At 34.5% G+C, this 72089-nt stretch overlaps 7 protein-coding genes across 7 annotated transcripts; 4 read left to right on the forward strand and 3 right to left on the reverse strand.

The window, feature by feature from the left end:
* Positions 1–9519: 9519 nt before the first annotated feature.
* Positions 9520–11519, forward strand: LOC145632139 (putative indole-3-pyruvate monooxygenase YUCCA5). Its single transcript, XM_081684434.1, has 3 exons — positions 9520–10354; positions 10459–10830; positions 11295–11519. The coding sequence occupies exons 1-3, from the start codon at positions 9653–9655 to the stop codon at positions 11517–11519; spliced, it is 1299 nt and encodes a 432-aa protein (XP_081540560.1). The 5' UTR covers positions 9520–9652.
* Positions 11520–16916: 5397 nt separating this feature from the next.
* Positions 16917–27336, reverse strand: LOC145632138 (7-hydroxymethyl chlorophyll a reductase, chloroplastic-like). The gene is made up of 19 exons (XM_081684433.1): positions 27172–27336; positions 26976–27084; positions 25721–25805; positions 22926–23037; positions 22259–22343; positions 22130–22171; positions 21394–21472; positions 20865–20916; positions 20715–20777; positions 19679–19776; positions 19412–19447; positions 19258–19319; positions 19133–19160; positions 18825–18904; positions 18165–18234; positions 18012–18069; positions 17522–17586; positions 17351–17445; positions 16917–17274 (listed from the first exon to the last, which is right to left on the reverse strand). Exons 1-19 carry the CDS (start codon positions 27239–27241, stop codon positions 17175–17177), a joined length of 1389 nt encoding a protein of 462 aa, XP_081540559.1. The 5' UTR covers positions 27242–27336; the 3' UTR covers positions 16917–17174.
* A 383-nt stretch (positions 27337–27719) lies between these two features.
* LOC145630793 (protein FAR-RED IMPAIRED RESPONSE 1-like) lies at positions 27720–30000 on the forward strand. The gene is made up of 2 exons (XM_081682955.1): positions 27720–27801; positions 28562–30000. Exon 2 carries the CDS (start codon positions 28570–28572, stop codon positions 29863–29865), a length of 1296 nt encoding a protein of 431 aa, XP_081539081.1. The 5' UTR covers positions 27720–27801; positions 28562–28569; the 3' UTR covers positions 29866–30000.
* A 545-nt stretch (positions 30001–30545) lies between these two features.
* Positions 30546–32187, forward strand: LOC145630794 (protein FAR1-RELATED SEQUENCE 6-like). The gene is made up of 2 exons (XM_081682956.1): positions 30546–31721; positions 31839–32187. The coding sequence occupies exons 1-2, from the start codon at positions 30680–30682 to the stop codon at positions 31841–31843; spliced, it is 1047 nt and encodes a 348-aa protein (XP_081539082.1). The 5' UTR covers positions 30546–30679; the 3' UTR covers positions 31844–32187.
* Positions 32188–32946: 759 nt separating this feature from the next.
* On the reverse strand, positions 32947–34913 carry LOC145630795 (uncharacterized). The gene is made up of 2 exons (XM_081682957.1): positions 34427–34913; positions 32947–33501 (listed from the first exon to the last, which is right to left on the reverse strand). Exons 1-2 carry the CDS (start codon positions 34883–34885, stop codon positions 33283–33285), a joined length of 678 nt encoding a protein of 225 aa, XP_081539083.1. The 5' UTR covers positions 34886–34913; the 3' UTR covers positions 32947–33282.
* A 10428-nt stretch (positions 34914–45341) lies between these two features.
* On the reverse strand, positions 45342–48153 carry LOC145630797 (uncharacterized). Its single transcript, XM_081682958.1, has 9 exons — positions 48098–48153; positions 47954–48007; positions 47802–47879; positions 47016–47699; positions 46788–46928; positions 46635–46709; positions 45888–46531; positions 45663–45797; positions 45342–45587 (listed from the first exon to the last, which is right to left on the reverse strand). The coding sequence occupies exons 1-7, from the start codon at positions 48149–48151 to the stop codon at positions 46253–46255; spliced, it is 1365 nt and encodes a 454-aa protein (XP_081539084.1). The 5' UTR covers positions 48152–48153; the 3' UTR covers positions 45342–45587; positions 45663–45797; positions 45888–46252.
* A 16206-nt stretch (positions 48154–64359) lies between these two features.
* LOC145630798 (glutathione transferase GST 23-like) lies at positions 64360–66542 on the forward strand. Its single transcript, XM_081682959.1, has 2 exons — positions 64360–64753; positions 66148–66542. The coding sequence occupies exons 1-2, from the start codon at positions 64442–64444 to the stop codon at positions 66508–66510; spliced, it is 675 nt and encodes a 224-aa protein (XP_081539085.1). The 5' UTR covers positions 64360–64441; the 3' UTR covers positions 66511–66542.
* The last annotated feature ends 5547 nt before the right edge of the window (positions 66543–72089 follow it).

Below are 72089 nucleotides of genomic sequence, written 5' to 3' on the forward strand. Positions count from 1 at the left end.
TGCAGCTTAGACGGCGGATTCAAGTAGAGGGTCTAGTTTTGAGGGTCGGAATGGGTTAGGTTGGTGGCTTTTAGGGTCGGGGTGGGTTGGCTTGTTGGTTTCAGAGGTCGGGGTGGGTTAAATGGGTGGTAGAGGGTCGTGCGACCGATTTTGGTGGTTAAGGGGGGGTAGCCGGACGATTTCCGGTGGAGATTAGCCTTTGGCATTCAGTGGGTGTTAGGGTGGCTAATAGGCTTGGATTTTGGGTTTTTTATTGTACCAATCACGTGTTGACACGTGTCATGGTTAGTCATTGACCCGTCATTGACCGGTTGGTACTATTGGAGGCAAAGTGACCCCATAATTGGACTTACTAAATAATAAACCTTATTTGGGATTATTAGAAATAAATCGCCCATAGTTAGGATTACTAAAGTGCATTTTTCCTTTTTATAAAGCCGGCATAATGCAATAGTTACCCTTAATGTTTATGATATAAGTATTAAAAACAACTTATTGTGCTTCACTTACAACAATAAATTATTGTTGAATTAACATTATAATTCATTATTATAATATTAGAAAAATCATACGTGACGCGAGAATTAAGCCAGTCAATCTTGAATATGAGCTTAATAATTATTTGTAACATAACTAGCGTAGTATTTTATTGAAATTAAGGCGGCCAGTGAGAAAAGCGCGTTTCAGCTCGTGCCATTTCGCGGGAGGCTCACTTAGGCCCGATTGCTATGGTATCCTCCTTCCCAACACTCATATGGAGCCTTATGTTTAAATTTGCTCTAATTCTCTTTTGGGTTCCTTTACATGATTGCCTCATCATAACTTGTAGTTTGTTCCTACAAGATTATTGGATTTGTGTTATGAATGTAACATTTCGTATAATAATGCACTTGTATAATGATTAATTGCCAAGCATTAGACATACCAAGCTAAGCTTGGTCTAGTGAAAAGGAGATCAGCTTCCAACCATGATGTTGGGAGTTCAATCCCCCATTAGTTCAATTTGGGGAGTGAAATTCTTTTGGCAAATTTTTATATGTGGCTGGCCACATGGTGTGGCCAGTCCGTTTCATATAACGGACTCCGTTATATCAAACGGGTCCGTTATTTTAAATTAAAAAAAAAATGTGTCTTTCTTTTTTTTTTTTCATTTTATTACATCAAAAGGTTCTTCTTTTCCAAAGTTTCCTCATTTTCTCTGTTTCCATTTTCTCTCTCCTCAAACCATTCTTCTTCCATTTTCTCTCTCCTCAAATTCTTCTCCTCAAATTCTCTCTCCTCTAAATTGTTCTTTTCGTTGATAATGACTAAAATCAAGATAATGTTCGCCAAGGGAAAGAAAGGATCGACATATACGCTGAACTCTCCTACTTCTGATATAAATCAAACCCTAATTTTAGTAATTTTTCGATTTTCCTGTCATCTATGCTCTGCAATTTGAACAAGTATCGTGAGATTGTTTTTGGTGGTGTGAAAGAATTCGTGAGTAGAAATCAAGCAATTTATGAAGAATTACTAGAGAATGAAAAGAAAAAAAAAAAGGCAGATGAAATGGAGGTTGCTAAGAAGATGCTGGAGGAGCTTGCTAATGTAGAAGATACAACAATAGTTACTTTTTTCATTATGTAGAGATTACTTTTAAAATTACAGTGTACTTGTTTTAGGGGTTACTCGTTGGTTTTATAGGGAGAGGTTACTTGTTGATTTTACAAGGGTTATTTGTAAAGTTTTAGGGGGTTATTACTTGTTACTTGTAGTTTATTAGGAGTTACTTGTTAATTTTACAGAATTTGTTGTTAAGTTAGAGGAGTTACTTGTTAATTTTTGTTAAGTTTCAGGTGTTACTTGTTATTTTTAGGAGTTACTTGTTAATTTTTGTTAGGGTTACTTGTTTATTTTAGTGGTTACTTGTTAGTTTAACAGGGGTTACTTGTTTATTTTCGGGGTTACTTGTTAGTTTAACAGGGGTTACTTGTTTATTTTCGGGGTTACTTGTTAATTTTTGTTAGGGTTACTAGTTTATTTTAGGGGTTACTTGTTAATTGTACAGGGGTTACTTGTTAATTTTATAGGGGTTACTTGTTTATTTTAGGGGTTACTTGTTAATTTTTGTTAGGGTTATTTGTTAATTTTATAGGGGTTACTTGTTAATTTTATAGGGGTTACTTGTTTATTTTAGGGGTTACTTGTTAGTTTAACAGGGGTTACTTGTTAATTTTATAGGGGTTACTTGTTAATTTTTGTTAGGGTTACTTGTTTATTTTAGGGGTTACTTGTTAATTTTTATTAGGGTTACTTGTTTATTTTAGGGGTTACTTGTTAATTTTTATTAGGGTTACTTGTTTATTTTAGGGGTTACTTGTTAGTTTAACAAGGGTTACTTGTTAATTTTATAGGGGTTACTTGTTAATTTTTGTTAGGGTTACTTGTTTATTTTAGGGGTTACTTGTTAGCTTAACAGGGGTTACTTGTTAGTTTAACATGGGTTACTTGTTTATTTTAGGGGTTACTTGTTAATTTTTGTTAGGGTTACTTGTTTATTTTAGGGGTTACTTGTTAGTTTAACAAGGGTTACTTGTTAATTTTATAAGGGTTACTTGTTTATTTTAGGGGTTACTTGTTATTTTTTGTTATGGTTACTTGTTTACTTTAGGGGTTACTTGTTAGTGTAACAGGGGTTACTTGTTAATTTTTGTTAGGGTTACTTGTTTATTTTAGGGGTTACTTGTTAGTTTAACAGGGGTTAATTGTTAATTTTACTGGGGTTAGTTATTAGTTTTACAGGGGTTACATGTTAATTTTACAGGGGTTAGTTACTTGTTAATTTCTTCAATTTCATTGTATCTGTTTTCATCTTCCAGATCCAATACCTGATTAATGGTTTGGATTTCAAGATTCATCAAAGAATCTTCAATTTGTTCGATCTCTAATGATTCTTGTGAATCAGGTAATTTTTCGAATTCTTCTGCCATTGTTATTCTTTAATTTCTGGAAGAAAAATTGTGTGAGGTTTCGCTCAATTTTCGCATTCGTTCCTCGTAAATGAGTTGTTATGGGTTTTAAGGTTTAGAATTTGCGCGTGTTTTGTAGAGCCATTTTGTTCAGCGCTTGTTTCCTAATCCCGTTATACGCGCGTCGTTCTCCGTTATTTTGCTGACTTGGAAGCAGGCCACACGGTGTGGCCTGCTGCACCAAAAAGGCGCCGAATTCTTTTACCTTCTCCCACTCTCTCAAATTGTCTAGCCTGCTAACGCGAGTCAGATTGATCCATGAGGGGTTTTGGCTCGGTACACCCTTCATCTTACCCAAAAAAAAAAAAAAAAAAAAAAAAAAACCCACCAGGTTTAACTTATGATGAATTAGATTGAAAGAAACGGTACAATATTTTTAGAATACATGGAAATCTTAACTATTTTCAAGAGTACATTTAATGCTTTTTTTTTTGCAGCTGTAAGGGCTACATATATCATACCTTTTTATTAAATTGATCATCTAACATGATTTTAGAGTCAATGTAATAGGTTCAAATCACGACATTTAGATGGTAATAAACTAGTAGCGTAGTAGGCGTAGATATCCATACCAAATTGTGAAAGAAGAGGAGATACTCAGCTCGTAGAAAAATAGTTAACAGCCAGATAAAGCGGCTATATGAAAATTTGCAACCATTGGGATGAGCAGCCGCCTAGCATGGAACGAAGCCAAATGAAATGATATGTTAATAGCACAAAAACCATGCATTCATCGGTAATAAGCATATATTAGTAACATTCCCTTTATCTTTTTTACTTTTCTTGTAGTTTAAGCAATTTCTTGGGAGTTACTCGTTATAAGGAGAAACAATTTAACACTAGTCTTGCTCCCGTTAAGTCATACGTCCTCTGTTCTCTTTTAATTACGTTTAAACACGTACATTAAAGGGTGTAGATTTTATAATTCAGAATGGGTGAGAAGAATGGTGAATGAATTCATTATAGTTAGTAAGACTAATTACATAACATAAAATATGAAGCGATTGAGAGTGAGAGAGAAAGAGAAAGAGTAATATAGAAATTTATATCACACATGTTAAGTGAATCAAATTTCAAATTTAAGGAATAAGAAGTTCTGTATAGATATTCTAGAAAAGATTATAGGAAAATATTTTTTCTAAATGAAACTTTTTTTTTTTTTTGGAACAATTCTAACTAAACTATTGTATTGATTTACAATTTTACATGAGATGTTATATTTGGCATGTCTAAGAATGTATAGATATTGAAGATAATTTGATCCTTATTTTCTTTTTTCGTTTGAATGTGTTTTTATTGATTTTCTACTTCTCTTTGTTGAAATAAAATGTAAAGTATAGCTTTTCACTTCCATCACCCTATCATATCTATTAACTATTACTAAAACAAAATAATATAATACTGACATCATATCTCCTCAAAATTGTATACGTAGTGTCGCTTTCTTATTAATTTATTTCCGCCTTAAACCATTGATGATGTCATTTTCTAGTATTAATTAGTTTTTTTTTTTTTTTTTTTTTTTTTTTTTTTTTTTTTTTTTTTTGAGTGATACTTCGTAAACAAGCTATGTAAATTCTTTCAACAATTTTAATCTAGAAAATCGATGTATAGTAAATTGAATGACAACTGTATTCCTTTCTTTTGATTTAAAGACCTATCATTTCCTGTTCTCAATTCTTTAACACTAATATTCATACACGCAGAAAATTTCTTAAATATTTAAACTATATTTCTTTTAAGAAATTTCCTTCTAATGATTTAATTTATGACAGAATTGAAAAGATTAATTGTATACTATAATTTTTTTTTTATTAAAATGGTGCATCACACGGGGATAATCTAGTGAGTATACTATATACGAAGTATTGAATAACACACTCACATGTCTAAATATAATTTCTTTTCTACAAAAAAAAGAGTTTATTCTCAACAAATTCTCTCTTTTTATTTTTTATTTCTTGTAAAAAGAACTGAGGGAAAAAAAAATTATTACACCCAAATAATCTAACACTATTGAGAATACCTAGATTTATTTAAATAAATCAACTACATTATCAAGTAACTATTAACTATGCACTCAATTTTAATGAAAAAATAACTTTATTTATAAAAATGTCATGTGATAAATTTATTAACAAAAAATGTCATGTGATAAATAAAATTTGTTTTTATGAAGTTAAACTTATACAATATATTTTCCTATTAAATATGGTTTTATTTTAAAATATTACATTTATTTCGCCATAAAATTGAATTAAAGAATTTATCAACTACGTTATTCGACCTCGGAGTAGATTTCTCAAACAAAGATGATAAAGAAACAAAGCTAGCTATACATATAGTAGTACTATATATTAAGTTATAGATCTTCCAAAAGAATGATATATATATATATATATATATATATATATATATATATATATATATATATATATATATATATATATATATATATATATAACATTAATTGTAGCTTAACATGTTCATCTGTAATACGGTTGTCCATCTTAGATCTCAATTAAAAACCACTAAAATTTCAGTCTTTGCCTTCGACTTAGCAAACTAATTCCTCTATATGCGACCATTATCACTACCAGGATGTAACAACAAACCTTAATTAGCATAATTAGAATCTCTAAATTAGCATTTTACAGGAGATAATGTAAAGTCTTATTCACGTAATATCCAAGCAAAGCAACATTTAATTTTTATATTATTAGTAGTTTCTAAACTTGGGTGCACAAGTATATACTAATATAATATACTATGTTTTAGTTGATCAAGGATGATTTAAGTCTTGGCATAAAGAGAAGTTGTTGTGTAATCTTCTTTTAAATTTGGAGTGCCACATAAGCTTACTTCATGTTAAAAAGAATTTCAAAAGCGGTGATTTTATTCATGTATTTAATTTTTATTAGGGAATCCAATTTGAAGGGATAAAAGAAATCTATCAAATTATTCTCATAAGATTTGATCGGTAGACCACAAGGATCTAAGGTGAGGAGATATGCCAATTAGTATTAGGTACTACTGGAGTACTATTCTCATGATACTCCAACATATTAAATGAAATAACACATCTTTAAAACAAAATAACATAAAAAGCTATGAGAATATATAAATCATATAAACCTAAAATAAGCAAAATTTCAATTTCATTTCTCTCTCCACTTTCTCTCTCCCCATCTTTTCTCTCTCTAATTTCCCAACCCACCATTTTAGCATCATCAAATCCTTCATTCTTCTCAACAAAACCACAAATTTTCTTTTGATTATTATTTTAACCACTCAAACAAGCACAAAATTGCTCAATTAAAGCTGAAAATCAATTTCACTACCTAAAATATGGTTTATATTCATGAAAAATATTAAGAAACGACAATTATGAACAAGAATGAGCAAAACAAAGTAAGTATATTTAATTTGTTTTGTTTTTAGTTCAATTAATTGAAAATGATACTGCTATTTTGAACTAAATATGTTAATTTGATTTAATTCAATCGAATCTATGTTATTTTTGAATTTGCCAAAACGTTGTGTTATTTTATGAAAACTTTATGTTATTTTACTAATTAAATACTATGTAGTTTTGCTAAAACATTATGTTATTTTACGCAAATCTTGTGTTGTTGTTTGCTAAAATAACCTTATATTACTTTGCTAAAACATTGTGTTACTTTACGTAAACCATGTGTTATTTTGATAAATTCTAGTGTTATTTTGGGGAAACCTCAGCCCGTGTTGTTTTACTATAAACTTGTGTTATTTCACACGAACCTTGTGTTATTTCACTGAAATCATTTGTTATTTTGCTAACTGATTATTGTGTTATCTTACTTGAACTTTTTGTTATTTTGCTTCAACTTTTTGTTATTTTCAAATGTATGTTATTTTTACAGAACAATACGTTAATATCCCTCTTTGAAATAATGAGCTCAATTAGTTTTCAAGTAAATTAACTTCTACGTAAAATCTCTTCTGAAAATTCTCATAAATTTGTTCGATTCTTTTTCTCTTCTTTAAATAAAATCATCTTCATTCAAATTGTTGTTCAAATTTTAACAGATTCTCAGAAATATAAAACACTCAATTGATTTTTAGGGTTTTATTTTTTCTAATTTTGGTAATTTGAACAATTAGCTCTTCAATTCAACAAAATTTCTTAATAATAGAGTGATTATTGAAATTTTTTGAAAAATAAGTAAGACAAAGGGAAGAGCAGAAGAACAAAAATAGAATAAGGATTTTTTTTTTAATTAAAAAGCCAGTATTTGACCCCCCCGGAGTACCATGCTCACGATACTCCAGGAGTACTATAGAAATTGCGGAGATATGCGACCTAAATATCTTTGCTTATGGTTAGACAATCATTATAGTTGTATATATAGATGGTTTTGTGATGAGGAGTCGGGTTTAGATAGGTCATTCATCTTACCTAATGTATTTCTATTAAATTCTAACACCTACTATACATACTAGTATGAAGAACTTACATAGATTCTACAAGGGGAATATAACTTAGGAAAATTTGTAATTATTAATCCCAACTTTCAGCGATTTTCTTTCATTAATCCCAACTTTACATTATTATTGAATAATCCCAACTTTGGGGGGCATTTTCATTTATCAGGTCATGACCGGTCAATAAAAGTCAATGACCTATTATAACAGGTAACTTGACACGTGTTAAGCCCTAATTGGTCAAAAAAATAAAAAAAAAAATAAAAAATTACAAAAATTGAAAAATAAAACTCCAACCACTCCCTTCCGTTCACCAGACCACCGTGAAACCTAAACCCCCACCCCTAACCTCGTCGACCACCGCCATTTGGACCACCAAAATCAACCGGTCGGCGAACCCCGACCCCCAAAATTACCAGCCGCACCACCACCACGCAACCTCGGCCCCCATTACCACCATTAGCGCGAATCCCTATCTCCCAAATCACCAGCCCAGCAAACGTGACACCCAGAACCACCATCCCGCGATAACCTCGACCCCCATTACCACCAGCAGCGCTAATCCCGACCCCCAAAATCACCAGCCCAGCAACCGCGACCCCTAAAACCACCTTCTCGCGTGAACCTCGACCCCCAAAACAAACAGTCGCGCGAATCTAACCCTGGCCCCAAAATCACAAGCCGCGCAACTGCGGCCCTTGAAACCACCGTCCCCCACGAGCATCGACCCCTAAAACGGTGAATTGAAGGGTGGAGGTGCTCCTGGGCACCGGAGAAGGGCAGAGGTGTGGTGTTCGGTCGTTGGGGGCAGATGGTTCGTTTGGTGGTTGTGTGTTTTTTTTCTGATTTTTTTTTTGTTTTTGTTTTTCTTTCCAATACTTTTTTAACCAATAATAATAAGACATGTGGCATTTAATAAAAATTAAAAAACAAAAATTACCCCTTCATCAAGTTATCGGTCATTTGGCCTAATTAAAAAAAATGCCCCCCAAAGTTGGGATTATTCAATAATAATGGAAAGTTGGGATTAATGAAAGTAAATTGCTTAAAGTTGGGATTAATAATTACAAATTTTCCTATAACTTAAAAGGTTTGGCTAGCCTTTTCATTTTTTTCTTCAATGTAAGACCTTTCGATTTATGACGTAACCTTAATTTCAAAAGTTTTTATTAAAATAGTCAAAAAGTCAAGGTAAGTATCAGGTTATGGAGATCACAATTAAGGATGTTAACTAGTTAATGAGTTGAAAATAAGCTAGTGATTGCTCGGCTTGCAACAATTGCAATCGAGCTCAGGCTTCAAAATTAAAGTTCATTTTCATAAGTCAGAGTTGAACATCAGAGTTGAACATAAGCTAGTTGTTGCGCTCGGCTTACAATCGAGCTCGGGCTTCAAGCTTAATGTTCATTTTACCTAAATAACCATGTAATAAACTATCTTGATGCATAACATGTACCAAAATTATTGTTTGCTATTTCTACTAATAATCTTTCATAAATCTCACAAAAGTAACAACGTAACCTTTGAGAAGACATTTTAAAAGTTGAAAACTTTATTAAAATTTCTTTAAAAAGAGAAAATACAGGATTTGGTGGAGCCAGTGGCAATGATAATGAAATGATTAAAATGAATCAAAGAATGATTAAAAGCACCTTCTAATGGCAGGTGCTATAAAATCATAATGCAACAACAAGTATATAATGTTAATTATACATTTTTATATAAAAATATTATATATTTAAATATAAAAATATATGAAATAAAATTCAGATACAATACTTATTTGTATACGACAATAATACATCTAAACAACTTGAATAGAAGAATTTCTATACATACATTGTATAATATTATGGTATAATATTATGAATACAAGAATATTTTTTGAATTATTAAATGTTTAATAAGAGAAGTTAATTCACATGCTAGTCTCATGCATCTCTTAAGGCAATCTTCCCCTTATTTAAACCCCTCTTACCACCTCCCCCATTCTCACTACACCCATTTCTCCAACCAAGCAATTAACCATCTCTCTCCCTCTCTCCCTCTCTTTCTCTCTCTAAAACTCATTCGCGCTTTCTCTCTCCTCTTATTATTGCTAATACATCTCCTTTAGTCCTTTGATATACAAACAACCTAACTAATACTTCAACTCTACTAATAATTATATTACCATAATGAATCCGGTGAGCAATGCCGCTTTCATAGCCAAAACCACCTCGGCCAACCACGAAGAATTCTTCGCTAAGCGATGTGTGTGGGTGAATGGGCCGGTGGTAGTTGGTGCTGGCCCTTCGGGTTTAGCAGTGGCTGCAGGGCTTAAGGAACAAGGCGTCCCCTTTATCGTGCTTGAGCGAGCCAACTGCATTGCTTCACTATGGCAAACACGTACCTATAACCGCCTTAAGCTTCACCTTCCAAAGCAATTCTGTCAACTTCCTAATTTCCCTTTCCCTGATAACTACCCTGAGTACCCTTCAAAAGACCAATTCATAAACTACCTTGAGTCTTACGCTAAGAAATTCGACATACAGCCTCAGTTCAATGAGTCAGTGCAATCTGCTGAGTATGATGAAACATGTGGTCTTTGGAGGATTAAGACCGCTTTGGGTGCTGATAACTGCACCAACAAGCGCGAGGTTGAGTATATATGCCGGTGGATTGTGGTTGCCACCGGCGAAAATGCTGAGAAGGTTGTCCCTAAGTTTTTTGGGTTCCATGAATTTGGTGGTGATATTATCCATGCATGTGAGTACAAATCTGGCGAGCAATACCGCGGCAAAAAAGTTATGGTTGTAGGGTGTGGAAATTCGGGCATGGAAGTTTCTCTTGATCTTTGTAACCATGATGTTCAACCCTTACTATGTGTTCGTAGCTCGGTAAGAACATAAACTTTAAAAAAAAAAAAAAAACCTATGAATTTTTAAGAAAAATATGTGTTAGGCGTAAACTGACCAAGTAAAATTTATTTGATTCTCAACAGGTTCATGTACTGCCTAAAGATGTTCTGGGGAAATCGACATTCGAGTTGGCAATGACACTCTTGAGGTGGTTTTCTCTTCGTACAGTTGATAAGATACTGCTGTTTCTAGCAAGTTTATTGCTCGGAAACACAGACAAATATGGTCTAAAAAGGCCGGAAGTTGGTCCAATGGAGCTGAAACAAACAGAAGGGAAGACCCCAGTGTTGGACCTTGGTACATTTGGTAAAATCAGATCAGGACAGATTAAGGTTGTTCCTGGTATCAAGAGATTTGCCAGAGGTAAAGTCGCCTTTGTCGATGGAGAGATTCGTGAGATCGATTCCGTTATCCTCGCTACTGGGTACCGCAGCAACGTTCCCCTATGGCTAAAGGTGAGGATCAAAATTCATACTAGTCATTTTTTTATAAGATTTTTTCATGTCTGGTATTTCTTTGACAGTTCAGAAAACTGAGATTTTCTTGGATTTTTTTTTCCTTTCTTTAAACTGTTAGTTATCATAGGATAAAAACAGAGGCCGCTATATTTTCCTCTTCTTTTTTGCACTTACATTTTGTCTTTCATAAAAATAAATTCTTATTTTTTTAACTAGTAGATCTGAGTTTCAATGAAAAATTAAAAATGATATAAAAATGACTGCCAGTTTGGATCTTAAAATCAAGGGAATAAAATTAATGGTGGTTTTGTCAAACATTTAAATAATGACCTTAGCCATGTAACTTAAGCACCCCAACCGTAGGATGTTGGAGTCTTGTCTGGTTTGACTTTACAGAAGTTATTACAGCATTTTTCTGAAGAATTGTCAACTGACTTCTTTTTTCATTCTTGCTTCTTTAGGAAAGTGATTTCTTTACCAAAAATGGATTCCCAAAAGCGCCATTCCCCAATGGCTGGAAGGGAAATGCCGGATTATACGCAGCCGGGTTCACAAAACGAGGATTATCCGGAGCATCAGAAGATGCCATCAGAGTAGCAGAAGACATTGGAAAAATCTGGAAAGAAGAAACCAAGCAAAAGAAGCCTCCTGCTGCTTGTCACAGGCGGTGTATTTCGCAGTTTTAAGATAAACAGCAACAAATACAACTAAAACTTGCGAAACTAAACATTGTTCAGATAACTTCAAATTCTTTTTTTTACTTCTTTTTTGTGGATTTTTGTCTGATTTAGGCAGTTGTTCAGTTCTGATAAAACTACACAAATCAGGTTGCATAGACATTTTATTTAATTAGGAACACAAAGATCACAAAGCAGCCCTCTTCCTTAAAAGATCCCAGTCTCTAAATATTAGGGGCACCTTTTTGTATAGAGGAAGATGAGGCTTTTTACTTTTTTTATTTTTATTTTTTTCTCTTTACTGTGTGAAATACCTTGGTGTAACAATGAAAAAAAATATAATCAAATTTATAATTGCCTCTTATACATATATTTATTGGAGAACTTCATTTCTATCAGATTCTTGATGATCAGATTTTGACAGTATCAGACATTCAGACTAAGAACTGACTTGACATGATTGACCGAACTCGATTATCAATGTTAAAACTAAATTGTAACCAAAATTACATGTAACAACGATTATGACTCAAATTGAAAACTCATAGTACCAACACTGATTATTTATTAATTGATTATCATACTAGCCTAGATATACTATCTTGACTCCAACTGACCTGAAAATGACCTGAATTAACTAAGCTCCAAACCAGACATTACTATCATCGAGCAACTTATCTTCTTAACCAGACGAAAAAGAATAAAAACACTAAAAGTTTACAGTGTACAAGTGGGTAGAAGCTTCAAAGATAGATATGAACAGCTTGGACATGAATGCAGCTAAAGATGGGCAATACCTGAACAGAAGGGGGGCCGGCCCGTTTCGTTCAGTAAGACCCATGGTTATTCAGTGCCTTAGAAAGACTGTCAGTTCAAGCTTGATAGTGATCTTAAGGTGGAAACCAAGCAAACACTAGGGTAGTAATGTCTCTGATGTTGCATATCACATGCTACAGAGCCCACCAAAGTTTTTTGACATTCATCTATGGACAGTCCCAAGTGCAGAAAATTTCCCATTGTCAGAAAGTGATGCAGCTGATTCAGAATTCCCACCTGCTATTTACATTTTATGCATTCCATTCCCCACCTGTCTCTAAAAATAGAATGTTTTTCACCTCCCTATAGTAGACCGAAACAAGAAAAATCATCAATTTCGTGTTTATGAGGAAGTCAGTACACAGGTAAATAAATGCAGATAGAATTTAAACTCAAGGTATGGGGTATAAATTTCTGAAGGCCATATATATCATTCTGGGTGTTAATCATTTCAGTTGTAAAATTTCCTATTTGATTAAAACTGATGTACTCGGATTCCACCCCATCCTGAAGAAGTTGTCGACTAAAGAATGAAAATCATCCCCTTTCCATACTCGCACTCAGGCTCACAGCGAAATCTCTCAATCTAGAAGTTATACTCCGTATATGACTTCAGAAGTAGGAGCGCTTATCAGATGCACCTTTAAACTTTTCTAGAAACTGACTAATTAAATGACGTAGCATAATTATATTAATGCATTTGTCATAGACTCTACAATAACAGCAAACAGAGCCATTTGTATTGTCGATACACAAACTCCTGAGGCTACCTTGATCAGTCAACACCAGGGAAATAAGACCATTTTAATTAGGAAGCTCCATGGTAAATTGATTAATGTACAAGGATTTTCAAAAAAATATTTAAGCAACCCCAAACAATTTTTACCAATCAAGTTGCCCAACAACAATAAATTTGAGTATGGACTAACGTTAAAACCTTTATTTCACCTCAATTATTTATAACAGATCTTTGATACTATGACATGGGAAAGGATAATTGACAATTCAATATAGACCCAAATCATTATCATAAAATAGCCTAGTCTAACACTTGGACACTGACTCGTGTCTAACACAAGTAGCCGAGTACAGATAAAACAAGCACCGACTTCATACTACGGTTTTCTAACCTAAAGCTCACAGTTTATCAGTCAACAGACCAACAGAAGCTTCTCAAACCTCCAGTGAATGGTGTAAATACATCAGCCACTAAGATCTTTTCACCGACGTCACTCCTCATCCACAATTCCTCACTTCTGAAAACAGAAAATTCCATGTTTTGTCCCATATTCCCAGAAAACGCCAATAACAGTATATAATAAATACTCCTATAATCAGTTTAACCGTCAGCCAACAAATATAATACAATCAAAATTATTCTTCTTTATTGTACTGACTTTACTTTAAATGATTACAAAAAATGGTAAACAAAGAAGAAGAAGAAACAACAGAAGACAGAAAATAAAAATGAATAAATTAATTTTAAAAAAGGGCAGTGTAGAAATAAAAGAACCCACATGAGACCCATGCTGTTTGACTCAAATCTGCAGAAGAGTTCATTCCATGTCTCCCTTCACAATCCTTTTACCACGACACATTAAAAACTTTGTCATAAAAATAAATGCTGAATTATAAACTTTGAATCTTCTATCTCTAATGTCATCTAGTGCTTTCAGCTGCAGGTTATATGTATATATCAGGAAAGGACAAAAGGCAGTCTTTGACAATCAATTCTTCTTAACCAACTCTTTCTCGACGAGGTTTAATAATTCTTACGAAATGATAGGATTCTACATTTAAGTTATTGTTATGAACGAGAACATATGGCTAGGAACACTGGCTAAGCTAATAGCATTAGATAATCAATAAGCTTAATGATTGATTCAACAAACAAATCGCCTTCTGTGAGGAGGGCTTGGACTCTAGAGGAGAGAGTGGCTGGAAAAAAGTTTTTACCTAAGTCTTCAGTACAACATAAGAGAATCTACTAGCTAAGCAAGTCTATCCAAATGTCATAGCATGCACAAGACAAGTTGACAACATTTGAGCAATGACCATTGATAAGTTCAATGGATTGCATAAGGAACAAATCCTACCAAAACCAGAAATATACAAATGCTGAATATTTCAATCTCCTACATCAAAAGTTGGCAACACTACTACCTATTTTGTTCAATAATGAAGTCTCTACCTAGTCTTCTTGGTTAAGGTCCAAGGTACATTGGCATTCGGTTCAACATCTGCTGCTGAAAAGATGTTAGAGTATAGCCAATAACTACAAATTTAAAGATTTTGGGATTTTTGACACTAGGGTACTTTTCAAATTGTTATAGTTCCTCTGTTTATTTATTTTAAATCACAGCATATAAAATTTTATACTATTCATACACACTCGGTTGATTGCCTTTGTGATTTATACATTGGAAAAGATATAGTCATGTGGGAACTTGTTATATTCATCCCAAAATATGCTTTCATAATATCAAATTTTTTCTAACTTTTACTACAACACAATTTAAAATATTTAAATTAAAAAAAAATGTGTACTGCCATGCGTGGAAATCTCTTATGTTACGATAAAAAAAAAGGAAGTATTATTGTAAAACAAATTGAATTTGTCTTAAATATCAAATTGTACATCCAAACAACAAATCACTGATTAAGAACAACTAAATATGCCATACAGTTCTACAAACTCTGCTACCTTAAAAAGCAATCCTCTAAAATCTATCAAATTTCATGCTGAAGCTTGGTAGAACATTGGCACATCATACATCTCTCAACAGTGTATTAGAAATTCTTCAATTCTTTTCCTCTATTTCCTAATTTCAGGATTTGACACCTAAGCTAGCAAAACAACAAAATCTCAACCTCCCAGTTTTTTCCCCTTCATGCAATCCCAACCATTCATCTAAGAAGTGGACCAACCATACTTTACATCCCATCTCCTCGGCCTCACCCCAACTGAAATCAGCTCCGATTCTTCAAAAATAATAGAGACAAACTTGAAGCCAGCTGATGCAAAATCTCTTCTGATTATAGAGACATAGGCATGTAGAGAACTGAATTGGAAAAACGGTCTGTTTTGAAGCATTTAGGGTTGGAAATGGAATATGTCATGTCAATAAGACAATGCTCATTTGACTAAGATGAGACTATGCAATGGGAATATGTGACTAAAACTCTTATTCCCATGTTTTTGACAGCAGGGGATGCCCAGAACTAGAGCTAGCATTCTAACAATCAAAGGACAATCTTGCTATTGATGAAAAGAGGGATGGTGAGTATTGGTAAGAGTAGCTTGAATAACATCATAAATCCCTTGTAAGGTAGCTTTTGAAACGTCTGTTTCTAATCTGCATGCACGAATAATTATGCCACAATGGGAAATCAAAGTGTTTCACCTAGATGGTGTTTCCTTCATACTGAAAGGTTTCTTCTTTAGTCATATAGCACATCAATGGCAGGCACATACGCGTTAGCACATCAATGGAGTTGTATGGGCAAGTCTCTTATTGTTGGTAACTAGATAAGCCCAGCTCTTAATGTTCTCTATTGGTTTGTATTCTGTAGTCTGTTTATATGCTTTTAGCCTGTTTATATGCTTTAGCCTATTAGTATTCTTTAGTCTGCCTTTACAATTAGCTTGTAGCTTTGCATATAAATTCTTTTGTATCAAAGCATTCAGCAACAGCAATTACATAAACAATTTATCACAGGGGCAAAGCCAGGATTAACAAAACAAATCCCATGGGCCAGTTGATACTTTAATTAATAAAATATAAATGTAAAAGCAATTGAGTATTACTATCAATCATACTTTGTGATCTTTAATAGCAGTTTTAATATTAATTAGAAAATCTGTACAATTTTTTTTTCCACATATATATTTAAAAAAAAATTGTACAAGTATGTTTATAGTCTACGATATTATCTCCATTCATATTTTCTTGTGTTGCTAGCCATAAAAGATGTGATAACCTAGTTATTAAGAAAGATAATTATACAAATTAAATAACATACAATGTGAAGAGTGTAGTTTAGTAATTATCAGTAAGCAATCAAAGGGTAGAATGGTAGCATAGGAAAAAATAACAATATCAATAAGTAATCACTTTTGTTAACTACATAGCTTTTTGGAGCCACCAAGCTCTAAGAGGGAAAATTAAAAATAAAAATAAATAAATAAATAAAAATTGGTTATATTGAGGAGATTCAAACCTAGGATCTAGGAGATTGAAGCTTCAATTCTAAAAAATAGTACCATTGAAGCAACTGCAACCCAATATAAAATAGTTGACTGACTAAAATGATATATATACAAAATTTTATAGAGGTCTAGTTAATAAATCAAAGACCCCCCACCCGTGGCTTCACCCCTAAACACAACTAAACAATCGCTACCAGCATATGATGACATAAAACTGTCAATTACATCCACACTTGTATCTTAGAATTCTGTACAAAAAAATTAGAATTTATATGCAGAGAACATTTACAGTGAAACTATTTTCAATTGCAGATTCAGAGCACTTTAAACAATGGATCATAACAAAGTATACACAGAAAAACAGGTTCAAACAGGACATGGACACAAATCAGGAATTTATGACAGGATATGAAAAAGAGAAAATGTGATAGCATAATGCGCTTTTAGAAGATAAGCCTTTCTATGTACACGTAAACCTTACCAATAAAAAAGGTAGTACAGCTGCATAACTAGGCCAAAACAGGAAAAATACTTTTCCAGAAGAATGTTTCATGCTACACATTGGAATAACTGACCTAGATTAACGAACTCACATGCTAAACCTCTGGATAAGCATAACTGTTTTATCCAATAATATATTATCCGCTCCTTGATCTGGAAATCATCTTGTCAATTTCACCGGTTTTATTGTACATCTCAACAAGTTTCCTTGCGTATGAAGGTACATGCATAGTGGCCCTGGTTTCAGTGCATATATTTAGTACCATGTGTATGATAATCCCTAAAGAATTAGGATTATATATTAAATACTCACCTCTCCTTCCCCCAGGCACGATTTACATGCAGATAGTTCCGAATGGTATGATAATCAAGTGAATAACGGGCAAACTCCAAACCCTTTGGTCCAATCTGGATAAAGAAATTAGTGAAAAAGGGGTCATTGCTAGTACCTGTGACCGTAAAGTGTTCCATCAAAGATACTTACAAAGTTAAGGACAGCTGCAATCAGATTTCCGATAAATTTTGGAGCAGGCTGAGAAGGTCCCATGCCTGCAAAAAAAGAGCAAAATTAGCAAGAGTCAATCAACTTCAAAGCTACTGCACAAGGAGATGCAATTAAGCTGTAAGAATTTTTAAAGCAAAAAGCCTAAATTCCCTCTAAGCCATTTGATCCCCAGAAACACCACTATTCTCCAAAAGATATATTAAAAATAAAAATAAAAAAAAAGGGGAGGGGGGGGGGGGGGAGGTGGTCTTTTATCCTATTCTATTTACTTGATTCATCAGAATTCTGAAAAAGCATTAGATTTTTGTTTTGAAGACGTAATATTATATTAAATATTCCAATTTTACAAAATGGCCAATAGTTATAATTTATGTTTCAGCAATTACAGAATAACACTAACACTCCTTTCCCTTGTGTAGTAAAAGAGAATAATTGTAGCACTCATAGCTCAAAACCATATAATACATACCAAATTTAGCATCGTCATCTGCTTTAACAGTCTCCACTACAAATGGACGCCTATTTCCCTGAACACCAGAATCAGCACAAAAACTCAGTTGTTAAGAAATTTACAAAACAAATGATGCTCTAAAACAGCTTGAAGATAGTTTGGAATATGTACACTGCTCATAGTGGGAGTAATTTCTATGAGGTTTTTAATGAGGCTCAACATCTCCCTACCACGTTCATTCCTGTAATAAATGACAATAGACATAAGGAAAAAAAGATCTAATTTTGTTGCTTTTATATCAGAGACTATTTATCACAAACCACAATTGCAGAAGAAAACACGCCTTGTAAGCATGCATGAATTGAAAGGACAATTAAGAAAGGTGGGTTGGGGAGTGTGGTGACTGGTGAGGTTTCTAAAAGAAATAATGTGTAAAATGTGGGACGGAAATATTGGAAAATACTAACATTACTTACTAAACTTAAATAGAAATAAAAGTATACACATGAAAATGCCCGCTTAGCTTTATTAACAATAAACTAGGAAGGATGTTTTCCTTCCTTCCGAAACCATTGTAAATAAGCATTCAACTGGTAAAGTCTACACACCCACTGTCAATGCGTTAAGCATGCTTTGTTTCTTTATATTTGATAAAGTTTACTGTGTTAAGTTTCCTTACTAACCAACTTTTAGAGGATCTACTTAAACCTTATTGAATGTAGCTAGTTCCAACCCTATCTCTGTAGGGTAAGGGAGAAGAGGGGTCCATGGGTATTTAAACTATGTAATCTACGATATCTGAGACACAACTGAGGAGGAAACTTCACTCACCTAACAGTGACATACTGTGGATGTTGTGTCATGCTGGTACCAGAATACTTTGGAACTCCCATATATCCTACTACCAAATCCTAATACCACATGAAAATTTCAAATATCAATATAAGATACAAGCTTGAAAGAATCATTTAAAAAAAAATAAAGATATTCAGATTAATCATAAATTCATAAACATACCCAGTTAAAAAGAAAAAGTAAAAATAGAAAATTACGAAACATGTATAACTCATATGCACAAAAACTAACATGATTATGTTAAGAAAGATAGCACAACATCTTTTAGACAAATAGATACTCACCGCCAATGCATTTGTGTAGTCAAAACAACTGCAAAAAGACAGTCACATATCAGAATGATTGAATGGAAGAAATTTTGAAAGCATTCACTGCATAGTTTATAGCAGACTAGCCATGCAACCAATACCTATAGCAGGATGGGGCAATGACATCAACCAAATCATTGGCTGGTAGACAGAAGTATGGGACCTGTTTGATATAGAAGATTAGAATCTATACGTAGTGCATAAACCAAGATGATCACTCATGATGCTGATGGGAAGTTCAAATTTTCATCTTACTTCTTCAATATGGCCATCCAAATGCTTCAAATGGACCTAGGACAATCAATGAAAGATTGCATTAATATAGGATACTAGTAGCTAATTATATCTGCTCAATCTATCTTCAGCAAGAAACTTAAACAAAGTTAGAATACCCAGCAAGAAAATGAGGGCCACTGAACCTTTGTCAAGAAATGTGAATGAGCACATTATAAGGTCAGCAGCAGCACATGAACATGGAAATTCACAACAATTCGGCAAAGAAATTAAAGAAAAAATTAGAACCTTGTAATCTTGCATGAATTCATAATGAAGCACTGTGTCTGGATCACTGCTTGCAGCTCTTAAAAACTTGTCCAGTCCGTCTCGTGTTCCATTGTCCACTGTTGACAAGAGAAAGTGAAAAAAATAGATTACCTATCTGCCCACAATTTTCAAATAAGGACACTTAGAGTGACCTTCGCTTACAGAGCTCCTGATCATTTTAGACAGAACAACGACGTCAATCTAATCTAATGAAAAGCCAAAAAGCATGTGTTGCTCAAAGTTTCATGTAGTAGCACCATGTACAGAAATTATGAGGCCAACAATGGATTGATCAGCATCTCAGATAATATAACAATTAAAACATCTAAGACTATGTTCTCTTCACCTGAAATTGTGTTTTGGACTAGATTTTTTAAGGTATGGTTTGGATTGATATGAACTTTTCTAGTCTACACTTGTCTAATATTATCTCCTACTTTGATGGAACTTTGGCCACAAAATCATGTTAATAGGAAGAAAAAAAAAATTATCGAATGGGATCTTGTTAGATCTACCTCAATGTGTATTTTCCAAATTCTAATTATCATACACTATTACGGAATTAAAGATACTTAATGAATGGGAAAAAGAGGTTTAAATCTCTTTGGTCAGGTCGAATCTGGTTTGACTTTAACAATAAATAATTAAGTTCCTGAAGAGATGAGAGCTATGTTACACAGACTACAGATTTATATCAAGTAGCTGTGTTGGTCTGTTGGTTAATCAATACGTAGACGTGGATTGGACACTTCAACCCTAAGCCGAGACGGGCACTTGGACACATACTTGTGTCAGACATGGGTACCCAAGTACGAGCAACATAGGAAGAGAGCATATCCTAAAACATAAAGCTACTGCTAGAATGTAGATGACAACAGAGCACAGATTTTCTAACAGAGGTTAAGTAAAAACCCTAAGCATACTAATTCAACCCCCCTCCATATAATACAAAAATATAAATGATAATAAAAAGTAAAAATAAATCCATCTCAAAAAAGTCTAGACATAAACTCACCGCAATTGGTGCCAAGAACATACAGTTTTTCCAAATTCAAATATTTTTCCACCGATCTCAGTGCTGCAGTTAAGTTATCCTGCATATCAGTCCTAAGTCATGAGAAATCATATGAAGATACACCTTGCCAAGTTCTGGAGGAGAACACACCTTGCACTTGACAGCCAACACCACAGAAGAGAAGACGTTTTACACCAGCTGCCTGTCAGATCCAAAACATTACTAGATAAATTCTGGGCATGAAAGAATTCCTATTTTCTTATTTATATTAGAATAACATTAGAACACTACTCCCTCTATTTCAAAGTGATTTTCCCAGCTTTCATTACACAAATATGAGACATATAAACACGATTCCATACTAAATTACAGCAGAGCATTGTATTACGAATCCTATGATAAGATATGAGTAATATCTACAACAATAGATAACAACAAAATTGTATTCATAGTTCCATACATACTTATGCCTTGTTTAGTCCTTTTTTGTATTTAGCTAAGTCTAAAAGGGATTACTTATATATCAAAAGGTAGTACACATCAATACATTTCTCAACACAATGCAGGTTTTGCATTTTGCTTAAAGGCAAACATCTCCATATTATATTGTACTTGAAGAACTTGGGGTAATCAAGGAAAAAAAATAATTTGCTAAAGCTATTAAAAATTTATCAGGCACCTCAACCAGGGCAAGTGTGTCAAGATTTGGAGACAAAGTTGGCTTAACACCTTTTGCTGCAATTACTTCATCCGGTGTCCTGTTCAACAGGAGGAAAAAATAAACAACAAGCTGCTTCAGATTGTGAAAATACACGCAAACGGCTAATATAAGCATTAGGGGTGGGCTAAGAAATCCGAACGGAAATTTAGGAAGTCTGATCCAATTTTTATATCTGAAAATGTTGGATTGGATTCAGATTGCATTTGAAAACATTCGGATATGGTTTGAAAACAATTTTTAAAATAAGATAGCAAAAGCAAAAGCCTTGCATTGCAAGCACCATGCCTCACTGCTAACCTCATACATTACACACTCAGCTGAATTCATTGACGTTATTATGTACTCCATAATATGCTAATTTTTTAGAACTCCTTCAATATTGATAAATTGTTGTACTGATGTCTTTAACTTGGTTTTTTTTTTCAGGTAAATCAAGTTTTTCTTTTGTTTTGGCATTCATTACACCTGACAAACATTAAACCTTAGAAATTTAGCAAGTAACAAGAACGCTGGGAGAGGGGGGGCACTTAATTGAGTTCTTCTGATCTGATATCTGGATAAAATTTTGATCTAAAATATTTGTATATTTGAAATTTCGAACTGTATAAGATATCCAGTTTGGCCAGCCCTAATAAACAACGCAGAATAAATTTCCACAGCAAATCATCTTTAGCATAGCACTTAATAAACATACCTAGCTAATACAGGCCTTGGACTGAATCTATCCTCCGGATCACTGCAAGGACAAACATGGGACAGTTAGAGTACAAGTGATCATGAAAACAATATATAACCACAAGTTGCTATTAAACTACACATTTACCTCTGCACGCAGATAACTGCTTCAACCAAGCCCGCTTTAAGCATTTCAACAGCAATAGTTGTCACTATACCCGTCCATTGTGCTCCTGTTAATAGCAAAATCAATCAACAATCCATCAGAATAGGAATACTGTCTCTGTATTGCAAAGAAGCCACAACCCCCCCCCCCCCCCCCAAAAAAAAAAAAAAAAAAAAAGACAGTAACACACAAAAAAAATAATAAAATTAAAATAAATACATTGAGGACAGCTGGACAGACTTATAGTTACAAGATGATATATCTACGTTTTATCGAGTTGCTGTTCAAGGTGATCTGCCAATTCAACAAAACAACAGAGAAGTAGTCTAGCACAAAATGAACTTCATCACCAACTTCCATTCCAACAATTGATACATATTTAATAACTTTATTTTAGATCAATAAAATTTCATAATGGAAAGTTTTTGAGGTATAAGGGGGCTACAATATCAATTTCTTCTTTTCTGGTAAAGAACAAAAAAATTATAATTCTTTTGAGCTTTACATATAGTGAACAGGAACAGCAAGCTTTAATCATATTGAAAAAGACAAGATGGTCAGAACATCTCAAGATATATACATCATTGATCAGTATTTAAATCTTCAATGTCCAGCAAAGCCATGGCTCCATTTAGAGGATAATAGTTACCTTCAACAGGTTTTATTTTACGAGCATACAATAGATCCTCATAGACTCCTAGATATGTCTCATCAAGTGAATCCTCTTTCCTGCCTCTCCCATGGACCAAGGGCTCCAAAGTCTAGGAAATGAAAGAAGGTAAATTAGCTAGCCAGAATGGATTTGTATAGCATAGCAGAGCATGTCAAGACGCCTAAGACTTTTGTGGCAAAATGATGGAATTCTATGTCACTGTGAAGTGACCTGAGAAAGTGTAAAAGAATGTCCGCTCTAGTAATATGTTACTAACTTTTGATGTAGTTCTGCTCCAAGTACAAGAGAAAGAATCTGAAAGCATGAAGATAACAGACCAATCATCAAAGACAAAAGGAACATGTGGCAAAAATTGCCATGTGCCCACTTTACTGATTTAACTCTGGTTGATTAATCAAGTATCCATAAACACCTCAAACATTTTCATACAGTTAACATTTAGATTCTAATTCAGTTCTCTATGGCATAAAAAGACTAGCTCATAGTTTACTCAGAAAAGTCACTTGTAAATGCTAGATCAAAAGTTTAAGCTGGAGAAAACACTTTCATCAGTCAATGCATACATGCCACTAGGCAATCATTGGGAGCTCTTATTTCCTTTTTCCATTTAGGAAACCTATGGGGACATGATTGAAGCAGTTGGGAGGGGTGAAAATGAAACAAGCCTACTCTGAAGGGACTAAAGCTTGGCTAGGTGAAAGTACAATCAAAATGCAACTTGCAAGACTTAGTCTAAGCTGAAATCCAAGCTAATTTTCAATTAAATTTTTTAAAAAGAGTAATTCATAACCTTTGTTAGGGGTAACAATGTTTGTCCAAAAGGATGTATCAAATTATTTAAGTGTCCAGAACCCAAGTCAGAAACTCTAGGATCCAACATAGGAACTTAAGATAATGAAAAGTCTGAACAACATAGGTTATCCCTTATATATAATAGTACAAGACTCAAGAAGCTTGAGTTGACTTACAAACCAAGCATAGACCAAAGCTTCCAAATTGACAAGTTTGAGGTCAACTAGGAGATTATGTATAGGTGTTTGGAAGCCAAGTTTGAGTTTTGCTAAATCCCTTATCACCCTTATTTGGGAAGGAAAAAAGGACACATAGAAGCAAATACCTAAATTCTGCCTCTGATTCAAAATATAAAAGTTTCATTAGATTCCTTTTCATCCAAAACATAAGTCACCCTACATAATTATTAAACATCAACACAAACCTTGTTATGATATTATTGCAATATTTAAATGCTACTTCACACATATTTCACCAATTTACCATGTATGAATTTGCTAAAATGACTTCCAATTTGTAGTAGGTGGAATAAACAATTAAAAAAGGTTGATTAATAGGTGCAATATAGACAAAGTAATATCTAGTGGTTTCATTATATATTCTCACCAGAGTGAAGTCCACTTGCATCTATATCAAAGATAAAGAAAAGGTTACTTGGGGATTTGTACTTCACTCTACAAAGCATAACATGAACACCAAACCCAATTTGATCATCTCAATAAAAGCAATGTCAAAGGATCAATTCAACCAAAAGTCTACGATAGAGGTTAAAGTACCAAGATTGATTTTATATTCTATCCTGTTGTGCCAAATGATAAATATATCACTTTAAAATAGAATGTGGATGAGATTTGAACTCATAAATTTCATGTCATGTTGTTTCTTGATACCATGTCAAAGGATTAACATCTTGTTCTCTTCACCTTATTTTGGTTAAACTAAAACTATTTTAAATAAAAGTATATTAATTTTGCTGAACTTCAAATTATTTTAAATAATTAAAACTTATTTTTAATGGTTTTTTGTTATATTTGTTCTTAACAATTACTGAATTTACAAATTAAAACTTAGTTCTAATGAATTTAACTTAATTTTGCTAAATTAAACTTATTTTTACTCAACATAAATTATTCATTTCAACTGAATCTAAATTATTTTAAGTGAATATATAATAGCTTATAAATTAGGTTAATTTTCAAAATGCACACTTTTGAGAAGGGTAAGGACATGATGGAGTTAAGGGCAATAAGTAACAAACTTGAGAAAGTAGATAATGTTAGTGAATTGCCAAAATAAATCAATAGTTGATTTAGGGTATGGGAAATCGTGATTTTGATATAAGGTTTTGTTGTGGGATAGTCACGGTGTCATGGAAATGAAGATGCATTGATCACAGGTGGTGTTGAGGTTGTAGCAGTACAAATTAGATTTCAAAGTCTTTATATGATTTTATAATAATTATATGCTACTATATTATAGTAGTTAAAGTAGACTATTAGAGGCACACATCAATTATTGAAGAGACATGGGGGAATCATTCACTGTATGTCTGAATAGCAAGTAACTTTTAAGTGAAATACGGATGTAGTATGGTATAAGGTTGCAACGTTTGCTTTGAAATGACCGAAAGTTTTTAAAGCACCCCAATTTTGTCAGTTGAAAATACATTACAATACAGCCAAACCGAAATGATGCTTTAGTTTAGTAATTATAAACCATGTGAGGAAGATCAACACATTGGTTCTACATAAATCATACAATGTGTTCAAGAAAAGAAGAACAAAGAAATATGCAATCTTAAGGCTTGAGAGGCAAATTCAAGTCCTATTTAATTCAATTCCAAGCATCAATTTACAACACATGCACACAAATTATTGAAACAGTAAACAAAGTAACATTTTAGCCTGTCAAAAAGGAGCCACTTGGTAATAATAACTACTGCAGAGTTTAACAATATATAAAGAAGAGAAGGAGCATACTTCTATTCTAGACATGCCATCTCCCAAGAAAGCACATGCCTCCTTCACATGAGCTATGTAATAAGTATCACAAAGTCCACATCGACTGCGCCATTAAAAAATAAAATTGTTAAACTTTTCCCAATAACTTCATTTGACTTGAAAACTGAAAATTGTAACAGATAAACAAGAGTCACATTAATTCATTCATTTCAATATAATAAGCCACGTTTACCTTTAACCAAAAGGGTCAAACCCTTAACCACTTTGATATCAATTTTCATTAATTAAATATCGTTACAATATTTCCAAAAGGTCATTTGGGGATTTAATCCACCGTAACAGATGAGTAATAGTCGCATTAATCCTTCGGTTTTAAAATAATAGGCCACGTTTCACTTTGATCATCAATTTTTCATAAATTAAATCACTATTGTTACACTTATTAAACTATTACCATTGTTACACTTGTTAAACTTAACTAGTCTTTTCGCCTGTGCCATGCACGAGCTGTTACTTTAGGTTATATTTATCGAGTTAAAAAGACTAATTAATTGTATTTCAAATGTTTATGTAATGTGTACTAATTACTTAATTAGCTTAACTTTATTTAGAAAGGGAGGTGAAACTTTATATAGAAGGGGAGGTGACATGTGGCATATTACTCCCTCTGTCACATATCTACATGCCTATTTCAATTTTTTAATACTCACATAAATTGGAGAAATAGGCTTGTAGATACGTGACGGAGGGAGCAGTAATTTGTAATGACACATGGCATGAAAGTGGTTGTGGTTTGTGTTTTCATATACTTAGTATAGATTTGTAGTAATTTTAAAGCTTCCCTACCGGTTCTAAAAGATACTATCAATTCTCATCACTCGCCCAACACCAAAAGATAATGGAGTAGTCCACATTTTACCTTCGATGTCAAAACCTCATCACTATCATCATTAATTTCATATTAAACAACTAAAATTCAAAACTATTCTCAGTTTCTTATTAAATCTAAACTAATTTGATACTCCTAATATTATTAATTATTACATACGAGTAAATCGTAGAGGTGCCAAAAACTAACACGGTCCAAGTTGACTAACCAACTACTACTAATTAGACACGACATGACGATGAATCAGAATCACATGGACTCAACCCGAACACCCGATTCGATAGCTCTATTAAATAATTTCTCTCCAAATACAATTACTGTAAGTGACAAAAAATACCGCCATTAACAGCAATTATGTGAAAAGAGGAGAGAGAAAGGCGAAACCTGCAGTGATCTTTGGCAGGGTAAGTACCACCGGGAGGAATTGGTCGAGATTTTTCTCGCCAATCGGGTCGGATTTTTACGGATTTTGAATTCGGAGATTTAGAATTATCTGACAAAATTGATCAAAAAAACTGTGTTAGTAATTGATAATTGCTGCCATGGAAGATAAGGAGAAGGAATAGGGAAGAGAGAGGACCTGCAGATGAAGAAGAAGCGAAGACAGTGGACGGAGTGAAGGAGAAGGAAGACATGAGCATGGTCGACATTGTCAATCTCTCAGCGTTGTGAATTTGTGATTGTGGCTATTATAATTTTCAAGTTAATATCTCCAATTCAATGTAAATTTTTAAAATGGTTGTGTCTTATGGAGCTTCCCCCAGTTTTTTTTTTTTTTTTTTCGGTGTTCCACCCGGTTCACCCTTTGGGCTAATCCGGTGGAGCTTCCCCCAATTAATATGACATATTAACGTTATATGTTTATATGATGGCAGTTTCGTTATTTTTTGAACAACTCGCAATATTTTAATGTTTTCTGTTTTGTAGCTGATATGGCAGAAAACAGTCGACGTTAGTTGAAAGTGAACGCTGAATTTCAATCCCGTTTAGCGTTTAACTTGGGAATCAAAAGATCCCGTTATCGAGTCATCTGGAGAAGAGCATCAGCAATCTTCCCCTTCGAAACTTCGAGCTCTTCTCCATTTTTCCTATTTCGAGCTATTCTCCTTTTTTCTCAGCGCGTGAGGGAGCGATTTACGAATTTGATGGTTGGAGTTCTCAACCCAACTTGATAATGCGTTGTTGGTGTTCTGAAGAGACAGCGTAATTGGTAAATTCCACAGCTTGAAAACCCTAGTTTTTGCTAATCATTCAATTCATTTTAAATTTTGCATTTGTTGAGGTCGGATATTGCATTTGTAGTTGATAATGTATAATGTAGTTGATTTAATTGAATTTTATCCGCTATAATCGAAAATTTGAATTTGTAGTTTTCTCAAATCATTGAAGTGCCTTTGAATTTTGGAATTGTTGAGATGGGTTAATGCAATTGGTGAAGAAAAGTGTGTACTGTAAAATTGGGATAATCTGTTGGTGTGTAATGTAAAGTGTGTAAGGTAAAATTTAGTTGATTGGAATGCCGGCTGAAAATTTGTTGTTTTTGATAAGAAATAGGAATAACAGGAATTATGTAAGTGAGGGTTGCTGCAAGTGCTTTTCTTGATTTTGTTGATTGCTTGTTATTATTGATTTTGCTGCATGTGAGGAGTCATTTGTATGTTTATCAAACCTTACTCAGTGTTGGAATTATTTGGTATTTTCATTTCATGTTGGGAAATATAATAGGATTCCCCCTTCTTTTCTTGATGTTGTTGATTGCTTCTGGCATGAGGAGTCATTTGTATGTTTATGAATCCTTAGTCAGTGTTGGAATTATTTGGTATTTTCCCTTCATGTTGACTCTAGATGTCTGTAGTGTTATTACCCCTTTCATGTTGACTATATATGTCTGTATATTGCTGGTGTTGAGGAGTCAAATTGTAGGGAACTTCACTACTGATGTATGCTGCAAATTGAGCAATATATTGCAGGTGCTGTTATGGATTGTGGTTTTGAATCTGGTGAAATGGGTGAGCCTGTTGGCATATCATATAGTGATGAGGGGGGGCAAGTGATTTCTTCTGGAGGTGTGCCTGATGATCTCCCCTCTCTGAACTGTATTCCTAACTCAGCTGAGAGACTAGTTGCCCTGTCACCAATTAAAACTATTGAAACGGTGGAGACCATTGTCTTAACAAATCAGATTTGCATGTACACTTATGTTGAGTCACCTAGATTAGGGATGGTTTTCAAATCCTTTGAAGATGTAGAAAGCTACTACAAAGAGTATGCTGAGCAGAAAGGTTTTGGGGTTACCCGTGTTGCATCAACATTTTCGAAGAAGGATAAGGAGCGGAGAGGGGCCACCTGGAGGTGTGAGTGTTGGGGTCCACCTGATATGAGGGCAAGGAGGGAGGCGAAGAAAAGGGCAAAGGTTATGGAATTATGTGGCACGGGAGGGATTGTTAACGGTGAAATAGGAGAAGATATCATGCAGCGGGTGAAAAGGACCTCCAAGAAATGTGAGTGTGGTGCCATGTTATATGCCGGGGTTGATAGTGATGGGCTGTGGGTTATTAGGAAACTGAAAAATGAGCATGATAACCATACCCCTAAGCCGAGTGATGCTAAGTTGGTTAAGGAATATCGAATGAAGAATTACACGTCGAATGTGAAGAAGAAACTTTTTAATTTCTATGAAGAAGGTGTCTCTGTAAGGAAAATTCATGGGTGTATGGCTACGGAGACCGGGGCTGATAACCTTCCTAGTGTTAAGGACCTTGAGCATGAAGTATCTAAGGAAAAACGGCTGAAAATGGAAGGTGGTGATGCGGCTGCAATGATGGCATACTTTGATCGTATGCAAGAGGATAATCAGAATTTCTATCATGCACACCGCTTAGATGAAGAGGGCCGACTCAAGGATGTACTGTGGGTGGACGCCCGTAGTAGGGTGGCTTACGAAGATTTTGGGGATGTTGTTTGTTTTGATGCCACTTATCTAACTAATGCGTACGCGCTACCTTTTGCCAACTTTGTAGGGGTAAACCACCACGGCCAATCTATATTGTTGGGCTGCGCTCTTGTGTCACATGAAGATTGTGACACATTTGGTTGGATATTTAGGCAATGGCTTTCTTGTATGGGCAATAAACAACCCGGGGCAATTTTGACTGATCAAGCTGCTGCTATGCGCAAGCCTTTAGCTCAAGTGATGCCTAATGCTCGACATCGTTGGTGCATTTGGCACATAATGAAGAAAATCCCGGATAAGCTTGGAAAATGTGAACAGTAAGTTATCCGGATTAAGCTTCCTTTGTTTTGTTGTTCCTTTGTTTGCTGCTGTTATTTTTGTTGTAACTTATGCAATAATATAACTCATAGCTGTGTACTTGTTGTAAGTTATGCCATATACCTCTGATTATTGTTCTTTGGTGTGATCACTGGTGTACTGAAGGTGATCAATGGTGTACTGAAATCATAATAGCTGGCTGAAATCATAACAGCTAAACTTTACCCTTCTCTTCACTATTATTTGCATTTTTAAAATAGTCAAGATTCATTCAATCTAAAAATAGTCAAGATTTAATCTACCTAATTCTTTAGGTTCTTTCAGTAAAGACATGAACATCATTTTTTAAGTCTGCAACTCTTCAAAATCAGAGGTGTAAATTTTAAGACATGAACATCATTTTTTAAGTCTGAAACCCAGAGGTGATATCAAAATCATAAGGGTACACTTTAAGATATGTTGTAACTTTTGCATGTAATAAACTTGTACATTTTTTAGATACATTTTCAATAATGTCAGTTACCTGATCATTGAATGAAATTGTGCTATGTATTGTAGTTCAAGTATGTGTCTGTGGAATGATCTGCACTACATAAGTCTGATTTGAATGTTTGGTTACCTGATAGAATTAGACAATTCTCAAGTAATTAATAAGTGTTGTAATTGATGCAACTACCATGACTTTAAGAGCCCTCTGAAGGCTGTTGTATATGAGAGCTTTACAGTTGCTGAGTTTGAGCGTCGCTGGACAGACTTAATAAAGCAATTTGAACTAGAGGATAATGATTGGTTAGCTGATTTGTTCGAGGAAAGGCACATGTGGGTCCCAGCTTTTATGAAAGAACACTTTTGGGCCGGGATGAAGACAACACAGAGGGTCGAAAGCATAAATAGTTTCTTTGATGGGTTTGTGAACAGGAAGACTAGGCTTTACGAATTCCCTGACAAGTACACTAGGGCAATGGGGAGGCATGTTAAAGCTGAAACTGATGCGGATGCTCGCTGTGGCAAATATTTGAGGCGGCTCGTGAGTGGTTTTTATGTAGAACAATTCTTTCGGGACATCTACACTGACACCAAATTCCAAGAGATTCAAATAGAGTGTTGTAGACTTATGCATTGCTCTGGGAGGGAGGAGCGTGTGCTAGAAGGGAACGTGATTCAATATCTACTTGAAGATCGGGTCTGGATCATCCCAGAAGGGAAGAGCGAAGAAGAGATAACTGATAGGAGACGATTCTACTGTGTCCTGTACAACACAGTTACGAAGGACGTGTCTTGTGATTGCTGCAAGTTCGAAACCTTTGGTATTCTTTGCAGGCATATCATTCAGGTTTATGATCAAAATAGGGTGTCTGAAATTCCTTCAAAGTATGTACTCGACAGGTGGCGCAAAGATGTCCCTCGGAAGCATACCCAGGTTAACGTTGCCTATCACGATCCAAGTACAGATTATTCTGTCCAGATTTATAGGAAACTGATGGGTGAGTTTGAGGCAATTTGTGAAGTTGCAGCATCTGCTGATGACAAGGATACAATAGGTCTTGTATTACAGTCTCTACAATCACTTTCTTTGGATGTCAAACAAAGCAGAGCAAAGTTCTTGGAAAAGCAACCTTGCCTACCCACTCTCCCAAGAACCCTGATGCCTCCATCTGAGATATGTTCAAACAGCCCTGAATCATGCCAAACACCTCTGTCGATATCAAAACCTACTGGAGTTGAAGTGAACCCTGTTGAAGTGGCTCCTGTTTTAGTGAAAGATCCTATTAGCCGTAAAAAGCCGCGGGGACGGCCAAAGGTGTATAGGCATAAATCCCTTGCGGAGATGGGATACAAAAAGAGTGGAGCGAAAAAAGGTGAAACTGCACAACAACCTCCTGCAAAATTACCTGTATTGCAATTATATTTGTTGTTGCTGTATTTGTTGTTGAAGTATGTGATGTTCTGATTTGTTTTTTGGCACTCTCACCTAGGCTAAGAGGAAAAACCCACAAGGCGTTCAGTTCCAAAACACAATTGAGAACTACTATGAGTACGTTGCAGATGTTGGCGCGATTGATGAATTTGCACAGCGCAATGGGGTTCAATGGGGATCTGGTGCTTCTGAAACCTTTTAGGTCGCAGCTGATGGTTAGATGACATATGATGCAGTACCGCTTCTTTTGAAACTTGAGTTTCGGGTCTTGGACAATGTTTTTCGTATTTTGTAATCCGTTTAAAACATGCTTTTGACTTACATGTTTTTATCAAACCCACAGAACCCTGTTCTGATCCTATATATTTTGTGGTTTGATATTCATTTTGCAAACATGCTTTTGACTTAGAGTATACCATGGGTGCTGTTTTTTATCAGTTAACAGGAGAATTAGGAGCATTTTCATGTTGGTTATTATTTCCCCATATTATCTCGACTGATTTTCACATGCACTGTAGATTATATTATACATGCTTTACTAAATAATTAATACTTACAAGGTGAATGAATGTGTAGATTACAGAAATAATTAAGATTTATAAAAATAATTAATTACACTAATGATTTATAATTTGTCGAATATTTATTAGGACAAATCATGTGTGATGGGCTTCTTTGCATTAACTCATATTCATACTGCCAATCTGGTGAAAGGACGTGTACAAATGCTAAGACTGTTGTATTGGTCCATTATTAATTATACTGTGTTTGCACTTAGTATTTTATTTAATATTTGATGTGTTTATCTCTTTAAGGCATGACTTGATTGGCAGGTGTCCTCCAACTATTAAAGTAAATAAACCAAAAATTAGGATGATTTTTGCCTAATTTTTTATATTAATATAAATGAACCAATTTCACGCCTAATTGTTAACTAACTATACTTCCAGTAATATGATTGGGCCTTACTAAACCTTAGACTTCCAATTATGGGCCTTCGGGTTTGCATACTATACTATGTGTTAACAAACCTACCCACTTTTGGGCCGCAGAGTATCTTCACAAATAGTGGCCCACAACACAATTATTGTCCAATTCTAAACAAGCTCCCTTTAGGATGGGTTTGTTGTTTAGAATGTTGAGATCAACAACGGTAATAACTTGACTTAAAATAAAACAGCACAAATAGCATTGTCAAACCCATAATCAGTCACACAAAAGATAACAAACGTGGAGTTCAGATTTTGCAGCCACAAAATATTACAATGAAAGGAACGAATTGAAATTGTCCAACCACTAAAAGTAGAGCTCTACATGCTTAACTATATTACAAACAAAAGGCGTGGTGTTGCAATTACACGTTCTTCTACCTCTGACTCCAGCGACATCCCAAAAGATAATTCATCCCTCCCAACAGCATACCTATCCAACAGTAGACCTTCACACAGCAACACTCATGGCTGGCTGTTCGGAGCCACAACGACTTTGTCTCCATTTTTTATTTAAGCTTCCCTGATAGTGTTGAGGGTGCACAACACGGTATCTTCATGATAGAAAATTACCTCAGTTGGGTCCACATTAACCCTGTCACCCCAAATGTGGAAAAGACGGCACAGCGGGGTGTCCAACTTCCCTTGAACCCGGAGTTTGATCTTCCTGCGGTGACCCGTGTTCTTGAGGTAGAACCTCTTGAATCTTGTGCAAGTGTTCACCACTCCCTCCTGCATACATTACATTTTTTAGTCAAGCAAACCAACTTCAGTACGCATTCGGATTTATAAATTATAATTTTTACTCAATTGCCATGTATTTTTACTCAATTGAGTAAATTATAATTTTTACTCAATTGCCATGTATTTTTAACAAGCACCAATATGACACAACGAGGTAAACCTTTTCTATGGGGAAAAAAAACAAATTAATTTTTAAAGCATTTTATTTCAAAGCCAATATTTAACTAAATCCAAATTAATTTTATTTTTAAAAAACCAAAAAAAAAAAAATATTACATCATCACTCCTAAACTATCAGACAATATATGTTCAGTAAGTAATCCTATAATACTCTATTGTTTTCCATAACAAAACAACTACAAATTATATACGTCACCAGTTGATGTTGTTACATACACCAAAAAATAATATATGTCAATCGTTGCCTTATTTTTCTAAGTAATAATAATTAGATTGTAACATCTCATGAGCTGTCCTTCATTTGTTTCATTTTAATTTTCCTTTTTTTCAATGATTTTTCTAAGAAATATTTATCCGTGTTTTATCCTCTAATGTTATTGACATCATTATAATAATGCGAAACTCAACACCAGTTAAACAAAGATACACAAGAAAGATGTACTCACAACATGCACAAAGATAATATTTATTGTAATCTACGTAATTACAAATATAGGAAGGACTGTTACTCATCAGTGTTTAAATGCAATAATGAAATACAATCAAATACGATAATGGGTCTAATCATGCAATCACACCCAATCATGGGATTAAATACAATCACAAATCAAATGAAACAGATGACTGTTAGATAATCAGTTAAAATGATGCCATTACCTAACAATCTCACAACACATGCAATTAATTGTTAACATGCCAAATACTAAAACAGTAAAAAGATTAAATAATGTACCTCTCCTTGTACGTAAAGTACAGTTCCGGTTTGAACACCAATTGCCAGAGGATACTCCGTAGACGGAACATAGGTTGCTCCGAGATAAAGCTTGATCTGATTAGCTTTGACATCAATTCGAGAAGCGTAGTCTTCATAGATTGCTTCGAAGGTTTCGTCAGTCCGAATGTTGTACATAACACCGATATCACCAAGAGTGTAGCTCCTTACGACGATTGAAAGCACCATAGCGTGACCATCTTCAGCTGGTACGACCTCATCCATGTCCACATCAGGCTTTTCAACCTGTTCACCCCCCTCAACATCTTCAGCTGGTTGCCGAGGAGGCTGAGGTGCCGCCCTCACCACCCCCATAATTGTAGTGGGGGGGACTACAGGAGTCCCATAACTTCTTTCCACCTTAGGGTACGAGACAACTCGAAATGGTGCACCTCGAGGTGCCTCGAAATGAGTGACCATAACCTCATGCGGGGGTGTAGGAACGTCAGGTGCCGGACCGACAGTCGGAGATGGAGGAGCTGTAGCCACAGCAGTCGTAGCTACAGCCGTAGCTACAGCCAGAGCTGGAGGAGCTGTAGCTTCAGCCGCAGCTACAGCTAAAGGCGGAGGTGGAGGAGCCGTAGCTACAGCTAAAGGCGGAGGTGGAGGAGCCATAGCTATAGCTAAAGGCGGAGGTGGAGGAGCCGTAGCTACAGCTAAAGGCAGAGGTGGAGGAGCCGTATCTACCATCATATCTGCTACAGTGGGTATAGCAGAAACAATACTCGGACCCGCTCCACACAAGGCCACCGGAACATGAGTTACTCGTGGCTGGTCATTACGGAAAGGTGGTATATCCATGTTGGCAATAATGTGAGCAATGAGGGCGTTACGACGTTTGTTTTTCGCACTTTCATTTCTTGGTTTGATTGGTTGTGGGATTCCCGGACGACGTCCACCACCGTTGGACCCATCACCACCGTTACCGTTAGAGCCACCATTTGCGGTTGCCATTTTTTTTTAATTTGTTTTTTGTGTGTTGAGGCTTTGTTAGGGTTTTGCAGTACGTGTTGGTAGAGTATATATAGTGCGGGAAAAGCAAGTACACCTGATGACATGGCATAAGTTCATTAGTTTTTGTTTACTATGTAGTCGTAGTTTATGTCAATATATTTTGAAATTTATTTCTACAATGTAATTCCTAATGACAATGTACATAGTAATCCTTAGTGTCAATGTGTTTTTGATGGTTGGGGAGTTTTCATTTCAAAAAAATGGTTGTTCAAACCTTGTAAATTGTTATTGTCAACATAAAAAGTCACCCTTTATGAGCGATTAATGTGATGTATATAGATTAAATTGATTGCTCTCTTGAAACAGTTTTATGTTAAAATCGTCTCCCTTAAAAATGACGATTTATTAATGAGAACTTAATAATCCCACAATGTGCTTGTGGTAGAGATTACTATGATATCAAGGCGAGACTTCATCACTTCATATGTAGGCATTATATTACATATAAAATTTACATCGATTTTAAAAAAGAGATTGAGTTAATTTCAAGTTTATTCATACTGATGTTACTAGTTTATTACGAAGTAACGGAGATTATAAAAGTTAAGTGTATTAATGAATTATTATTGTTTTACTATCACATTATTAGCTGCTTCTTATTCAATCATCTAATTGATGTGTCATAATCATGATTTGATGAGTTATTGTGAGATCAAAATTACATTTTGATTTATAGACAGTACGGTTTATAAACGGTTCGGTACAAACGGGTTGCAGTTTATTAACGGTTCGGTTTGATATCAGTTCGGTTTAATACTGGTTTGGTTTGTTCACTGGTTTGGTTCTTGTTCGGTTTGACATTATTCGGATCGGTTCGTTTACGATTCTACTTAAATACGGTTCGGGTCGGTTTTCGGTATAACAAAATCGGTTTTTAATCGTTTCGGTTCTCATTTGGGTCGGTTGGTTTCGGGTAGTTATACGGTTTCGGTTTGAAATTTGACAGCACTAACTATAATTTTTAAAAAATGATCAACACATCTAATTTTTTTTCAAATTAAAAAGTCATAACCCTTGATATGGCAATGCAAATATTCCCAAATTGTCATGATCAACTCGCCCTTAATGTGCGATTAATGTGATAATTGTCTTGCACTGATATCTCTAAAACTCGAAACCCTTAATAATGGCAATAATGATAATAGAAACAATGATCAACCTTGTCGTGTTTTTTAATCAATTTACATAATCACACATAATGTGCAATTAATGTGATGACTCTCTTTCACTGATATATCTTTAAAACTCGTAGTCCTTGATAAGGGCAATTAATGATATTATTAAAATGATCAACCTTGTCATCTTTTTCAGTAAAATTAATAAAAACACACATAATTGTGCGATTAATGTGACTACTATCTCGCACTGACATCTCTAAAACTCGAAACCCTTAATAACGCCAATAATGATAATAGAAAAAATTATCGTTGATATCTCTAAAACTCGTACCCCATTATTACGGCAATAATATTAGTGTTAAAGTACAACTTAGTATTAATGTGATAACTCTCTTTATTTCATTGATTAATCTTAAACTCATCTCCCTTAAATACGACATGAATGTTATTCAAATCATCAACCCTTGTGATTTTTTTTTGAAATACTAATTCATACCTCACTTGCGTGCATTGAAAATACAGATAAATGTGAATAGTCTATTTGTTTAATTACTCGAAAACTCGTCTCCCTTAATAATGCCAATAATAATATTACAATAACAACAACCTTGTCAATTTTTTGTGTCCGATATTCAAAGTAAACCCTACATTTTTCCTTGCGACCATACACATGAATTCATACACATGAATTTTTGGCTAGAATTTTTGGCATAATTTTAAATGAGAGTTAATATAAGTAAGACAAGTACAATTTCAATACCACATTTAAAAATTTTCTTGTGTTAAAATTTTAATGAGGGTAGTTGTACAATTTTATACATAACGTTACATAAATCAGGATTGGGGGTAGGTTATAAGATTTTAGACAGTAGGGGGTATGATTTTTCCTGCACTGCTGCAATGGTTTACCAAACCATAGTCTGCAACAACTGCAGCTAACGCATGCTCCTTAAAATAAGGTCGTCCAGCCAAAAATGTCCCTGGTTTTCTCTACGTATTTAACCTACCATGTATTGTCCAGCGGTCCATAGGTGTGCTGTCAATCCAAGTAAGACAAGTACAGACTCATTGGAGGCATAACCATACTAATAACCATTTTGGTGTAAGAGAAAAGGAACGTTGTGTCAAAGTTAAACAAATGTTGATAAGGGAAGTAAAATAAAAAAAAAATTAAAAATATAAAATTAAGTTCTGTTCGAAATCCCAGGTTTCAATTTTTAACCTTTTGTTCACAGTGTTAATTTAAAAGTCTCACATTTTATTTTATCGGGTAATAACCTTATCATAAGACGAGGATTTGCACTACAGCCATATAAGCGATTTAAGTATTTTTTCTTTTTGGAATATTAGCTTCAAGTAATTAACTTGATCGATTATTAATATAGATTCAGTAACATGACTTTATTTTATTAAACTAATACGCATTCTCAATAATGAAATTGTTATTTCTGCTAACCCACTTTAATTTTTATAGTATAACATGAATTGAGTTATCACATTAATTTAATTTACAAGGTTTGATCAATCATTTGTTTGAAATGATAAACTCCCCAACCATCAACTCTGTTACTGATATCTCTACAACAGGATATTTGTTTTCTTTTCTTATAAGTGTTGAAATAACTTGAAAAAAATAATGGTTATCTACATCAACGTAGATTCGAATCGCAAATCTTCTATAGAAGACCATCACTCCTTTTGATCCAGTTTCAGGAGTACACTACTGTCAAACTTCTCTTTCACAACACATAAAGGTGTTGTCATCTAGTATTCAACTTGTATTGTCACATCCACATGGGTTAGAAATGTTGTAACTACAGAAGAAAACTACATCTACCTATGACACCACATTAAATGAAGAAGTACTATGTTATGTAATATAATTTAAACGTTTTGTTCTTTTACTAACTTGTCCTATTCTTTTTTTTTTCAATGTAGGAGGGTTTAGGGTTAAATGGTTTACTATGTTTTATAATACAATATATTGTTTTTGTCCTTTTACGTTTTTTTTATTTATAAAGCATAATTTTTTTTTTCCATTGTTTATAATTTTTTATTTTTTATTTTGGGAGAACCATGATTTAGGGTTATGGGTGTATGAGTATTCGAATACTTTAGGGTTAAGGGTTTTAGAGTTGATGGAGTATGACGATTTATTGTTTTATATTTTATAATATAATTTAATATTTAATCAGGGGTTGATGATATGTGTTAATGTTAAAGGGATGACTATTTCTGATGGAATAATTGAGTGTATGCTATATCTGCTACAGTGTAACGGGATTGATCAATCTGGAAGGTATCATCTGTAAGGTGTGGTTCAATCTCATGGTTTAGTGTTAAAGGGTTCTATTGAATTGGATTGTTTAGGATTTAGGGTTTAGGATTTAGTGTTTGATAGAAATTGGGAGGGTAAAAAGGTTTGGTCGAATGGGAGGGTTTAGGCTTTAGGGTTGAGGATTTGATCAAAGTTTTAGGGCAAAAATTTATTTGGAGGGTTTAGGCTTTAGGGTTTGGGTTTTGATCAAAGTGAAGGGCAAGGTGGTTTGATCTAATTGGATGGTTTACTTTTTAAGGCTTAGAATTTGATATAATTGAAAGGGTTTAGTGTTTGATAGAATAGGAGGGTTTAGGCGTTAGGGTTTAGAATTTGATCGAATTGGAAGGGTCAACGACTTTTTTCTAACTGGAGGGTTTAGATTTGAGAGAATTATAAGGGTTTACCGTTTAGTCGAAATGGAGGGTTTAGGCTTTAGGGTTTGGGTTTTGATCATAGTGAAGGGCAAGGTGGTTTGATCTAATTGGATGGTTTACTTTTTAAGGCTTAGAATTCGATATAATTGAAAGGGTTTAGTGTTTGATCGAACATGAGGGTTTAGGCGTTAGGGTTTAGAATTTGATCGAATTGGAAGGGTCAACGACTTTTTTCTAACTGGAGGGTTTAGATTTGAGAGAATTATAAGGGTTTACGGTTTAGTCGAAATGGAGGGTTTAGGCTTTAGGGTTTGGGTTTTGATCATAGTGAAGGGCAAGGTGGTTTGATCTAATTGGATGGTTTACTTTTTAAGGCTTAGAATTTGATATAATTGAAAGGGTTTAGTGTTTGATCGAATAGGAGGGTTTAGGCGTTAGGGTTTAGAATTTGATCGAATTGGAAGGGTCAACGACTTTTTTCTAACTGGAGGGTTTAGATTTGAGAGAATTATAAGGGTTTACGGTTTAGTCGAAATGGAGGTTTAGGCTTTAGGGTTTACGGTTTTGATCAAAGTGAAGGGCAAGGTGGTTTGATCTAATTGGATGGTTTACTTTTTAAGGCTTAGAATTTGATATAATTGAAAGGGTTTAGTGTTTGATCGAATAGGAGGGTTTAGGCTTTAGGGTTTTGGGTTTTATCGAGTTGGAGGGGTTTAGGATTTTTTTTTAAAGGTTTAGGTGATTTGATTACAATATTTATTATTCTCTTTCACTCAAATTATCTAGCTTAATACATGATCTAGCTTAATACGTGCTAAGAATAACGAACCATTAACGCACAAACGATATAATTGGAGGTATTAAATCAACGATATAATTAAAGGTATTAAATCTTGATTAATAAGGTTTTAGGATTACCTATTTTATTTGAAAGATTAAGCTTGCATACATGAATTGCACGTACTTCGATGATATGATTATTAGAGGGTTCAAAATCAACGATTGAATTAGTAACCATAAATTTATTTATAATTTCAAACAAATAACTAGTACGTACTGATTACTAATAAAATCACCATGACTCTACTAGCATTTCGAATGTGATAATTATAGCATTTCGAATGTGATAATTACACCCAACTAAATTTTCTAATAGGACAAAAAAAATTGATCTACTCAGTCCATTGTTCTGACAGATTCGAAGTTGTGTTAAAGTATTTTATCCAACGATTTTCTTGTACGAGAAAAGAGCTTCCCCCTACTCAACAATATTTCCTGAAAATCTTTCCCCCTACTCAACAATATTTCCTCAACAATATTTTGTTAAACTCAACAATGGAGTACGGTGAAAAACAAGCTCCCAATTCAGCCACCTCGAGTAGGAAGCGATGCCTACCTAAAGCCACAGTACTCCACCCATTCGCCCCCATCATGTATTTTAAACCTTTTACCCCAAAACCGTCACCCGAGCTTGATTTTAACAAAATCACGTACTACACCAACCAAAAAGACTTAAACGAGGGCAAAAAAATTGATGATGTTGTTATTCGTAAGGAGCTAGCTATGAATGATGTACAGCGGTACGCGAATTCTACTGTTATGAGGATGATGATGCTACCGGGAGGTGAACAACAACCAGCCTACCTACCTCTTCTTTCTGACATCCATGGATACTTGCAACACCGGGGAGTGGAAGTGTTTGTTGAATGGATGTTCAAGCATCACTCTTTTGAAAAAGGTGAGGTTGTTCCAAAAGATGTTGTACCAATATTTGATCTTGTTCCTACCCTTGATGAAGAATCCACCATCACATATGCTTTACCTCTCCGAGAAAAGCATGTATTCATTGGGGCAAAAACAAACGCGCTGCATGTTATGAAAATTGAAGCACGAATGCCGGCTATTCAACTTACTGTATTCTCCGGAGTCACCAAGAAAAATGGTATACATTACCATCGTTTTGACCGTATGTGGTGACTTGCCTGCTCACCCAAAACAACCCGTATTCGAGGAAGGGTCAGTTGTGTTGTACTGGAATGCAAAGGATGTCCTTAGGCCATCATTCGTTGACAATTTCCGCACTCTCTATGACGCGTACAACCCGGTGTTGGTGATAATTACAGAAGCTCGACCACGACACCTTCAAGTGTGGGAGTTAATCTTGAAATTGCCTGGCGCATATCAGTATGAGACAACGGGTCATGCCACTGTTGGAGGGATTATTCTGTTGTGGAACAAGTTTGCTACGCCATTTTTCAGATCAAGGAGTTCATGCTTGACTGGGGATGTGCTCAACGTCGAAATTGTGGTAACTTACTTAACTTAATTGCAAAAATTTTACTTAATTATTTCGACTTTTCCTGCACATTATACTACTATTAAGTCCTTATATTTTTAATGGAATTCATTCACCGTAATTATGTCTTTGATTCATGTTTAGAATTAAAAGTGAATTAAAAGTGAATTACTTGTTAATTATCTTAGTAATATCGTATTCATGTCAATTAAAGGGGATATTATTAAGGAAAAATAATCGAATATCCGAGTAATTTCTTGTTAATTATCTTAGTAATATCGTATTGATATCTTGTACTTAAATAAAAATATAATTATTAGCTATATTGTTGGTACTTTCTCTTAGGCAAGTATGATAAAATTTGGTGAATGCATAAATCATAAATCAAAGATTTGATTTCAAATTATCTTAAGAGCAATTAAAAGTTAAATAAATCGTGTTTAGCATTGATTTAGTCGAATACTGTTGGCTAATAAATTAAATAAATTAAGGATATAATTGGTACAGTAAACAAGCCAATATTGTTAATTAAATAAATTAAGGAAATAAATTGGTACAGTAAACAAGCCAATTAAAATTGTACATTGTAGTTTCATTGATTAAGTCGAATACTGTTAAGGAAAGAAATTATTAACACAATAAAAAAACCAATATTGTTAAGTAAATGTTGATGCTTATTTTAGATGTAAAATTGTACTAAGTATCATTATTGGAATGTCTGTAAATTAGTAGTGCAATTTTCTATGAGATTGTATATTGTAAGATTTATTTAATAAATGTGGAGATTACTTGTACTTAATTTGAATTCGAGTACATGTTATTATTGTGTTCAAGTCACTAAAATGTACAATTCTGGTAATATTAATTACTATTAGGGTTATAAATCTACTTAACTAATTGCCTACTTTTGTATTTGTAACATAAAATCAGCCGGGTCCCGCAACTGATCCAAATCTTCGGTGCAACACAGTGAGTGATAGCGAAGGTCGCCCCGAGGATGAGAGTGATGACGATTACGATTACATTGGGGCATGGTTAGTCAATTCTGGCCTCGATGATGACCCTTCAATCCATGATGAAGGCTGGTGCTAAATGAAGACAAGGGCTGGTGTTGAATCAAAGGAATGTTAGGATAACTAAAAAATGTTATCATAGACATTAACGTATCTTGAACTTATTGTTGTGTGTCTTGCTTGCTAAAACTTAATGTTGTGTGTCTTGCTTGCTAAAACTTAATGTTGTGTGTCCTCCTTGCTAAAACTGCTAAAACTTAATGTCGTGTGTCTTGTTTGCTAAAACTATTGTGTACTTCCTTTTGGAGAGTGTGTAAAGAAATTTTTTTAAGATGGGGGTAATAAATTTTGACCAACTGTGTGAAAAAAATTCCGCATTTTCGTAAGTGAAATCCACATTTTAATGTGTTACTAAATTTTGTTAGTAATATTTGAGTACCTCGTAAATTAAGGTATAATTTGAAACCCTCGTAGTAGTCATTTTCGTAAAATGTGGTTATCGATTTTTTAACAACTAAAATAATTTGAAACCCCTCGTAGTAGTCATTTTCGTATAATGTGGTTATCGATTTTTTAACAACTAAAATAATTTGAATCCCTCGTAGTACTCATTTTCGTAAAATGTGGTTATCGATTTTTTAACAACTAAAATAATTTGAAACCCCTCGTAGTAGTCATTTTCGTATAATGTGGTTATCGATTTTTTAACAACTAAAATAATTTGAATCCCTCGTAGTACTCATTTTCGTAAAATGTGGTTATTGATTTTTTAACAACTAAAATAATTTGAAACCCTCGTAGTAGTCATTTTCGTAAATAAATATATCAAATTTATATCAAATCACATAACAAATAGCTTTTTGCTTTTGCCACAAAATAAGGTTAAAGGATAAGAGTTTTCCAAAAATGTACAACAGGATATTTGTTTTGTTTTTAATGCTCTTGAAGGAATCCAAAAAAATTTCACTCAAATTACCCACCATTCACCTACATGATACTCCCTCCAAATTGCAAGTCCCCGCCAAATTTATGTAGGGTTCTCTCATGTAGTGTATATATATGGTGAACTTCTTATACCCTCCTCCCAAGCAACCCCAAAAAATGGCCAAAAAGAAAATGTTAATCCCAGTCTCTATGATTAAGCCACTCCAAAAAAAAACCTTGTAACAAAGAGTTCTTACTCAAACCGATGACACAAATTAAAAAAACAAAGGGTTTGCATATGGTTCGCCCTTGTACACCCAACACAACGACAATTGTAAGGCGTCGAAAAGGTGTGCTTGGCGTCATTAATAGCCCAATTGTTACTTCGGATGGGAAGGTTGCAATATCCTTACTTGATGCGGCAACTGCAGCACAAGTAATCGCCGGTAAGACTAAGCTTCAAGGAGATCTCATTGTGATCACTCCCTCTAATAAGGTTAGTCCTGCTCACTTACCGGACTTATCAGACCTTGCTTTATTACCAAAGTCGGCCAAGTATTTTCTCAAGTGGCTCATCTGTACCGAAGGTGGGAAGGAAGGGTGTGGTTATGAACATGTGCTACCAAATGGTGTGGTGGAGGTGGTTGATCCTCCGTTAGAATTACCATCTACCATCGAAAGTTGTCATTTGTCTCTCGGTGATCATGTTATGACGATACCGAGTTACAGAAATGACTTCAAAATTTTCACTCTCCAACATCCGATGTATGTCTCGCACATACATTTAATGAGTAGCACCAACACCTCTAACATATTAGATGGAAGAAAAATAGAGATTAAGGTGCAAGTCTGTGTGAATGAGGATGTCAGTTTTTGGAGGGAAGTGAGCACAATGGGATTAAGGTACGTTGTATGGAATTGTCGTGATATGGGTAGAGACACATTCCTTCCCTTAATGAGGTTGGTAATGGAGTTGCATATGCCTCATTTCATGATCTTAACTGAAACAAGAGTTTCGGTTCATATGGCACGCCTCATATGTGCGTATTTGCATCCTTATGCCGTGTATGGAATGTCAAAGAACGACTATGAGGGAGGTTATGTAATGCTTGCCTTTACTAAGAATATGTCATTGAAACTGATAAGCTCATTTCCTAATGAGTATTGTTGGGCTTTTGATAAGCACAATTAATGTACTGTGGAAGTGACAGTAAGAAGTGGATGTGCTCTTAAGAGTTGTAATATTCAATATTCCATCAAAATTACTCTGAGTAGTAATGTTTAATATGTATTCAAACTTTAATGCAGAATTTAGTAATTACTTATGAGTTGTTCATTTCAAATATTAAATATTAAATTTTATGCGTAATTAAGAGTAATTTAGTTATATTACTAACATTAATATGTTGTCAAACATTAATATAATTATGCTTATTTCAAATATTACATATATAATTTTATGCGTAATTATGAGTAATTTAGTTTATTAGACGATAATATGTCATATTAAAAATTGGGTTGAATTTGTAAGAACGAGTTATTAACTTGATTTGCCCAAATTATTTCCTTTTCAATCCACAAAGCCCCAAACAATCCCACATCATTTTGTTTTAAAGCCCAAATTATTACCAATCACTCCACAAATGGATTATAAGGTTTATAATAGGTTTGAAATTGGGCCTAGCCCAATTTATTAATATCCAACAGGTACTCTTGTAATAAAACACCTTTCTGAACAGGCCATAATAAAGAAATAATCTAAATAGCCCATTAATTTGGTTGGACTAAAGAACTTATAAATTTGTGTACAACAACAGTCAGATAAATGATGTTTCCATAGATAACCCAATACATGTTATACAGCATTATTACATTAAATTAAATAAATTAACAACTCATAATGAAAGTAATGTACAAAAGGGTTACAATCTGTTATCAGCTCCACAACATTTGATACATTTGACATCGTTGTTAATGATCACATTTCTAGTACTGTCTCCGAAGGCCAGCCCATTGCCAAACACCTTATGCGTTTCGTGGATCAGATCAACAATGTTGCCAACCTGAATCAAAAAAAGGATTCAGAGATCAACATAATTACTATCAAATATCACTGACAGCATGTACTACCAACTCACATGCTTCTTAATCACTTTCAGCATCGGGTTCCATGAAGTACAGTGTACGACGTATATGTCTTGTGCATGGCCAGGTTTTACAAAAACACAGATAGTACATGGCGCAGTGGAGGCCGCTACTGAATCACCATGAACCTAATAAATATTCAGGAGTGATTAAATTAGACAAGTACCACACAAGTAATATCAAGTTATGAGGACGGTGGATTGTGAAGTTAACATTACCTCCGATACAATGGCCAAGTAAGCACAACATTGAGTACGTAAAAACCCAGCTATTGACACTGTTGACATTGATTCAGCACCAATACCACCAGAAAATAGCACCACCTCACCCACCAACGAAGATATTAACGGACCCGTTCCAGAACAATAGTCCATAGCATGAATCCATCTCAAAACCTTTTGAATATATAACCAGTAAAAAAATTAGACCTCTTATGCTCAGTATCATTTAGGATTTCATACACTTACTTACCCTTGAATTAACTGATTGTAGCATGGACACAACATCAACAGATATCCACCTAAAAATTTAATGGTGGTACCATTCAACAAAAGATAATCGAAGCAGCAACAAATCAATGAATTCATGTAATAAAAAAAGAGAAATACCTCTTCAACATATCCATTTTGAAGGTTGACACATCATAAGTGTTCATCACTACCATGTTCTCTTCACCAGCATATTTCATTGCCTTCTCCCCATTAAATTCATCTGAGTAAATAGATCTAGCACTTGCTTTCTCCCCTTTACAATCATCCGTGTTAAAAGATGCAGCATTCCGCATATTCGACCACTTTTTTGAGGTGCTTTTTCTTGCTCCCTTACTCTTGTAACAAACACTAGCACTGCCACTACAAAGAACCTGTTACATCGTACACCATTGAACTACAATATTACAAACTTGCATAGATCTACATCCTTTGAACTAAAGACATTGTAAATTAATTAGCTATTAAACCCCTAACCTTTTTTAACCCCTCAGGCCCATTGGTATCCCTTGCCTCACTAGGATGCATTTCACCATAGGCAACATCCAAAGTCTACAATAACAAACCACAGTAGAACCATCACACACTTGGTTTAACTAATATATAAATAGCTTTACGACTTTTGCTTACCCCAAGTTTACCAAAATCACCAGCATTTGGGAAACGATCTTCCGTAACTGCTTTGCGTATCTCATCCATCTTCCAAACCTCCAAACGCGGGAAAAAACCCCACTGCACAGGATGTCTGTCTAGCCGATCCAGATACATAATCTGTATCAAACACGTTTGGCATTAAACCTGTATCAAACACGTGTTACAAAAAAATAACAACCAAAAATTAACATATATATCACATACCACAATGTATATTAGGCAACCTGCACAACCACTAGCATAGCCACTTGAGTAAAACCGTCGTGCAAACATCGCGACACTATTCATGAGCTTCTTCAAAACTAGGCTGCACCAGTCATATTGAGCAGCCTTTGACGCACACGTTAATGATGGCACTAAGTCAGCAGCCAATCTAGATGATTGATTAGGACATAACAACATCTCTAGCGCCAACAACAAGAATACAGTCTTGAACTCTTCCGCCTGATCATCCTCCCATTGTCCCTCAACCCGGGCAATCAAATCAGCATTAACTTGAATACCCTCGATTATGTACTCACGGCCAGTTGTAAAAGACTTAGTTTTCCATGTTTTACCATACCTATCCATAATACTTTTCACTCTTTCAAACATTTCACTATCCATTGTTTCGTAAGTGGGAACATGAAGTCCACCGTTTGGAATGCCAAGAACCCAATGCACTTGATTTTGAGAAAGCTTAAAAACTCTACCCTCTCTGCTAGTAAGAGTACAGTTGAAGGGATCTATACGAGTCATCAACCAATAAGCCAACTGTCTTGGGAGGTTAATTTCTCCTATTTTTAAGAGACCGTCAAACCCCATTTCACAAACCCACCCCTTCCTTTGCTGGTCTAACTTTTGACATATTCTACCAAACAACTCTACGCGACAACTTGTATTAGTTGGCTGTAAGAATGAACAATTACAAACAACAGGTTTCATTGTAAAGGTTACCATTACTGCTAACAACTCAGTCACTCCTCCATAAATATGGAATTAAGGACTTACCCTAGATGTTGCCTTCGCATGTCTTTGCAACACTTCGCCTTTCCTTTTCACACAGCCGCCCAAAGTTAAAGAATCATCCTACAACATCAAGCCACTAAATAAGCCCCATTACCAAATTAAGTTCCAACTACCAAATACAATTTACTTATTACCTTGAATAACTCAGGAGAAAGCTTCTTTAGGGTAGGTCCTCGTCCTACTCCATCCTAAAATGATAATTAATTTGAGAATATCTACACAAACTGTAGGGTAAATCTGGTCTACTCCTGTTTCAGATTTGTGTGCAAAAATTATACCTCATCATCACTCCGGGTGCTGCACGTTTTACGCTTCATGTACCCTCCCTCCATTTCCGCTTAGAACTGTTAGTTCAATTCAATTCACAATTACTAATGTAAATAACCATGGCAATTCAATGTACAAATTCAGCAGTTTGTTCAAATCAATTCACATTTCTTATCATCGCAATCAAATGTGTTTCCTGTTTGTTCAACTCAATTCACAATTCGTAATTACCAAATCAATTCAGTGTACAGTTCTATTAATAATTACAGAGCCCAATTTCATGCCCAATTTCATGCCCGATTCAACCCACAATAACTATACGAACCTATGACAATTAACACAACTTAATCTCACAACTATACAGCAACATCGATGCGATTTGAAAACAACAAAAATTACACAACTTAATCATCTCAACCTACAATCACAAATATACAGCAACATCGATGCGATTTGAAAGCAACAACAATTCGTTCCCCCACTTCATATGAACTATTCAGGCGAAAGTAACACTTACCTTCTATAACCGTAGCCGTATTGCTCGCATACTACAACAACCTCTTGGTTGATTGACCAGCACAGTACAAGTACCAGTACCTCCGTAGTCACCCTCTATGAACTGATTTCAAACGCTTATTGGGGCAAGCTCAAATGACAGTCGAATTGATATCAATTATATAAAACGGGATTTTATTTTCATCAACGGCACGGGCTATACTGTAACAGTGTTTTTGGAACAACAACATAATCCCGTCGACGTTAACGTTCGTTAACGCCCAGTTACCATCCATTGTCCGCGTGACAATTTTACCCTTACTGAAACAGGCGAAAAGACATTCACACCCCCTTATAAACAAGTTTTGTTTATAGGCCATATTAACCAGTATTTTCTCGTGTCTTATGTCTTACCAAAATGGTTGTGTCTTTTAAAATGGTTGTGTCTTATGTCTTACCAAAATGGTTGTGTCTTTCAAAATGGTTGTGTCTTTTAAAATGGTTCATGCCAAAACGTTATCTAAGGTGTTCTGATAAGTCTATTTTATATATATATTTTTATTTCCCGTCCCACGGTCATATATGTGCTTATTTAAGCTCTGCTGAGCTATTTTTATTACTAATCTATGTTTTCTAGTGTTTTTGTAGAGTTGGTATTATTTTGTAGGAATCTGCAGATTTATGACGGTTCCCGAGCTTATTGAGCCACTACAATATATTAAAGTCATAACGTATTTTATGACTGTATATTTAAAGCCTAAGATCGTACTAAATAAATTTAGTTCGGTGATTAAGGCATTAATTAGAGAAGAGAAAGGTCCACATTATTGTTTCGGGTTGACGGACCATAATGGAGACCATGAATTCCAAATCAAAGAAGCCCGGCGTCCGCTGCTAGCTGATCGGGCCCATTCAAGCGCTTCACTGATGCTTTCGTTAATTAGTGGGTTTCGTTCATTAGTGGGCTTTATTTATAGTTAAGTCGGTGGGTTTTTGTTATAAATAGGAGTAGTAGTATTACGTAAGGGGGGAGATTAATTAGGGTTCGTTTGGCATTGTTGTGGTTTTCTGTTTTTTGGTTTTTTGTTTTCAAAAAGTATATGATATGAGTCTCATAATGAATAAAAAATTATATAAACTTATTAAATTTATGATAATTTTGAAAACTGACAACAGAAAACTAAAAACACTTTTTTCTTATTTTCTGTTTTTGGTTTTTGGTTTTAAAAAAAACAGGAAACTGAAAACCAAAAATGATGCCAAACAAACCCTTAGTTTTTAGTTTCCTTTTCATTAGTTTTAGTTTTAGTTTAGTTTTCTTTTCTCTTTTCTCTCTCCTCCTTAATTAAGCTCTTAGTATTATTTTCTCTCTTGTTTTCTCTCTCTACAACTCTTGGTTTAATCTCAGTTATTTATTTTCTTTCTTTCATCATATCTCCTTTAATTGCTTTGATTAATTTAGATTTAATTATGTGTGAGTAGTTTTCTTTCTATGGTTTGTGAGGATCCATAAATAATATGAAGGGGTAATTTATTGTTGTTAATTATCAATGCTAGATTAATTTCCTATTGATTGATTTAATGCTCTGTGACTAGATTTGCGCAGATCTTTTATGCATGAGTTTAATAATATTGATTCGAGATTCGACATATGAGAATTAATGTTTAGGTCTAGTTTCATTAGGCAGGTTAATTTATAAATGGTTAAGTCGAGATTCAAAAGATGAGATTTAATACCGGTAAATTAATTGTGTGATTGTAATACGTAGCGAAAGCCCTTTATAATCTGATTAATGTATGCATTGATGAATGACTATTATATTTTACCTTGGAATATTATTTATTGGTGAACCTATGCCCTAGATCCTTTTATTCATTGTTTTCTCCTTATTCTTAATCTTCGTAGTTTAGTTTCTTTTAATTATAATGTATTGGTTACTTCATAATCTAGATTATATTAGTTAATTAGGAATAGAAAGACTCGTTTCTCTGTGGATTCGACCCTACTTCCCTATCTACATTAGTTAGAGGATTTAGGAATTATTTTTGATTAGGGGATACGACTTTACCCTATCATGTTCACGCCATAGTTCGATGGCATATGGTCATTATGGATTTATGGATCGTGGTTTGTTTTGTGTCTAAAGTTATCATGTTATGTTGTGTCATACTCTTAGATCCTAAATGTCTACCATATGTGTCTAACCAAACAGTTACTATGTATACGTTGTAAATTAGAGTGTTTTTTTTTTTGAGGCCAAGTAAGCATACTTATATTAAATCGATTTCCACCAAAGTGATAAGGCTTTGGGGAAAGGAATCCGTACAAACAACTTCCGAGTTAGGTTCCGTAACCCATCTAGCAACTAGGTGTTCCAAGGAATTACCACTACGTTTAATATGCTTACATTGGAAAAAGCTAAAAAGAGAAGCTAATTGAAGAAATGTCTTCATAGAAAAGGAATACTAGTGCACGACCATTCTGTTTTGTCTAAATTGCTCGAACAACTTGCAATGCGTCACACTCAAGGAAAAACTCATCAAATCCCAGCCTTCAACCCGGCTCCAAGCCATATCTAGCAGCCCCTGCTTCTGCCATCAAGGGTGTCCAGCTGACAGCCTTGTGCTTCACTGCTGCCACCAGAATTTGCCCCTCAGACCCACGGATAACAACACCAAATTTAACCCCACCAGTCTGCATTATATGGGCATCAACATTGATTTTCACCTTACCATCAGATGGAGGACGCCACGAAGCTCTCAATATAGGTCATGTCCCCCTACCAAGAGCACACACCTTAGCATTATAAGTACCATAGTCAAAGAAAAGCTTCACAAACCCAACCCCCACATGCACAGCATCAACACTGTTTTCACCCTTTAAAATATGGCTATTCCTACAATGCCAAATTGCCCAAGTCAGAGAAGCAAACACACCCAATCGATCCTTGTTCACCTTGAATGCCATCTACCGTAGTATCACATCAAAAGAACCTGAGGGAGCAGCAGCTAAGAGATCCCCGAAATCACTAGTTTCCTACACCTTAGACGCGCATAAGAACACTCGAAGAGGGCATACATTATTGTCTCATCGCCACAACCACAAATGCTGCAATTTTGCAAAGTGCTTATATAATGCCTAAACAATACTCCCATCACAGCAAGAGCACCCTTGCAAGCACTCCACAAGAAATGGTGAAGTTTGGGAGGCCCCTTCATGTTCCAAATCAGTTTCCACAGCGATTTCGAGTTATCACCATGAAAATAAATCCCAAGCTCTCAAAGGTCCCATCCTACCCAACCAGTACCCACTTTTCACAGTAAAAATCTTATCTTTCGACGGCCACCAAAACCTAGTATCCAGTGAGCCAGAAACGGGGAGGGGAATATCAAGTATAGCCAATTTATCGACAGCACAAGAATTAAAATCTAGCACATCCTCCTTCCAACAATGCAAGGTATTATCAATCAAATCACATACCTTAAGGTCAAGATTGCTAGTTCCAATAGGGATGGGCACCAAATGTGAACCATCCCCAGGGAGCCATGACTCCTCCCATACTTTAATGCTAGTGCCATCCCCCACACGCCATTTTAGACCGTCAAGCAGCAGACTCTTCGCACCCCATATGCTCTGCCAGGTGTAACATGGGTCGTACCCCCTTCGAGCTTCCAAAAAATTAGAGTACTTAAAAATACCGAGCCTTTAACACATTGTACAGCAGAGAGCTATTATCATTTAACAGACGCCAACCTTGCTTTGCCAACAATGCCTGATTAAAAACATGGAGATCGCGAAAACCAAAGCCCCCTTTTGATTTTGGAAGACAAAGGTCCTCCCATTTGTGCCAATGCATTTTTCTCTCCGAGCCACACGAACCCCACCAAAACTTAGCTAGCAAGGAGTGAATTTCATCAATTAAACCATCGGGAATTTTAAAAATACTCATCATATAGGTAGGTATGGCTTGCGCCACCGCCTTGATAAGAATTTCTTTTCCCGGCCTAGAAAGGAGCTTTTCCTTCCACCCTTGAAGTTTCTTCCATATACGTTCCTTCAAACAAGCAAAAAGGGCTTTTTTTATTTTCCAATAATTGTTGGCAATCCCAAATATTTCTCATGTTTATCCACCTCTCTCACCCCCAGTGTTCCAATAATAGCATTCCTTCTCTCCACTCTCACACACTTGCTAAAAGCAACCTCTGTTTTGCTTAGATTAATTTTCTGACCCGATGCTCTTTCTTACCTACTGATAATATCAGCATTTTAGAACATTCTTGCAAAGTAGCTTTTGCAAAGAGGATAGTATCGTCAGCAAAAAATAAGTGAGATACTCTAGGAACCCCACGGCAGACCCTCGCCCCATGAATCACATTCTCTCAAGTCGCCTTTGAGATCATAGTAGAGAAAGCGTCCGCACATATCAAGAATAAGTATGGGGAAATAAGATCACCTTGTCTAAGCCCTCTTGAAGGAACCAAGGACTCGGAGATAGAACCATTATACTTGAAAGAGAAGGAGACACTTTCTAAGCATTTCATCACCCGATTAACCCAAGCTATCCGGAAACCCATTCTAAGCATGACCATCTCAAGAAACCTCCACTCCACTCTATCGTACGCTTTGCTCATATACAACTTAAGTGCAATCGACCCATCACGACCCTCACCTTTCCTCTTCATAGCATGAAAGATCTCAAAAGCTATAAGAGCATTATCAGATATTAACCTATTAGGAACGAAAGCACTTTGGTTCACCGAAATAACCGACCCCAACATAGGCTTCACTTTATTCGCAAGAGTTTTTGAGATGATTTTGTACAAAACATTGCACAAACTAATAGGTTTAAACTCTGATCTGTCATTCTCTTTGGCTCGTTACATTTCGGAATAAGGACAATGCAGGTACGTTGACATTTAATAATTCCACCTCACCATGCCACCACCTTTTCACAAAATTAATCACATCACCACCAATAATACTCCAAAATTAATAATACTCCAAAATTTCTGAAAAAATAAGGCATTAAGACCATCTGGACCTGGGGCTTTATTAGGATGCATTTGAAAAAGAGCTTCTTTAATTTCCACCCCCGAGGGTTCTTTAACAAGAGACAAGTTCATTTCATCAGAGACAAGAGCCTCAATACCTTCCAATGCCGCATCAAACTCAATAGGTTGGTTAGACTTGAAGAGGCCATCAAAATATTGTGAAATAATCGAATCGATAGACGAAGAAGAAGTCTGCCATACATCATTGTCATCAAATAACCCCATAATTAAATTTTTCTTCCTTCTTTGACTAGCTTTGTGGTGGAAGTACTTCGTATTCTTATCTCCATCCCGAAGCTCCGTCGCTCTAGACCTTGCACACCAATACGATTCTTCAAGTCGCCTCAACTCATTAAGCTCATTACTCACATCTCTACATTGTTGCAAAATCGCACCATCCATTCCCCCCCCCCCCCCCGCATTTCATGCAACTTACTCTCGGTTTTCTGAATTTTTTTCTTCAAGCTGCCAAAAGTTTTCTCAGCCCACCTCTTCAATCTCTCCTCCATGATAATGATTCTATCAGTTATTGGGGTCGATACACCTTTACTCCAAGCGACTTCTACCACCTGGCTGCACTCGTCACTTGATAACCTAAGGGCCTTAAACTTGAACAATTTTTTCCCCTAGCATTGTCATCATAGTCACCATATTTAAGTAGTATAGGGGCATGGTCTGAGTAACACACGGCAGATGAATCACCACAGAACGTTGAAATAAAGAGCACCACCCCAAATCTGCCACATAACTATCGAGGCGTTCACGTACAAGAGCATCGATCGAATTTCCACGCTGCCAAGTATAGATACATCCTTTATACCCAAGGTCCCTAAATCCACAATCATCCAACGCTCCTCTAAAAGAATCCATTAATCTCTCCTCACGCACTGTCCCACCACACTTCTCATCCATCCCCAAAATTTCATTAAAATCCCCAAAACAAAGCACCGGCATATCAGACCCCCCTTTCAAGCTACGAAGAAAATCCCACGTCTTGTATTTTTGAGCCATTCTGCCCATCCATATACTCCAATGGCCTTCCATAATGGGGTATCATCGCTATTCCGAACAATCACCTCAATATGATGCGAAGAAAATGAGTGCACAACCACATTCATATCTCTCCACCACAAACCCAAACCACCGGAATGACCTCACTACTAAGACACAACCCATTCACAAACCCACATCTATTCCGAATATGCTCCAACCTATTGCTATCAATTTTTGTCTCCGAAACAAACACCAACTCCGGCCTATCCCTCCAACACCAATCTTGGAGGGCTCTCATTGTCAATGGGTTGCCAAGTCCATTGCAGTTCCAGGCTAAAATTTTCATTATCCTTCGCGGGATTGGTCATCACCAATATCCGCTACTTGAGTCGTTTTTACCCAACCCGAGGCATTATGATCACACTTTATTCTTTTTGTAGCATCTCCCTCATTTCTCCCTTCACTCACCTCACCCTTCATCATAGTCTTCCTTTTACCTTCATACAACACCCCTATCTCCACTCCCGCATCATGCTCCATCATATCATTAGAACCAGTAGTTCCATCAGACACATCACTTCTTTTCAACACCCTCCCTCCTTTCACTCTGTCAGACAAACGAACCACTTTTCTATGTTTCTTAGGCAGATTTTGCGGCATAGAGGATCCAATTGAAAAGGGAAAACTTTGCATAGGCCCCTCGAAAGTCAGCAGTTTATGGTCCAAAATAGGAGGAGCATTTATTATGTTCAAAACTTCATAATTCTGTACAGCAATACTCGCACTCTCATCTTGATTATTTGGGGTACACATTAGGTGGTCTTGAACAACATCAGTAACAGAAGAGTTATCATCATACCCTCCCTCATGGAGCTTGCTAGTCATCCCATCTAATCCCACAGCATTGTCATCACACCCAACAACCCCATGTGACCCCTTATTAGCATCCTCGCCCAAATTATCTTTCTCTTTTGTAACAAAAAGTTGGCGTCTGCTTTGATTAATATGAGTCACTTCTTCATTCATCTTGCTAAAGCCTCTTCTAGGAGAGACTTTAAGGAAAGTACCTGTAGACACCTAAAAATGTCTCCCCAAAACCGAACCCAATGATGAACAACCTTTCACCGCCATTATTGGTCGTGTTGAGTATTTAATCTTGGAGTGCTTAAATCCATATTTCCATTTCATAAAACAACCCAACTCCTATCCCATTTCCCCAAACCATAACTTATTTTCATCTTCTCGTGCCTTTAAACCCAAAATAATTCATTTCGTGTCCTTTAAAATCATTCATTTCGTGTCCTTTTATAAAAACGTTTAATCCAGTTTATTTGGGTCTAATGATTTAATAATTGGATGGGGATTTAAAATATCTTTCCAACGATATATTATAAGCCCAAATCCGAGTTGTAACGAATAAGTTATGACCAAAATATTAAACTGAGCCCAAACCGAACCTAAGCCCACCTTACCTACTACCCAATGATCATGTGGAAGGTCCAAATTAATTAATCCCATTCCTAAACCAATTAGGATTAATTGAAAGCTTCTATAAGTTTCTAAGGGATCTTAATTATCATTTTTTAAAAGATAAGATAAAAGAGTTTGAAATTGAATAAAACTTTTCTTTTTTTGAAAGTCCTAATTCTATTCGAATTGAAAGACGTTCAAAGATAGACAGATATTATTTTAGTTTCTCATAGTTTTTATCCAAATTTTATATGGTCGGATAGCCCTTGAAATTATCTTTCCAATGATATATTATAATATCAATTCCGAGCTATAACGAAAAAGATATGAATTAAATATCAAACTCTATCCAAAACTGACACCGTCCCACTATTTCGTCTATATCTTTTATTCCACAAGGTATTTTAATCTGATTTTAATTGTTTTAGAAATTATACTTCAAGATCTTTCCAACGATATCTTGAGCAAAAGATATGATAAAAAAAAACCGCAAAAACTGCAGTCTATCGAGTTTCATTCCGATTTAATTAGGATCTTATCTTGTTTTTTCGACCCTTCTTTTTTCTCTATAAATAGAGGTCATATATCCCCTTTTTCAATCATAAATAATGTTGATCATCAAATAATTCTCTTCTCCCTCTTTATCCTAAACACTAACCTCCCCATTCTTTCACTATTCCTTCCTTTAAGCACTCCAAGGAGTCCATATAATACCCAAAGTTCTATACTTAAACCAAGGCGTGAAAGGTATAATTGACTGAGGGCTTGGACCAAATAAACTCTATATTTGTTTAATTTAATTGTTTCAATTTGATTTATATTTTTTTTATTGAAGTTACTAACAGTTTATTCATGATGTAGCAATTCAAGGAAACGCGGAAAGTGAGTAATTAATCACTTAATTACCTTATTTTATTTTTATTTCTAGTATCATGATTAGGACTATAATTTATATTTGATTTGACTAACAATTTATTGTTAAATTGCTTCCAATATTAATGTTTATTCTATTATTTATTATGATCACTATATTGCATGTTAAAGGGAATATGTAATTGAAAATAACGCCTAATAATAAGATAATTTGGACAACCGGTTTAGGTTCCTTTTTAATCTTGTTGTTTAATCAAGTGATCACTAATATTTTAGAATTATGTGTGCATTAATATTAAACCAATTTAGCTTAATAATAGTTGGAGCAAATTAAATATTTCGTTTGTATGCCTTTGAGATCGCAGGAATAACTTTTCACTATAAGAATCGAGTAGAGGCCAATACGGGCGAATGTGACTCCATGACTCACTTCGTACCATCATCCCCGATCCTCCTTTCGTGGTTCCGAACCATATGGATTTAGTAATCTCATGGATTATGAATGGGGTGTAACCTTCACGGGTCAATCGTTGTTGCCTATCGTTGTCCCTTAATCGTGGTTGCCTTTTATGATCCGTGAACGGTTTACAAGTTCCTTAAAAACTTGTTGGCGGCTCCCTACTTTCCTTGTCCCTAATCGTATACGTCAATTCCCAATTCCTAAGAGTGTCAAGCATATTCACATGTGCTTTTAACGTAGGCGCACTTCGAGCGACGCCTACAGTACCCCATCCTAGTTTCTTCGACTTGTCATCCTCAGAAATTGACACACAATCCCTTTTCGAATGTCCGATCATCCCACAAGCAAAACAGAAGAACGGTAGTTGTTCGAACTTGAATTCAATCTTCACCTTATCCCCCTTCTTATCCTTCATCCATTGATATCGTCGCAAAGGTTTTTCAACGTTCAACAGAACACGAACTCTACGATATCTATTAAGCCCTAGAGTATCTTCTTCTATATCCAAAAAATCACCTAAGTTTGATGTTAGGGCTTTAGCATAGGCATCAGTACGACAATTAAAAGGTAAATTTAAAATACCCAGAATGGTGAGTGAGTAAGTTTCACTTGATCTGGTTGTTCATTCCCATCTATCTCATTCAATAGCAACAAATTATTTTCCCAACACCATGGCCTTCCCTTCAACACCTTTTCCTTATCCTTCCAGTGAAAAAATTGAAAAGCATAAAGATTAGGGCTAATAATCATATCATGTGTAGGAGCCCATACCTTTGACATTGTTCGTTTGAACGCTTCGACGTTGTATGGACGCTCAATACATAGTTTCCCTACAAGCAGCAGACATATTTTATCATCAGATTCAGCTCACTCGATCTCTCCAGCATCAATAAAGTCACCATCCTATTCTTCAATTCTAAGAGAAGAATATTTGTTTGCCAATACGTCGGCCATCGCAGGAGAACTACGCTCAATCAACAGCAAAGAGCGTAGCAATGTCGTTCGAGACGGAGAGAAGACTTTCTTTCAAGGAGTTTCGCCCTTTCTTTCGAGGGCGTTTTTATTGTTATTATTCACCAGGTAACTTGTTCTTCACTGATTATCAAATGTTATAACTTCTATAAATTGGGTAATTTTGTAAATTATAGCATTTATTCAGTTACATTGGGTAATTTTGATATGACTGAAAAATAAACGTAGTAAATATCACAATAATCTAGTAAATCCTTATAGATTACGCCACTCTTAACCACTTATAACAAAGTTGGTTATCCAACCATCATAGCCCATAATTAAGCATGTTATAAAAATGAAAAAGAAAAGTACATAAGAGGAAACCACATGATTTCATTATTAAAAAAAACAAAAACAAATTTTAATAATGTCGACTTCAGATTTCAACATCCTTAAAAAAAATCTCGGATTTCAACATCCTTAAAAAAAAATATTCCAATTGCACGATTACAAAAGTAGTAATCTGGGGCAAAGCTCGAGCTACTCATTAGTTAATTATATAATAAGGCGTTGAACTGCTGCCCATTATTCTCAACAAATGGGAAGCAGTTTGAACCGCGCCTATTTAAAGGGGGTAATGGCACGACCCCTTGAGCGCCCGCGGTTTAAAACCGTTGCCCATGTTTTGAACTGCTACGCCAATTTATGTTATTGTACTAGTGTTTTAAATACAAACTTTGGATAGCTTAATTAGGGGTGAACATGGTATGGTTTGGTGCGGTTTGAGTCTAAACCAAACCAACCCGCAAAATACGGTTTGGTCAATTTTCCAAACCAAACCAAACCATATTAGTATTGAAACCAAACCAAACCAAACAGTAATAATGCGGTTTGGTTTGCGGTTTATGATGAGACGATATTTTTTCCTAAAAATTGTCAAAAATATTAATAAACTTATAATAAAGTTCAAATAATTAGCCCAAAGGGATTAAATTATACTACAAATTTTTGATAAAAATAACAACCAACTAATCAAGTGCTAAGTGCTAACACAATAACACATAATAAAAATTATACATAACAAATTAACCGTGGAAAAAAACATAATACATTTGTCCAAAAAAATAATTCATACTACATTATAGTTATATGACCAATTGAACTTTAAGTATTGATATTTGAGATTGAGTATAGAATATAGTAGTATACTCACCGTTAAGTTTTCTAATGATTTTTCATGTTTTTTTATAATATATAATAACTATTTTAATTTATTTAAAAATTATATAAATATTAAAATGCAGTTTACTGGTTTACGGTTTGGTTTGGTTTATAATTTTTGAAAAACCAAACCAATCCGCAAACCGTATTTCTTAAAAAATCGAAACCAAACCGTATTTTTCCAAACCGTAAACCAAACCAAACCGCTAAAATGCGGTTTGGTCTGATTTGGTTACGGTCCAGACCAAACTGTGTACAGCCCTAAGCTTAATCCTTAAATTCTACAAACTCCATCATATTGAGTTTTTTAAATTCAATTCAACAAGCTCAAGTAACTACCATATAACCATATTCAATTACTTTTTTCATTAACGTCTTAAATTTACGATGTAATGTTCATTAACTACATAGCTCGTGCAATAGTACGGTTACATTTTATTTTCTATGTAAAAATTTGTCAACCAACTCCTAGGCAAAAAAACTAATATATATAATAAAAACATTAGCTTCTAATTAAACAACATGAAATTAATCAAATTGGCTATATTCATCCTTGTGGATGTGGACCAACCATGCGAGGATTGTACAAGAGGGAGCCTAATACTTGTAATATCAACAATGACAAGATTAAAGCAGCTACTATGAATACCAAAAATTGATTAAATATGCCCTCATAAATCTGCTTAATAGGACCTTCCAATTCCCTTCATAATACCTATTGACATTATCAATGACTTCATCCAAGAAAGATACTCTTGTTAATCTCAATGACTTACTCATCCCATTCCAAAGATTAGCAACCTCTTCATCACTTTTCAAGTAGTTGAGTATAATCCCTTCTTCTCTTAAGAGCCTTACATCGTCTTTTGTATCAATAATGCCATTCATTAACTCGGTGTAACGAGTAAAAACTAATGGACCTAAAGTGCTTGATGCCTCAAATGCTACTAGGTTTCGTAGAATAACCTCGGTGTTATCATCTATACTAATGGTAGGGAGATAGAACTTTTTACTCTTTTTATCAAAATTAATACTCATTATATCTCCATTAATAGGAAAAAATGTGACCCCGGATTTTGAAAGTTTGACGACAGATGGGATCATAATTTCTTCAACTAAAGGTGGCATGTTGTTTTGAGTAGATTTGGTGTTAGTAGGATCATCGAAATTATTTTCCTTAGGCCAAACAACAGCAGACAAAATGGCGAAACCAGGAAGGCTACAAATGAAAATCCAGGGTAATTTGAAGACGGATTTAAGTGGGATTTGATATAAGGACTCCTTAAGTTGTGAAAGCAACTTACATAACTTTCTTTCCTCATTGATGCCTTGATTAACATTTTTGTCGATTTCAACCATTTCTTCAACTTTAGGAACCAGATTTTTGTACAAAATTTCTAGAATGTGTGCACAAGAAGAGGGTTGAATTTGTGCCCAATTCATCATTTTGAAAGGAGAAACATCTTTACATAAGCCAACTAGGACATCATCCAATATTTCATCAACCATATTTGAAGAATGAAACCAATAATTCGAAATTTTTCTTAGGACAAATAGAGGAATTTGATTTTCCAACATCATAATATCTCTTAAGATAGTATTATATACCGACTTACTTCTTGCAAAATCAACAATCTTGGAAGAAGTTTGACATAAAAACTTTCCTTCTTTGTTGCTATAAATGTCAATAATCTCAAGTAAAAAGGCAGAGTCAATAGCCATCATCCATGCTAAAGTTTCTCTACTAATGTCTAAATATTTTTGATAGCATGCTCGAATTCTATGATCGAGCATTATCAATTGATCCACAATGGTGTGCAATTTGGTGCTTTGCTTTCGATTTTGAAACCTTTTCGCTGAAGAAACTTTGTATCTCTCCATTTCTTGAAGCTCAAAACGTCGATAATGATAAGGACCGAGAGCAACCATTTGAGGAGTGTAAGCATTAGGATTTATATCCCTTAAGGCATTAGGGACATTGAATATGGATACATGGATGTCTCCATCGTCTTCTTCGATTTCTTCATCGATCATTTGTTGAACTTGCATAACCCAACGATGCTCATCAAAAGTCTTGTTCAAACAACAACAATTTGTTGGTTGAATTGATGACATGATGAAACTCTAAGGTGAGACGATGAAAATGTTTCACGAGGTTAGAATCCTACATATAAGTTGCAACATTATAACTTTAAACTAAGCTTTATACTCCGTAACACTTAAGATTATTTAAAGAGATAACGTACTCCATCATATTAATGTTTTAATTGATAATTAATTAAACATACATGGTATTAACTAGGTTCATAAGACATTGAATTAACTCATCTCTTGCATTAAAAGTGAAATTTAATTAACTCAACCAAGAAAAATATATGAAGAAAGGGGAAATTATGTTTATTTAGAGTTACATGCCCATGCTCTAACGGGATAGTATATGTAGGGGAATATAATGAACATAAAGATATAAGTTTTAACTTCTTAAATAAAGAAAAAGTTTATAACTTCTTATCGATAAATTAATGTAGAACGCAAGCCACATTGTTTATATGTTTTCTACTCCGTGTCTCCGTAGCATAAACAAGCTTTGATATTTTCGGCTTTCGGCTTGATATTTTGGATCAACAATTGTTATATACCTTAGCTAACCAATTTGCAGCTATATTTTCTTCTCTAGAGACATGCGTTTAGAATGGGATTTCGTAATCCGAATCCGAACAATAACCAATCGTAACCCCGCACAACTAGAGACTATATTAAGCAAAAATAAAACCTTATATTTCGAATGAGATTGACCTTGTCTTTTGAAGGAAATTGGAAAAACCCTGTCTTTTGAATGAGATAAGGGCTTATTCACATTTACTGAACCGAGCTAAACTGAACTGATTGGAGCATAACTGAACTGATTGGAGCTGAACTGTACTGAACAGAGCTGAAATGAATATTTTATGAGAGAGGGAAATTAAAAGTTAAACTGAACTGATTGGAGCTGAACTGAACTGAACTGAACTGATTAGAGCTAAACTGAACTGAACTGAAATTAAGTAAATGTGAACAGGCCCTAAGTCCTTTCTTTCGAGCGAGACATTAATTCAACCTAAGAAACGAGAGGAGAGGCTAGGTGTTCTTTATGACAACCATAATTTTTTAAAAATGAACGGTTATATTTAATGATTTTGAATTATTTTTAAATGTAATTTTTTTTTGAAGGAATTTTTTAAATGTTATATTAGTTAAAAATCAATTTAATTATTTTGTGGACAAAAAATTAATTTTCTAATTTTATATAATTAAAACTAAATTTCATAAATTAATTTGAAAAAAATGGAATAATTCAGTTTTAAAAAAAAATCAAATGAATTCCTAAAATAAGAAAAAGGAAAAATGGAAATTAATAATCCCACCTTTGCTACTTCTGCTCAAAACAATCCCACCTCTTCGAAATTTGGAAACAATCCCACCTTTATACCCCATATTCTCAAAACGGGTCTTTTTATCTCCAACCTGTTCAACCGGTTAATTTTTTAATTTTTTATTTTTTATTTTTCACCTTTCATCTCTCTTTCCACCCCACAACTTCTTTCATGGCAACCCCCTCCATCACCACCATGGGCACCGCCTCATCACCACCCCTACTCCACCGGCCCAACCAGAACAAAACTAGCCTAACTCCACCAGCATCAGCCACCTGAACCAAACCCCCACCATCACCATCCGGCACGGGAAGGGTGCTCCGGCAAGGAAAAGGGGTTCCGGCAGGGAAATGAAGGGGAAAGAGGATTTTTTTTTATTTTTTTAAAAAAAATCTTTTATTATTTTATATAAAATTATTTAAAATGACCAATCAGAAGGTGACACGTGTCAAGTCACCTTCTGAAACAAGTTACCAAATTTATAAACCGGTAAAAGGCTCATTTTGAGAATATAAGGTATAAAGGTGAGATTATTTCCAGATTTCGAAAAGGTGGGATTGTTTTGAGCAGAAATAGCAAAGGTGGGATTATTAGTTTTCATTTTTCCTAAGAAAAATGAATGTTAATCAAATTTAGTACTCCCTTCGTCTCTTTATTAAAGACCTATATGGTTTTTTCACGGAAATTAAGAAAGTTGGTGGAAATACATAAGTGCATGTGGGGTTAGAGAGGTATAGAGGAAAAAAAAAAGTGGTTAGAAATAACTGAAGAGAGGGAGAGAGAAAGTGTTGAAAATTAATGTAAAAAGTCATTATTAGTACTGTACAAAAAAGTAATAACAACTCATCAAAAAGTGGAGAATATTCTCAAATAGTACAATTTTAAAATAGAAATAGATCTTTAATTAAGAATTGCCAAAATTAAAATACAAGTCTTTAATAAAAGGATGGAGGGAGTATTTAAAAATAAATCAAGAATCATTAATAACAACAGACCAATTTTTTTTTAAAAAAAATCCTATCAGAATATTTTAAGTGATGATATGAACTCATTCACCTTCATTAGTGTCACACATTGAGTTATTAATACATCCTTTCAAAGTAATCTCAATCAAACTTGGTCATTTGCTTAGGGATTGATATGATGGTGACATACAATAATATTTCACAGTATAAAAAAACATAACCAAACCTTAATTCAAAGTCAAAAAGTCATGCCGAAGAAACGATTAATTAAAAAAATTTAAAGCACCTTCTTAGATGTTTCCCTCAAGTAAACTTCTATTAATTAAACTTATTGTTCTTAATCACACTATAAAACATCCCATTCAATGAGTTTAAAGTTCAAACTCAAGAGTATCAAATAATAATATAATTGTAAATCATATACTAGTATTTCAATATTTGTATTCTTCTCAATAAATCATGGAAAATGTAAAGCTGTTTGGAACTTGGCCAAGCCCATTCAACTATAGAGTGATTTGGGTACTTGAATTAAAAGGCATAAAATATGATTATATTGAAGAAGATCTTGCTAATAAAAGTTCATTGCTTCTACAATACAATCCAGTTCATAAGAAAATCCCAGTTTTAGTTCACAATGAAAAACCAATATGTGAATCCTTAGTTATTCTTGAGTACCTTGAAGAAATTTGGCCTCATCAACATCCATTATTACCCAAGGAGCCTTATGAAAGAGCAATGGTTAGATTTTGGGCCAAATTTGCCGATGAAAAGGTACAATTCGTAACTTTGTTCATACTTTGAATCTATGATGTATGTATTCTATCAAATATTTTTGCTTGGAAGTTCTTTGATCTCGATGTGGAGATGTTGGAACAATAACATGTCAAATTGTCAACCAACCAAGTTGGTCTTAGCGTAGTGGTCTGTCCCAGAATAGCTTACACAGTCAACTTTTTCACATATATGATGCACTAATTTGACCTTATTTTTATATAATAAATATTAATGAAAATTATAATAAAGTTATATTATGAAACTTTATATAAATACCTATCTACAATATGTTTTATGACAAAATATGTTTTATATTGTGTAAGTAAAAAATTATAGTCAGAGTTAATATATGAATAGTGAAATAAAGTTCAACATCTCAGTTATTTGAAAAAATTTGCAAATTGCAGCCATTTAAATTTTTTTTTGCAAATTGCAGCCCAAAAGTTCGTATAAATTGTAAATTACAGTCCAATTCACCTTTTTCATCGGTTAACATGTCAAAAAATCTTCGTTTATTGTTTTAGGGGTCATTTTATATCTTAAGGATCCAAATTGAGCTCGGAATTAGCAAAAAAATAATGTAAGTGTCTCATTTTTACAATTTCCCACAAATCGATATATTTTTGTTACGCAAAATGAGGCACTTATGTTATTTTTTTTTTTTTTGCTAATTTCGAGCTCAATTTGGACTCTTAAGGACTAAAATGGCCCCTAAAACCTTAAACAAAGATTTTTTTTGACATGTAAATCGATGTAAAAGTTGAATTGGGCTGCAATTTACAATTTATACGAACCTTTAGGCTGCAATTTGCAAAAAAAAAAATTTAAATGGCTGCAATTTGCAAAATATGAACTTTAAATGGATGCAATTTACAAATTTTCCACAGTTATTTTGAAATGAAGGTAGTAATTGGTTTGAGTCAATTCTAAAATTTTGGAAATAACATTGATTTGATTTATAAAGATGATTATCGTTGGTTCTGTCTAGCTTACGTGTCTTGGGCCTAACTAGCTAACCCAATAGTTATATATGTGTTATATTAAAGCAATCTAAAAGGGTGGTAAAAAAAAAAAAACAATTGATATCCACATGCCACCGTATTTTGCTATGTAGTATTTGCGTGCATAAGCCAAATTTAACTTTATTTTAGCATGTTAGTGTGATTGTTAGGTCATACTTTGTCGTGCTTTTCCAAAAGAAAATTGTCTCAAGGCCTGACAAACAAAATAGCGTGTCATGGTGTGCTTGTGTTAATCCTATATTCATGTTGTGTCTTGGACCAACCTGATTCATGTCATCTTTAAATCTAATCTTTAGTCTTTTACCTTTAAGTGTAGCACATGCCGCAAAGGGACTAATTATGTAATTATTGTGACTAACAATATTGCAGGGCATAGTTATCTGGATACTATTTCGAACCACAGGGGAGGACCAAGCCAAAGCTAAGAAAGAGGGCTTTAACATGCTAGAAACATTAGAAGAGCATGGTAATCTAGGAACTAATACATTTTTTGGAGGTGAAAATGTTGGACTAGCAGATCTTGCAGTTGCGAGTGTAATACATTGGTTGGAAGTTATTGAGCAAGTATTGGAAATCAAGTTATTTGAAGGCACTACTTTCCCAAGCTTGTATAATTGGTTTAACAACTTCAAGGATGTACCAATTATCAAGAGCAACATCCCTGATCAGCACCAAATGTTTTTGTCCTTAAAGAAGCAAAGAGAAACACTGATGGATGCTACCGCTACGTAACACAAAATGCTCCGCACTATTTATGATTAGAGTTGTCTATTCGGATGTTTGGGTCAGACTTGCTTCAAAGTTAGCTATGTTGATTTGAGTCATAACGATCAATTATATCATGTTATAGTTTTTCCTTGTACATATATAAGTTGCTCAAGTTATATCACTTATTTGAGTGTTATAAATTATGCTACCTCCGTTATTTTTAGTTGACACCATTTGACTTTTACACTATTCTCACACTACACTTTGACTCATTTTTATGATTTAAAGATACGATAAAATACAGTCATGTGAGATCTTGTTTGAATTGTCTCAATGTATATTTTATTAATATTCACTTTTTATAATTTTACAATGTTGATAATTAGACATATTAACCGTTAACAACATGCGTTGGCAAGCGCGATAAAAGAAAGGTGTCAACTAAAAAAACAAAGATCGTAAATAATAAAAACAATTGCAGTTTCCTGGAATAATTCACCATATTCTTTCTATTTAATTCTTCAATTATATTTTCTCAAAAAAAATTCTTCTATTATATATTTTTTTACTTGCAATGATTCTCATTTTACGTTTGTCAATACATTATCTCACTTAGGCCTTAATCACTTCACCTTAAAAAAAAAACGTAAAAATAATTTCAGTTCAGTAAGGCCCTGTTCACTTTACGTCAAAAAAAATAATATTCAGTAAAAATAATTTCAGCTCAGTAAAAATAAGTTCAGTTTAGTAATATTCATTTCACTTTAGTAAAAATAATTTCAGTTCAATAAAAATCAGTAACTTCAAAGAAGAAATATAACATAAATTCAGTAAAAATAAATTCAATTCAGCAAAAATATTATCAGATCAGTAAAAATAATTTTAGTACAGCAAAAATAAGGTGAAGTGAACGGGGCCTAAAAATAATTTTAGTTCAATAATAATAAGTTCAGTTCAGTAAAAATAGTTTCAGTTCAGTAAAAATCAGTAACTTCAAAGAAGAAATATAACATAAATTCAGTAAAAATAAATGCAATTCAGCAAAAATAATATCAGATCAGTAAAAATAATTTTAGTTCAGCAAAAATAAGGTGAAGTGAACGGGGCCTAAAAATAATTTTAGTTCAATAATAATAAGTTCAGTTCAGTAAATAAAATAATTTCAATTCAACAAAAATAATTTCAGTTCAGTAAAATTAATTCCAGTTCTAGTAAAAATAATTAAAGATCAGCAAAATAATTTCAGTTCACTAAAAATAATTTTAGTTCAGCAAAAATAAGATGAAGTGAATGGGGCATCAGAGATGATCAAAAATCGATCTAGATTGGAAAAATTGTTCAAATTGGAAAGAAAAGTAGTAGAGTACTCGTTTGATCTTCAAGTTAAGAAATGTATTCATTTATTTTTATTCGGTCTCTAGTGTAAATCACTCGAAGGCCCTGTTACTTCACCTCAAAAAAAAAAAAATCAGTAAAAATAATTTTAGTTTAGTAAAATTAATTTCAGTTCTTAAAAAATAAGTTCAGTTCAGCAAAAATAATTTCAGTTTAATAAAAATAATTTCAGTTCGATAAAATCGGTAAACCCAATGAAGAAATATAGTAGAAAATCAGTAAAAATGGTTTCAGTTCAGTAAAAATAATTTAAATTTAGCAAAAATAATTTCAGTTTAATAAAAATAATTTCAGTTCAGCAAAAATTAGGTGAAGTGAACGGAGCCTAAATCCTTATCAAGAAGTCTTGAACTAAACTGATATATATTTTATATTTATTCATAAAAACCATAGTTAAGTATAATACGAGGGTCTAACCTTTCTTTTTTTTTTTTTTTACCTTTTGGGACCCCCCCATTTTTTTTTACCTTTTGAGACCTCTATTTAAGTTTCCGGTAATTTAACATTTAACTCACCGGAGAAAAAGTGAGTCCCTTATTTCAGTTCTTGGTAAAAAAAAAAAAAAGGTCAGTCCCCTAATTAACTTTTGTACAAAATAAGTCAGTCCCTTCATAAATTAGCATGCATATCCAAAACAAGAGTATATTATCCAAATATTCAATAGAAATTAAAACCCAAAAAAATAGTTGCAGCAATATTCCACTAAGCGTTTAATTTCAAAAAAATTAAAATCCAAAAAGAACAGTAGCAGCAACCCATAATTCCTTCGTATTCTCCAATCTTTGCAAGAAAATAGGAATGGCTAGTGTTACAATTTTCTGCAGATGTTCAAGAAGGGTTGCTCGAACAATTTCAAGAATAACCGGAAATCCATTTAGGAGATTTCATACATGCCAAAATTACATTTAACCTAATGGATGTGATTTTTGGGAGTAGATTGATGATGATTATGAATGAGAGGTGAAAAATGAAATGATCAAAGTGATACAAAGCAATGATAGGCTGCATGAAAGGGAATAAATCAAGAAGAATCATGTTTCATTTTATAAGATTGTAATCTTAACGGTGTGTTTGGATTGAAGGAAATGGAGAGAAAGGAAGGGAAGAGAAATAGAGAGATAGAGTATCTTGCATTTGGATAGGAAATGAGGAAGGGAGGGAATTGGAGGGGAGAGAAATGGAAGGATTAAATTGTAGGAAATTGATCCCTCCAACAATGGAGAGATTTGGAAGGAAAAATCATCCTTCTTCCCTCCCCTCCCTTTCCCTCCCCTCCTCTTCTCCTCCCTCTCCTTCTTTTCCATCCCTTTTCTTTATCCAAACAAACCGTAAGTCTAGTTATGGTGATTGTTGTAATGTATATGTACAAGTAATGAATTAGTGTTTGGTAGAAAAATACCTCGTTAGTACATCCGAACTGTTGTACATCTTGACCACTTTACAAAGCTTGGAGCAGAAGGTTTGTCTTTCTCGTGCACACGTGTCCTTGTTTGATACACCGCCATCCAATCAATCTGCAAAAGTAATAATGACGGGACTAACATTTTTGAGCTGATTTGATTTCTTTTTGAACGTTTTTAGGGGACTGACTTATTTAACCCAAGGGGCTAACTTATTTAATCCAAGGGACTCACTTTTTTGGCGGATTCCACCCTTGAGGTCCCAAACGGTGAAAAAAAAGTGAAAGGTCTCTGAAAATTTGAAAAGATTAGTCCCCAAATTTATACTTAACTCATAAAAACATGTAGGTTGAATTTTTACTTGAGAAATTTTGTTAGGCTTTATAAAAGGCAATAGGAAAAATAGAGTTTTACTTTAATTTTGTTTTCCATATTATTATTAAAAATTAGTGCTTTGTAAGAGATTTTCAAATGAGGAAGGATAGCAATCAAACTAATGTCATTTATAAAAAGTGTTTCACATACAAATTAAAAAAGGAAATTTTGTCAGATAACACCTTTTAAGTGTGATTTGTTGTGAGAAAATACCTAATAATTTTATTTTTTTCTGTGAAAACACACCTAATACCAGAAATTATTTGTAAAATAACACCTAAGGGTGGTTTCAAGCGTGTTGACTTGGTTTCACGGCGTTGACCACCACGTGTGAGTCACGTGCGCCGATTTACCCCCCTCCCTTCTAATTTTTTACCCTTTTTCCCTTCAACTCTATTTTCTCTCTCCTCTCAATTTCTTTCTCTCTCCCCTCAATTACTTCTATCTATGTTGCTGCTCACATCACCATTAAAAGCTTCTGGAAGTTGCTTGGCCATGGCAGTGACGAATTGAATGCTTCAATTTTCGTGGTTTAAATTCGCCAAGGAATTGGGTAAATGTAAAAATTTCTCTCTCCTCTCATTTGTTACTCAATTTTTGTTTGAGTACTTGCCTAAATTTCTCTTCCCTTTTCTTTGTGTCTGCCATGAAAAAGGGAAGCCTTGGCATTACTGCTACCTCTATCCTATAGAACATTGCTAAGATTAATCGATCCCCAAATTATTTTTCCAATTTTTTTCGTCCAATTAAAACGTTATTTTGGCCTAATTTTTCACTTTTTCAATTACAATGGTCAATTGATGCTAAAATAAGCAAAAACCCCAATTCAATTAAACCCCAAAACCTTAGAAATCAAAATCCCCAAATAATACTAAACTAATGAACATTAAAATGAATTCTAATTAAAACCCTAATTAGGTTAATTAAGGTAAATTAAAACCTTTATACATATTGGGAGAGTTAATTGCGTGGCAAAAGTGAAAAAAGTGGGCTCCGATAACGTCTTAATTGGACGAAAAATGTTAATGGGTAGTGCTGCACAAACGTTTTCAAACTTATGGGTAGTTCTAAACAAATAAAAAAAATGAGTAGTTATTCACAAATAACCGTATCTTCAAGGGTAGTTCTATACAAAATTTCCTATATTTTTTATTTGTGGCTGTTTATCAAAAATTACCTGTAATAAAATTACATTATGAATTTTAAATACTTAAAAATGACATATTAGTCTGAATGTCATAACTATTTCATTTGATATTATTTTTTCTATAAGGCTTATTTCTGTAACTTTATATTTGGGCGTCGCTCGAAGTGCGCCTACGTTAAAAGCATGTGGTGAATATGCTTGGCACTCATAGGAAGTGAGAATTGACATAACGATTAGGGACAACGATTAGGGACAAATAAAGTAGGGAGCCGCCAACAAGTTTTTAAGGAACTTGTAAACCGTTCACGGATCATAAAAGGCAACCACGAATAAGGGACAACGAAGGCAACAACGATTGACCCGTGAAGGTTACACCCCATTCATAATCCATGAGATTACTAACTCCATATGGTTCGGAACCACGAAAGGAGGATCGGGGATGATGGTACGAAGTGAGTCATGGAGTCACATTCGCCCGTATTGGCCTCTACTCGATTCTTATATTGAAAAGCATTCCTGTGATCTCAAAGGCATACAAACAAAATATTCAATTTGCTCCAAACTATTATTAAGCTAAATTGGTTTAATATTAATGCAACATAATTCTAAAATATTGGTGATCACTTGATTAAACAACAAGATTAAAAAGGATCCTAAACCGGTTGTCCAAATTATCTTATTAGGCGTGATTTTCAATTACATATTCCCTTTAAACATGCAATATGGTGATCATAAAAAAATATAACAGAATAAAAATTAATATTGGAAGCAATTTGACAATAATAGCGTTAGTCAAATTAAATATGAAATAACCTAATCATGATACTAGCAATAAGAAAATAAAACAAGAGCAATTAAATTAATTAATTACTCACATTCCGCGCGTTCCTTTAAATTGCTACATCATGAATAAATTGTTAGTAACTTCAATAAAAATATAAAGTAAATGGAAATTAAATTAAATAAATATTAGATTTGATTTGGTCCAAACCCTCAGTTATTTGTACCTTTCACGCCTTGGTTTAAGGACGGAACCTCGGGTTAAGTATAGACTCCTTGGAGTGCTTAGGGGAATTGTTATGAAAGAATAAGGAGGCTAGAAATTAGGTTAAAGAGGGAGAAGAGAATGATTTTTGGTGTAAGGTGAGAGAGAATGATTATTGGTGCTCCAAACTGCAGAAATGAGGGGGGTATTTATAGGGAAAAGCAGAGGGAACACACGGAACCCTAAAAAGATAAAAACCCTAAAAAAGGCTACCGCGACACGGTAGATTCTACCGTGTCAC

This window comes from Chenopodium album, chromosome 5, assembly GCF_948465745.1.
Source record: "Chenopodium album chromosome 5, dcCheAlbu1.1, whole genome shotgun sequence".
Taxonomy (NCBI): Eukaryota; Viridiplantae; Streptophyta; class Magnoliopsida; order Caryophyllales; family Amaranthaceae; genus Chenopodium; species Chenopodium album.

Excerpts from the sequence above, each read along its gene's own strand:
- LOC145630797 (XM_081682958.1), bottom strand. The coding sequence starts at position 48,151 with ATGGAGGGAGGGTACATGAAGCGTAAAACGTGCAGCACCCGGAGTGAT. Across the intron at positions 48,008-48,097 it reads GCACCCGGAGTGATGATGAG|GATGGAGTAGGACGAGGACC; the intron begins GTATAATTTTTG and ends TTATCATTTTAG. Across the intron at positions 46,929-47,015 it reads GTTGCCTAATATACATTGTG|ATTATGTATCTGGATCGGCT; the intron begins GTATGTGATATA and ends TGTTTGATACAG.
- LOC145630794 (XM_081682956.1), top strand. The coding sequence starts at position 30,680 with ATGTGGGTCCCAGCTTTTATGAAAGAACACTTTTGGGCCGGGATGAAG.
- LOC145632138 (XM_081684433.1), bottom strand. The coding sequence starts at position 27,241 with ATGTCGACCATGCTCATGTCTTCCTTCTCCTTCACTCCGTCCACTGTC. Across the intron at positions 18,070-18,164 it reads TTACTCCCACTATGAGCAGT|GGAAATAGGCGTCCATTTGT; the intron begins GTACATATTCCA and ends TCTGGTGTTCAG. Across the intron at positions 17,587-18,011 it reads AGATGACGATGCTAAATTTG|GCATGGGACCTTCTCAGCCT; the intron begins GTATGTATTATA and ends CTTTTTTTGCAG.
- LOC145630793 (XM_081682955.1), top strand. The coding sequence starts at position 28,570 with ATGGATTGTGGTTTTGAATCTGGTGAAATGGGTGAGCCTGTTGGCATA.
- LOC145632139 (XM_081684434.1), top strand. The coding sequence starts at position 9,653 with ATGAATCCGGTGAGCAATGCCGCTTTCATAGCCAAAACCACCTCGGCC. Across the intron at positions 10,355-10,458 it reads TACTATGTGTTCGTAGCTCG|GTTCATGTACTGCCTAAAGA; the intron begins GTAAGAACATAA and ends GATTCTCAACAG. Across the intron at positions 10,831-11,294 it reads ACGTTCCCCTATGGCTAAAG|GAAAGTGATTTCTTTACCAA; the intron begins GTGAGGATCAAA and ends TTGCTTCTTTAG.
- LOC145630798 (XM_081682959.1), top strand. The coding sequence starts at position 64,442 with ATGGAAAATGTAAAGCTGTTTGGAACTTGGCCAAGCCCATTCAACTAT. Across the intron at positions 64,754-66,147 it reads CCAAATTTGCCGATGAAAAG|GGCATAGTTATCTGGATACT; the intron begins GTACAATTCGTA and ends ACAATATTGCAG.
- LOC145630795 (XM_081682957.1), bottom strand. The coding sequence starts at position 34,885 with ATGGTCACTCATTTCGAGGCACCTCGAGGTGCACCATTTCGAGTTGTC. Across the intron at positions 33,502-34,426 it reads TACTTTACGTACAAGGAGAG|GAGGGAGTGGTGAACACTTG; the intron begins GTACATTATTTA and ends TAATGTATGCAG.